Source organism: Micromys minutus, assembly GCF_963924665.1.
Source record: "Micromys minutus genome assembly, chromosome: 10".
Taxonomy (NCBI): Eukaryota; Metazoa; Chordata; class Mammalia; order Rodentia; family Muridae; genus Micromys; species Micromys minutus.
The window spans coordinates 5,071,181-5,133,131 of record NC_137979.1 but is presented as its reverse complement, the minus strand read 5'-3'; the positions used below and the strand labels follow the sequence as shown (position 1 = coordinate 5,133,131).

At 42.9% G+C, this 61,951-nt stretch overlaps 2 protein-coding genes and 1 pseudogene across 3 annotated transcripts; 1 reads left to right on the top strand and 2 right to left on the bottom strand.

Annotated features, from left to right (window-relative positions):
* Positions 1 to 3,802: 3,802 nt before the first annotated feature.
* SKP1 (S-phase kinase associated protein 1) lies at positions 3,803 to 17,378 on the bottom strand. The gene is made up of 6 exons (XM_080923393.1): positions 17,279 to 17,378; positions 12,787 to 12,883; positions 7,811 to 7,884; positions 6,683 to 6,826; positions 5,479 to 5,619; positions 3,803 to 4,506 (listed from the first exon to the last, which is right to left on the bottom strand). The coding sequence occupies exons 2-6, from the start codon at positions 12,881 to 12,883 to the stop codon at positions 4,471 to 4,473; spliced, it is 492 nt and encodes a 163-aa protein (XP_080779519.1). The 5' UTR covers positions 17,279 to 17,378; the 3' UTR covers positions 3,803 to 4,470.
* An 8,663-nt stretch (positions 17,379 to 26,041) lies between these two features.
* LOC308426284 (single-stranded DNA-binding protein, mitochondrial-like) lies at positions 26,042 to 26,881 on the top strand (annotated as a pseudogene). Its single transcript has 2 exons — positions 26,042 to 26,089; positions 26,397 to 26,881. The product of its transcript is annotated as a single-stranded DNA-binding protein, mitochondrial-like (transcript).
* A 10,879-nt stretch (positions 26,882 to 37,760) lies between these two features.
* PPP2CA (protein phosphatase 2 catalytic subunit alpha) lies at positions 37,761 to 58,475 on the bottom strand. The gene is made up of 7 exons (XM_080923142.1): positions 58,121 to 58,475; positions 47,255 to 47,464; positions 43,016 to 43,189; positions 42,425 to 42,514; positions 41,876 to 42,037; positions 40,467 to 40,585; positions 37,761 to 39,248 (listed from the first exon to the last, which is right to left on the bottom strand). Exons 1-7 carry the CDS (start codon positions 58,220 to 58,222, stop codon positions 39,176 to 39,178), a joined length of 930 nt encoding a protein of 309 aa, XP_080779268.1. The 5' UTR covers positions 58,223 to 58,475; the 3' UTR covers positions 37,761 to 39,175.
* Positions 58,476 to 61,951: the final 3,476 nt, after the last annotated feature.

Here is a 61,951-nt window from a genome sequence, read left to right as displayed (position 1 = left end):
CTGAAGTAAGATACTGCTCTATTTCCAAGGTAATTTTCTTCTAGGATACCAGAAGAGCTAAGGAACAGAGCTACACACAAGGCCTTGGGATCAAATTCTTTGTGGGGGAGGGGAGTAAGAACTGTGTGCATAAAGTTAAAGGTGGCAGGCAGGCCAAGCAGTCACAGGAGTTTGAAGCACTGAAAAGCACTGCATTGTAGGTGGCAGCTATGCACTTTTTATGGTACAAATAGAACTTGACATTCTTCAGTTCTAGCTGGCAATCACCAACATGACACAATAAAGTGTATTTCCCTAGTTAAGCCCAATGGTTGCTCAAGAACAAGTTCCCTGTCTTGTGATGCAGCTCCATTAGCTGAGCACTTGCTTGGCACGTACAAAGCCCTGGGTTCAAATACAAGGCTGAATTCCCTCATCTCATTCAGCACCTCACTCATGTACTTCTTGGTTTCTCACTTCTGACCCTTATAGAGGAATGCTGGACCGGGGCTGCTGAGTGACAGCCCTGCCAGCAAGTAGCCTACAAGCTCTGGATCAACTATTCTAGAAACAGACTGAGAGGCTAAAACCACAGCAGATACTGTTTTCAACTTCCTCAGGGCCATGCAGGACTGAAGCAGTCTCAGACAGCCAAGGCTGTCTTCAAACTAATGAAAAAAAGGTGTAAATGCACCCCAAAGAGTAAGGTCTAGTTGCTATGAATAATGGGTGAGAACCTGAAAAACACTTGGGTAGGTAGACCAATTAAAGAAATGAGGGCTGGCAAGATGACTCACCTGGTTAAAGTGCTTGCTGCTAAGCATGCCAACTTGAGTTCAATCCCCAGGTCCCACATGGTAGGAGAGAACCAATTCTTCAAAGTTGTCCTTTGACTTCAACATACACATGAACACACAAAGAAATGAGTACCTGACAGAAAGGAGTAGCGGAGAGGCACAGATAGCACTATCAGCGTGGAAAAGGGCTCACACCAGCCCTAGAACCTATTTGGTGAACAATAGACACAAATTGCCAGTTTTCCTCAGATAACCTATCAGATCTATTAGTCTGAATCCTATGATTATGTTTCATTTGTCTAAAAGTAGGAATCATGTTCAGACTATTAGGCAGAATTTAGCTTCTTGGCAAACAGGAGTTTGTTACAAGCCAATATAGCAGTATATTATATAATGAGAGACCTCTGAGAGCCATCAGGAAAGGACTAGGGGCTGGAGAGATGGCTCAGCAGTTAAGAGCACTGACTATTCTCCCAGAGGTCCCGAGTTCAATTCCCAGCAACCACATGGTGAATCACAACCATCTGTAATGGGATGTAATACCCTCTTCTGGCATGGAGGTGTATACACAGATAAAGCACTCCTATACATTAAAAAAAAGGAGAACACAAACTCAGCATATCCTCTGCCCACTCCATCTTATACAGATAGTGATGTCCCTGCTCCTGGTATTCTCACCAAATTGTGGGCTTACTAAATCTCAAAGCAGCATGAAGCCAATGCTAACAACTCCCCCCCATTCCCAATCCCAACCCTTAGAGATGTTAGGGTAAGACACTTTTATGCCCATGAGCTGAGATCAGCCTAGGCCCTACAGCAAGACATGGCATTTCCCAACCTGGCCTTTAAAAAAAAAAAAAAGGCTTGTAGACAGGCTCTTTGGCTTTTACCTGGAAGTTGACACTTGCTTTATAAACACAGCATGTAACAGTAATCCTAGAGCTTTGACTTGGGTAAATGTGTCATTTGTAGCAGTAACTGGCAAGTGAAACACTCCAGGTAACACTGGACTATTATCTTCCTTCTTTCCTAAACCTACACAATGGGGGAAGGGGCACTTAAATTTCTTCAGAATCACAGGGGACAATGCTCTTTAAAAAAAAGATAATATTTATACTTTTTAAGCCTATTTTATCTTTATATATATCTGGGGGGGTTCTAGACTGGGTTTGTGTAACCTTGCTGTCTGGAACAACTTCTATAGACCAGGTTATCCACAAACTCAAGAGATGCCCACTGTCTCTGCCTCCTGAGTGCTGGAATTAAAGGCTATTTTAAATTTTTTATTAGTATGTGTGTGTGGGTGCATTTGTGTCATGCATGCAAGCAGCAGATCACCCGCAGGAGTAAGTTCTTCCTTCCATTCTGTGGATTCCTGGATCAAACACAGTTCATCAGCCTTGGAACAAGTGCTTTGTCTGCTCAGCCATCTCTCATAGGCCTATTTGCTTCTTCTGCTTTTACACAAGGTTTCTCTATGCAGCTGTGGCTATCCTAAAATTCCTTTATAGACCAGGCTGGCCTCAAACTTGCAAGAGATCTGCATGCCTCTGCCTTCTGAGTGCTGGAATTAAAGGCATGTGCCACCACTACTTAGCTGTATTTTTAATATTTTAATATTTCAAATCCAAGTGTAAAGACCATCTTACACTCAAAGATGGCAGATCCAGACTAAAAGATGACATGTATGATATAGTATTCTATCTGTGTAGAAACAAATGGGAACCAAACATGGTAGTATACATGTAAAATTCCCAGTGTTCTACAGGCTGAAGCAAGAGGACAGACAATGCCAGCTTAAGCATACCTAGCTAAGCCTTGTATCTGAGAATAAAGAAAATAAATGGGAATTAAAAGGCAACATTTAAGACTTTGCTAGGTAAGGGTGTATTTAGGAAAAATGACAAGTGAAGGGAAGAGCCAAGTTGCTGTGTAAAGTGATAATCTAGGCCAGCATATTTCACAGCAACTGTGACAAGAATGCCAAATAATGTGGTTATCTATATTAGCTACCAAAAAATGTGGGGAACCTCAGTAGGAAAAGAAATGTCTAGCAATGCACCTCAGAGGAAAAGAGCACTTAATATGTGCAAAGCCCTAGGTTCAATGTTCAGCATTACAAAATAAATAAAGAAAGAAAAAACTTTCTACCATAAAGGAAGCTAAGACTAGTGGCTGAACAGTTAATATCTTTTTTTTTTAAGATTTATTTATTACATATACAGTATTCCACCTGCATGTATGCCTGCAGGCCAGAAGAAGGCACCAGATCTCATTACAGATGGTTGTGAGCCACCATGTGGTTGCTGGGAATTGAACTCAGGTCCTCTGGAAGAAAAATCAGTGCTCTTAACCTCTGAGCCATCTCTCTAACCCCGAACAGTTACATCTTAAGAACTAAGCACTGTCTTTTTTTTTAAAGGGGGGAGAAGAAGTGAGAGGGAGGTGCAAGCCAACAAAATGTAAAAGTGTCCAACCTGAGCTTGATTCCTGGGACACATAGGTGGCAGGAGACAACGGATAAATTGTCCTGCTCACACACACAAAGTAAAAATTTTAATGTAATGAACACTTCAATATAAAAAGAAAAAAATGGACTCAGTATTGGCTTCACTAGTAGCATAAATGTTAACAGCCTCAAGTAAAAGACAAGCTCTTAAATTTTTTTCTTTTTGCTGTTTGAGACAGGGTTTCTTTCTGTAGCCCAGGCAACCCTAGAACTTCCTTTGTAGAGCAGGCTGACCTCTCAAGTGCTTGGATTAAAGGTGTGGGCACCACCATTCTGCAAGATTCTCTTCAACTAAAAAATAACCAAACTTAATTCATTAAGTGAAGAAACACATTTACATCCACAAAAGCAGCTGTTTACTACCTATTATACTACTTTTTATTGAAAAGCATCTTGCACTTAGGATGGCTGTTTTCTGAGTTTTACCATACACTTTAATGTTAAAAGTTAAATTAATTTTTACATGCAAGTAGTGTTTCCCCACATGGGAACAATGATAAAAAGATGACATACCACATGAAGTAAGTGTCTTTTTTAATTGAAAAGCTAACAAATTGTTGAGTTACCGTCCCCCTTCCCAAACCCAACTGGGTAGTAAACTAAATCTCTAGGCAACATATTAAAAGCTGAAAAGATTAAGAAAAAAAAAAAAAAAAAAGAAAAGAAAAAAAAAAACACAAAACAAGGCCTCAGATTTAATTAAGAGAACCCGGCTGCACACGAGCTTACCAGCAGCATAGAGGTCGGAAGACATCTGAACGATTAACTTCAGGTTGCCTTGTTCCAGTTTCCAATTCGTGAACAAATGTTTTGTTAATTCTATTTCAGCACACTTTTCCTAAGTTGTTTTATTTACAATGCCAACTTTGAAAGGCTCACTGAAGTTAACTGGACAATGAACTAGAGGCAGAAATCACTTTACAGAATTACAGAAAGAGGGAAAGCCCAAAATGCCACTTTCCACAGAGAACCCATAGTTTGCTTTTATTCAGAGTAATGGGGGAAAAAGGAAACTTCTGCTCATAGAAGAAACTCAGTCACAGGTCTGATCTGTACTGAAACTACACATGCAGTGAGGACAAGGCTGTGTTTGTCTACTGATCTCTAATATTAACAATTATAAACAGAGCAGTGCAACTAGCATTTAGAACAACCCTTCTAGTGTTACAGTGACAGGCACAGAGTTCACTTCTCTTCACACCACTGGTTCTCTTTGCGTACCTAGAAGAGACAAAGTAGTACCTTGAGTAATCTTTTCTGAGATGGCAAAGCACTACCCACACTGTACCATTAGCAACCAGTGTCTAAGAAAGGGAAATGGAAAACTGGGAGAACACTAGGCTAGGTAAAAACTGATTTGATCACTAACTTTGTAAAACTGAACAGCAGATCCAACTGAGAGCTCTAGTCCCACTTTCTTTCTCTAATTTTATGTGTATGGGTACACTGTCATTGTCTTCAGACACACCAGAAGAGGGCATCAGATCTCATTACCATGTGGTTGCTAGGAACTGGAATCAGGGCCCCTGGAAGAGCAGCCAGTGCTCTTATTCGCTTAGCCATCATCTCTCCAGACCCTAGTTCTACTTTCTAAGCTGCCAAGCAAACCCAATCATCTATCTACTCTTGTATTATCAGGCTCTGATCTCTAAAGCCAACAGTCTATAGCCTATACAAATGTCACACGTAAAAAATGAGAATCTTATAATGAAGAACCCTTTCAGTTCAAAATTCTTTTTTTTTTAAAATGTTTATAAAGGAACAGTATCAGGCTGGATATAACTCAGGTTAAGGAATCCTGGAGGACTTAATTCCTATACCACCTCCACCTACAGCTCACAGCCACCTGTAACTTTAACTCCAAGGAATCTGATGCCCTCTTCTGGGCACTATGCTCACACTCATAAATTAAAGTCTTCAAGAACTCTCTCACCTAAGGGCTTAGATCCTTTTGTTCTTTTTGTTCTGAGACAGGTTTCTCTTTGTAGCCCTGGATGCCCTCAGCTTCCCAAGAACTGGGATAAAAGACATTTGCCACCATGCCCCACTGGTATCAAGAAATTTCAAAGGCATTCTTGGTAAATGCACTGATAACTGCACCACTAGCCAAGGCTTTATGGAAGGCTCTTTATCTTGTCTTGGTATTTGGTTCCAGTCTCTTTAAAAAGTAATCAAAGATAGTGTGCTACCTACCTGGGCCTCCTCCTCTTCAGTAAAGTCATTTTTGATATTGAAGGTTTTACGAATCTCCTCAGGAGTTTTCCCCTTAATCATATTGGCCACAGTCTTACAGGTGACATCAAGCAAACCTTTAATGTCTAAGTAGTTTGCAGCCTGTAAATGATAGCTGGCTTTTAGTCATATGTACTTAATATCAACAATTTACATCAAATTGAACTTAAAATTTAATGAACTCTCTGAAATTCTATGCCCTTTATACTGATTATTCACTAGCTTTCTTCTTATACACTGCTTTATCTTTAGCCTGAATTTTAAGTTGTTTTATTTAAATTCAATTTAAAATGCTAACTTAAAATTTTCCTTTGGCTCACAAATTATGAAGAAATTACTGAACTTCCAAATATTCACAATTTTTTTCCCAGGTTTTGCTTTATCTTGAGACAAGGCCTCACTACGTAGCCCTGAATATCCTAAAACATGCTATGTAGACCAGTATAGCCTCAAACTCAAGAGCTCTGCCCCCTATATTGTACATTAAAGGTATGCACCACTATACACCCAGCTTCAAACATTTTTCATGCTTCTACCACTGAGATCAGAAAACACACTTTGTATAACTTGACTACTTTTACATCTGGGATTTGTATGGCCCAGAATTTAGTCTATCTTGACAAGAATTTGTATGGACAAAATTAAATATAACATCCTACATATAAATTAAGACAAGCTGTTCCTGACCTGGTTTTCTGTCCACTTGCTATAATTACTGAGAAGCAACATTGGACTTTCTATGCCTCCACAACCATGTATTGATCTTTGTGCTTCACTCCTTTTTTCATTTTCTTAAGTTCTGCTTCTAGGTAGATGTCTATGACTATTACTCTTAATGAATCAATTCCCTTTATCATTATAAAAATAGTCATAACTTCAAAATATTACCACTCCAGCCTTTTCTGATTCGAGTTAGCATACTCTTTTCCATTTTAATTGTGCCTGTAGTAAAGTTTGTTTCACACAGGCAGCAAAAAATAGTTTTATTTTATCTAACCTGATATTTCTCCATCTCAAAAGTTCTTGCACCATTACATTTAATGTAACTACCAATGTGTATTACACTGCATGAGTCCAGAGAATATCCACAGTCAATGTACCTAGCCAATTCAATTCTTTAAAAGGTGAAGGCTCTGCAATAGAACTACTTTATACATTAACATACCAGAATAAGTTCAAAAAGTGTTCCTTGGTCAACTTTCAGGAATTCTTGGTCCCAAACAGGAATATCATCTGTCCGCTTCTCTTTGTTCTCATCATCCTCAGGAGGAGGAGGGTCATCCTTGTGGTGGGTGCACCACTGAATGACCTAGAACAACAGATTCTTCTGGCATTCTATTACAAGACTTTCAGTTCAATGGGGGGGGGGAGGCATCATTACACTGTGATGAGAACTAGCTAAAGGTGGTCTAAAAAAAAGTTGAGTTGATTAAAAAAAAACTTTAATTATCGTGTACGCACGCACGCACCCCACATACTCCAGGGCTGGTTAAGATAGCTCAGTCAGAACACTTGTTGAACAAGCATAAGGACCCCATTTTGAACCCTCAGTATCTACATAAAAATGTTCTGACAGCATGCACTTGCAACTCCTAGTATTGGTGGCATCGGGGAACTTGCTGGGTAACAGTTTAGCTCTAGATTCAGGAAATAGAAAAGGAATGTATAAGGACACCTAATGTCTTCTTCTGTCTTCACTCACAAGGCAGCAGTAGGATTTCTTCCAAGTTCAAAGCCAGCCTGAGCCATCAAACAAGACCCCATCTTAAAACAAATCAAACCAGAAGGTGGTGCCTCACATCTTTAATATCACCACTCAAGAGGCAGAGGCAGAGGCAGATCATTCTCTGATTTCAAGGCCAGCCTGGTCTTCAGAGTGAGTTCCAGGACAGCCAGGGCTACAGAGAAACCCTGTCTCAAAAACAAAAATGATGGCTCAGTGGTTAAGAGCACTGATTGCTCTTCCAGAGGTCCTGAGTTCAATTCCCAGCAACCACATGGTGGCTCACAACTATCTGTAATGAGATCTGATGCCCTCTTCTGGTGTGTCTGAAGACAACTACAGTGTACTTATATATAATAAATAAATCTTTTTTAAAAAATGAATATATAAGCAAATAATAATGATGATGATAATAAACCCAAAGAAATAAAATAAATTCCACCCTCAAAAAAGGATCTTACCTGGGCTGGGGCTTAGTTGAGTAACAGATCATATATTAAGCATATTTGAGACCCTAAATTTAATCCCCAGTACCAAAATAAGAAAGAAAAAAAAAAAAAAATCACTTACCTTTTTTAGAATTGCTGCATTAACATTTGGTAAAGGAACAGGATCATCATCTCCCTCATCATCCATTCCCAAATCTGAGAAAACCAGGAGAGAGAAGCCATTATTTCTCAACTCTAACAACATACTGTCTTAGTTAGGACTTCTATTGCTGTGATAAAACACCAAAAGCAAGCTGGAGAGAAGAATTTCACCTGGTAGCAGCTTGCCAAGACAAGATCTGAATCAAGGCAGGAACTTGAAGACAAGAACTAAAATAGAAGCCACTGCTTACTAACTTGCTCCTCTGCCTGTACCTGCCTACAGATGAAGCCACCCAAAATGTGTAAGCCTTCCCACAATCATTTATCAAGAAAATGTCCACATGCCAATCTAATGGAGACATTTTCTCAATTGAGGTTCTTTTTTTAACAAATGATTCCAATTTGTGTCAAAGTTGACATAAAACTACCTAGTATGGATGGGCATGGGAGCACATTCTTGTTAGTAATTTAATGAAGTATGGGTAACTGAGCAATAATCTGGAAAGGCACCCCCTGCCATGAGCCAAAAATTTTATAGGTTCATTTCTTATATTTGAAGTACTCTTAGGGGATATCCTTGGCCTAAGATTCTTTACCATAGACCTTAGCCACTACACAACCATGATTAATCACTCCATGGGGATTTCCCTCTCCATCCAATTGCAAAGCAGTCTTAACACCAGTTCAAGGAGAATCCAATGTTCTCTCCTCCATAGAGACAGCATACACAGGGTGCACATAAATATATGCAGGTAAAACATACAAAGTAAATATATTCTGAAAGTCAAATGCAAAGTAAAAGGTTAACTCATAGATGAGAACCAAAAAGGACACTGCACTTTAACACAAAGCATTCATTGAGATCCTTTATAAGAAGTTTAGCAGAGTACTAAAGAGATCCTCTCTCCTCATAATTCCAATACTTTTCCTAGACTTCTTCCCAGCTTAGAGTAAACAAATACAAAAGATAAAAAGCAAAGCCCTCAAGTTTCATATATAAAAATCACTCCTCCTCCCAAACAAGTACACAGTTAAGATAATAATCTATACTATAAATTACCTCTTTGAGTGAGATATTGATATTGAAAGACAACATAAAATACTACCTTTGTTTAAATATAAGGCTATTTGGAAGAGGACTTGAGAAATATTAATTTCCTTGTGACTATTAAAAATTGCTTTTCTAGTATTCAGATATGCTGCATTTTTTCTTTAGGACCATATATGAAAGGAAAAACCACACACCTTTAAGCTATTTAGTTTCAGGGTCTGTACCTGATACCACTTCCTGACTTGAACCAATCCACATGCACATTTATCAAGATTTTCAAAAAAAAAAAAAAAAAAAAAAAGACAAAATAACAATGGGGTTGGGGATTTAGCTCAGTGGTAGAGCGCTTGCCTAGCAAGCTCGAGGCCCTGGGTTCGGTCCTCAGCTCTGGGGGGATAAAAAGAGTCAAGATTTTCACTTTTGATTATCCTGAGTTAAAAAAAAGTTCAACTTGGGACTGGAGAGATGACTCAGGGGTTAAGAGCGATAAATGCTCTTCCAGAGGTTGAGTTCAATTCTCAGCAACCACATGGTGGCTCACAACCATCTGATTTCCAAAGCCCTCTTCTGAAGAGAGCTACAATGTACCCATATACATAAATGCTTCAAAAAAAAGTTTAATTTTGTCTTTTAAAGTCACATGGAAACTCTAACCAGGGACACTGCAGATATAAAACAAAGAAAGCATTAAGATGCCAAACTCTAAGAACTCCAGATCTCAATAGGCTAGAATCCTGTAAGCTACAGGTACTTCAGATGAAACCATTCTGCTTTAAGCCCACAAAGAATACAAAGAAAAAGAATCCTTTAACTACTGCTATCTATCAATCTACTTGCTTCTGAGATCAAAGCCAGTCTGCACAAGTTTCTAGGCAACTAATGCTCTTAAAAATGGCAAATGCTTCTTTGAAGCAGCACAGGTCAGATCAGCACATCAAACAACCACTAAGATGAAGTAAATACTTCCACTGCCAAAACAAGTATCGAGGGAGCGAATTTGCTGTTACCTACCTTTACAGAGATACTTGAACCACTTTCTCTTTATTGTGACTATTCCACACTCCTTCATTCAACAGGTATTTGACTACAGACTTAATTGAAGAGATTGACAATGTTCATTCCAGAACACAGGACTTCAAGTGCCATATGACATGTACCAATTACCAAAAAGAACGTGTCCAGCTTTTACTTTAAAAGTAGCATATAAGACCTATCCTGTGCATTACAGGTCCTCTACCTAAGTTGAGGAGCATCTGTCTAATAATGCACAAGTCTTGGGCTCAGTCCCCAACACTCCAAGAGGAAAAAGAGGCCCATATTAGTTATGCAATCCAGCAAGCACTCCATTCACCTATAAGTGTTCCCTCTTCCCCCAGAGGCATCTTCAACACAATTCAAGTTTAGTCTTTTTAATCAATATTCCTCTCAAATTCATTAACATCTTTACCAATTACAGTATTACAATCCTATCCCATCTAAGACAAATGGCTTCTAAAAATATCAACTTCTCCTTAAAAAAAAAACAAAAAACAAAAAACAAAAACTTTGTATTTATTTAATGTAGATGATTATTTGTCTGCATGTGTCCATGTACCACCTGCATACCTGGTACCTGTGGAGGCCAGAAGAGGTGTGGAGGGCCTGGGATAATACTGTTACAGAGGGCAGTGAGCTGCTGAGAATCAAACATGGGTCCTCTGGAGGGGCAGCCAGTACTCATAACCACTGAAGCATCTTTCTAGCCCCCTCAATTCTCCTTTTTTGAGAGACAGTTCAGGATGGCCATAAACTTTCTATGTAGGAGAAGCTGGCTTTGATCTTCCTGTGTGCTGTAATTACTGGCATGGACCACTATAACTAGCTTAATTTTCCTTAATAGCCCTTAATGATTTCTCAAAATTATAGAACTTAAAATCTGTCTCACTAGTAGCACACACTGTAGTCTTTCTAAAACACCACTCAAGATGCTACTACAGCATCATTTGGCAAAACACTGACAGTTTTTTGTTTAGTTTCCTAGTTTATAAATTCTTTAAACTCTCAAACCTGTTCCAAGGTCCTGTCTCAACCTCCCAAGTGCTAAAATACAGGCCACTAGACCTGTATTACTCTTTGCTTCAAGAATTTATAAGCTTCAGACCTTTCCTATGTAAAACTCTGTAATTAACAGAGAATATTCTAAGTTATTTCTCCCATCAACTTTAAACACTGGTATGTAGATTTTCTTTATATACTATTAATATTAATTAATAAGCTTTCAAAGGTTCAGGACCCTCTCCTTTTTTTAAGATTTAATGTATACACTGAAGCTGTCTTTAGACATACCAGAAGAGGGCATCAGATCTCATTACAGATGGTTATGAGCCACCATTTGGTTACTGGGAATTGAACTCAGGACCTCTGAAAGAGAAGCCAGTGCTCTTAGCCACTGAGCCATCTCCCCAGCCCTCAGGACCCATTCTTATCCTACCTTTATTCAATCACACAAATGTGCTGTAGAGTTTCATCATGTTATCAAGTAGACAACAATAAAAGCTTGCTTAAAAAATACATTTTGGATAAGAAGTGCTTACAATGAAAACCTGACTAATCAATGATCTTCAGAACTCACAGCAAAAGGAAAGAACCAACTCCCAAAAGTTGTCCTCAGGTATGCACATATACACACCAACAGAGAGACACATAATAAAAGCTAAATGCAGAGACAGTTCCATAGTTATGGGCACTTGCAGAGGACATGGGTTTGATTCCCAGCCCCCACATCCGGCAGCTCTAGTTCCAAGGAATTCCATACCCTTTTCTTACCTCTGCATGAACATGGTACACAATACACATGCAAGCAAAACAGCCATACACAGAAAAATAATTTTTAAAACATCAAATGCAGGGCTGAAGAGATGGCTCAGTGGTTAAGAGCACCAACCGCTCTTCCTGAGGTCCTGAGTTCAAATCCCAGCAACCACATGGTGGCTCACAACCATCTGTAATGAGATCTGATGCCCTCTTCTGGTGTGTGTCTGAAGACAGCAGCAATATATATACTTATATAAATAAAAATATAAATCTTTAAAAAAGAGAGAGACCCTGACTCAAAACAGAGTGGGAGGGGTAAGGGACAGGAACTGGAGAGATGGTTTAGTGGTCAAAGAGTGCACTGCTCTTGCAGCAGACCCAGTTCAGTTTCTGGCATCTGTATCGGGCAGTCTACAACCACCTGTTTAACTCCAAACCAGCTAAACCCAATGTCTCTGGTCTTCACAGGCAATTGAAAGCATGTGCATATGCCTATTACCTAAACACACACATAATTTTAACAACAATTAAAAAAACAACAACAACAACAACAACAAAGTAGCCAGGTGTAGTGAGCACACCTTTAATTCTACCACTTGGAAGGGAAAGACAGGTGAGTTTCCTTGAATCCAATGCCAACCTGGTCTACATGGAGTTCTAGGACACCATGGGCTACAAAGAGAGACTTGTCTCAAAACAAAAAGCTAAAACACAACAAATGCCAATAAGGTAAAATAGGAGAGGCAAAAGTAGAAAACTGACTCCTGAAATATACTATCTGGGATGACATGGCATACCAGTACACACAATAATTTTTTGTGGTTGGCTGTGAGACAGTGTCTCAACTACGTAGTCTTGGCTGGCCTGAAACTCAAAGATTCCCCAGTTTCTGCTCTAAGTGCTGGAATTAAAGGTGTAATCCACCTTGCCTAGTAAATCTTAAAAAACAACAACAAACACTTTAATAGTTTATGGTTTTATTCACACAAAGCAGAAAAGAAAATTATTTTCTCAAGCTTATAATAGACTAGCTCAAGTAAATACTTAAAAGTTGCTTGCCCTCATCCTAAGTTATATACCGCCTTTCTTCACACCAAGGTGAAGAAACTTACCTTCCAGCATGGTCTTGATGGTCACAGATTGTTTGGCAATTTCTACATCAACTTCAAATATCTCTCCATCAGAACTCTGCAGCTTTATCGTAGGCATCTAAAAAAGATACATTGAATAGAAATTTAAGTGCTATTAATTTCATTCCACAAGACATTTATTTCATCAACTAGTCAGAAAGCAAGCCGTAACTCACAATTATTGATTGTACAGTTCTAAATTCTTCACAAACAAGCCTGTAATTGAAGTGTGTGTATGTGTGTGTGGTCTTTTTGAGATGGGGTTTCCTGGAACTCTGTAGACCAGGCTAGCCTTGAACTCAAGAGATCTGTCTGCATCTGCCTCACAAGTGCTAGGATTAGAGGTGTGTATCACTATTACCTGGCTCTGCTTCTATTTGAAGAGAAAGAGAGAGGTTTGGGGAGGGAAAGGCTGAGAGGGGTAGAGAGAAGAAGAGGGAGGAAGGGAGGAGGAATATTTCCCAGCCTTTAAGGTCCATTTAAAGACAGTACTGAAATTTACAAGTGGTTTTAAGAGCTGTATTTTTGACATTTACTTTTAGAATGTGTGTGGGTGTGCATACCTCAGCACATATGTGGAGGTCAGAAAACAAGTTGCAGGAGGGTGGATCTCTCTTTCCATTGTGTGGGTTCCAGGGATCAAACTTGGGTCATTAGGTTTGGTAGGCAACCATTTGATAGCCCTTCAAAAATTTTAAGATATATTGTTGGGGTGACTTTTGTACAATGTATGAAGGTTGTCTTTTGTGCTATTCAGCTCTTAATTTTGTACTACCAGAGAGCTGAGTATGGCTGGGATTTTGGTATTGTTATTCTTATGGTTCCTCACCTTCCTTGCTGGCAAAAAGGAAAGGTGGGACCTCTGGGCTCAGAGGTCTCTTGGGAGAAAAAATTAGCTAGGGACAGGGAGGAAGTTGGAGTGAAAGAGAGGTAATGGGGGTTACTGAAGTTAGATGAGCTAGCTTGGAGGTACCTAAACTATAATAAAGTGAATAAGTCTCTGTGTCATTGCTCATCTTCTGGCTGGTCCAAGAAATCGATATAATACATGCTTTCCATATTCCTTTATGATCTCATGGAGTAGTAACTACTCAATCTGAAAAACTAACATAGCCACAATAAATTATTAACAAACCCGAGCAAAGTTAGTCTAAAATAAACTAAGCTGTCAAATTTCCTACAATGAAATCTACCAGTAAAAAACAAGTAAAGTACTCTAAAGAGTAAACTAGAATATGCTCACTTCTAAACAAATGCAAGACCACATACAAGGAAATAAAAGCAGCTGTCAATACAATCCCTAAAATCCATAAGGAGCTTAAATTTAGAAGAGCCCTTTGTTTGTTTCTCAAGGTAGGGTTTCCTTGTGAAGCTCTAACTGTCCTAAAACTCACTCTGTAGACCAGGCTGCTAGCCTCAACTCACAGAGATCTACTTGCCTCTGCCTCCCAGTGCTGGGGTTAGGGTAAAGGCATGAATGACCACTTTTCATTACCTATTATTGTCCCTACCAAAAAAAAAAAAAAAGACCTGCTTCAGCCAGAAAGTGGTGGAGTACAGCTTTTAATCTGGGCACTTGGGAGAGGGAGGCAGAGATCGATCTCTAGAGTCTTGTCTACAGAGAAAGTTCCAGGACAGCCAGGGCTACACAGAGAAACTCAAAACAAACAACAAAATCACTTTAAAATGCATTTAAAGTCAGGAGTGGTGGCACAAGCCTTTAATCCCAACACTTGGAAGACAGAGGCAGACAGATGAGAGTTGGAGGCCAGTATGGTCTAAGTAGCTAGGTATTGGACAGTCAGGGCTACAGAGAAAAAAAAACCTTTTCTCAAAAAAAGTAAACAAAACAACAAAATGCATTTAAGTCATAATGGCAGGTGTTTATAAACCCAGTATTTGAGATGCAGGAATTCAGACACTGGGCACATAGCCAAGTCAAGTCCAGCCTGTGTTACATAAGAATCTGTCTCAAAAAAACAAACATACATAAACTTTAAATGGCATGGTAGTAAGCGTATGCCTTTAATTCCAGCACTTGGGAGTCAAGACACAGGTGCATCTCTGTGAGTTCAAGGCAAGTCTACAAAGTGAGTTCCAGGACAGCCAGGGATATACAGAGAAACCAGCCTTGTAATGCCCAGTTTTTGGAAGACTAAGGATAATTTCAAGACTGACTAGGTTATATGACCTCAGAGGCTGGAGATATAGCTCCCGAGTATAATGCCTAACATGTATAAAGCTCTAGTTCAATCTGCAACAGTGCCCTCTTCCTCTACCCAAAAGGTGAGCCAGGGGATAAGTACATCTCATAATTGACAGAAGAACTAGGAGCTCATGGCCATCTTAACACATAGGAAATAAATTTAAGGCTAGCCTAGTTTTGACCCTGTCTCAAAAACTGACCTCAACCCCCCAAAAGCCAAAAAAAAAACCACATCAGCTGAGATAAAATGAGTCATCAGGAAAAATATAATTTCATATATTAAAAAAATTAAGCAACTAGCTCCTAACATGACTTGAGTTTTAGAAAAAACCAAAACCAAACAAAAACAGTGTTAATACTAAAAGCTCCAAGCCAGCACTTTATCATCTTCAGATTTCCCCCTCATTCCTCCAAAATAGGATTAATTCAAGACCTCTTTAAATTTCACAAGCAACTTTTTTTTTTTTTTTGTAGTTTGAGACAGGGTTCCTTTGGGTTGCCCTGGCTGTTCTGGAACTTGCTCTGAAGCAAGGACTAGTCTTGAACCTGCCTCTGCCAAATCCCTAACTCACAACTCTGAAGATCTGTGCTTTGGAGGAAGATCTTAAATGTTCAGGTACTTCTTAAGCATTTCTGGATCTGGATTGTATTACTAACATGAATTTTCACAAAAGTATAGGGTTTAGCATTTAAAATAACTATTGCACCTATTTTAGGGTCAAACACTTAAGACTCAGCACATCTCCTAAAATATTCATTCAGCTTTCTGAGACACTTGTCCCCATTCCTCAAGTAAACAAGCTTCAAGAAAGGGTGTGGGGGAGGTAAAGTTTGTTTTACAATCGTCCATTAAAATACCCAGCTCCCACTCATCCGTGGTTGAAGAGATGCAGAATTCACTTTTCACCTCACAAACATGTCTGCAGAACAGAGAAGCCCAAAGCAGAAGACCCTCCCTGTGTAAGGCAACAATAAAAGTTAAAAATAAAGAGGCCAGTTTTTAATAGCAAAACACGATGTTCTCTTTATGGTCCCTAGTACTGTAATGAGCACTCCAGAATAAGTCTATGTGGCTGATATAACTACTTTAAAAGACCATTCCATATTTCCTTGAAATAATTCACAATAAAGATGTGCTCAGTCATAGTCAAATTTAGGTATTAGGTTACTTGCAAGGGAGCCAGGATCTTATTAAATGACAGGGAGGCAATCGGTTAATCTGTAATTCAATGCACTCTGTAATCCTAGACTTCACTTTTGTTGTTGTGTTGGAATTAAGTGCAAAATTTTTAAGTAATAATGTATGAGATTTCGATTTGATATGCTTTCAAAAAACCCTTCTTCAGTTCTCTAAGCTCCTGGACTTGGAAATTAAACCACCATCCAAGTGTAACATGAGAATTCTAATACACTTAAAACAGACTTTAAAAACAAACCTGTTTTAAGTGACTCGAAATTCTGACACTTGTTACTAGACTGCAGGACTGAAGAGACTGCATTGTTCTATGCCACAACACAGTCTACAGTAACATTCTAATGAAAAACTGAGTCTCCCAACCTGAGGACTGCATGAAAAAGTGAACCAAAAGGCAGGTTTTAACACTATTCCTTAAAAAAAAGGGAAGAAAAAAAAAAAAAAAAAACAAAAAAACAAAACCCAAACACTTCAGATTTTAGTGGCAAGGACTCCTAAAAGTCACACACCTCAATATAAGTCTAAGTATACAGTGCCTATCACAGTAGTAAGTTCAGAGACGCGACAAAACAACGCAAATATGGGGAGTCTGTTACCTGCATAATCAATGGTTAAATAGGTAAACCAATACGGAGCTAAAGATACAGGAGAAAGGGAGGGAGCCCAGAACCGAGTGGCAACGACCGCCACCACCTGGACGGCCCGGGACCCCTACTCGAAGCCTCGTCGCCCACCCGCCCTGGAGCGCGGAGCAGCAAGCCTGTCGCTAAGGCAGGCCCGGGACGAAGCCTGGGCCTTGCAGCCGCGTTCGGGACCGATTGACGTCGCCCTCAAAGGGGCAGGCCCGCCACAGGGCTCGACTCTCCCCGAGCAAGCGCCGAAAGGATGGGCGGCCCTGGGAGGCCTGACTCGGCCGACTCGCGCCTCCCGCGGTCCGGGGTCGGCAACGGGCCGCACGGCGCCTCAGGACACACCAGGCCGACTCGCCGCCTCGTGCAGGCCACAGCTAACGCGGGACTCCCACCCAGCCCCTCCCTCGAGGAGCTGGTCCGGCTCGCGGGGCGGCTACTCACGGTGCTCGGTCTCAAGACCGCAGGCCCGAGGCTGACGAGCAGAGCTCACAAGCGAGCAGAAGTATCGAGAACAAGGCCACTACAGCAGCGCCGCGCGGCGTCGGCTTTTATAGGAGCGGGAAGCGGGCGCCGAGGACCCCGAGCTCGTGACGTCACACAGCCGGCCGGGCTGTCCGTTGAGATCGCCTGACGGCAGGCGGAAGGCGGGTGGCAGGCCCTGAGTGCCGCTGAGGTCTCCTGGAGAGGTGCTGAGCGGCGGCGGATGGAGGGGTGGCTTAGGCAGGAAAGGGGCTTCCGCCTTACTCCGTTGTCCTAAACAGCGCCGTGCTCTCCTTCAATGCGGACGCTGGCACCGGCTAGGGAACCATCGCGACCCGAAGGGTCTTTCAGGCAGGGGCTGCCTTAAACTGCTTGAAAGACCCCCAGTCCTGAAAAGCCTAGAAACAACAAACCGCTAAACCGGTTGTGGGTGTGGGTGTTTTATTTAAAGGAGTCACCTCAGCCTGACCACCGTTACTCTCCCAATAACCTAAGGAAATAAGGTTGTGTTTGCCGACCAGGGATTCAGGACTTGAACCTTACTCCATTGATACTGAATTAGAAATAAAATTTTTAAAAATTACGGCAAGTCGAGACAAGGTATCTCTTGCCTAGGCAGCTTAGAACTCTAAATACCCCTGACTTGGTACGCCTGCTTATTTTATTTTAAAAGTCTTATTTTCTTTGCATTTTGAGACGGGGTCTCGTTTGACACAGAGTGAGTGCAAATTCAGTATGTAGACCAGGTTGGACTAAAACTCAAGATCTCCTTCCACCTCCAGCAGTGGAATTACAGGCATTTTTCACCACACAGACTGTTTTGTTTGCTTTTGAGACAGGGTCTTATGTAAACCAGGTTTGGAACTCGCGGTGTAGACCAAGCTGGCTTTAAACTCCAATCTGCTTCCCAAACAGCCCTGCACTGGGATTAGAGGCAAGCACTACCTTGTTGGATAATCTTAGCCTTTATTTCCTACTTTTGAACTTTGAAGAGGCTTCCAGACCACAAATAGCCATTGTTGGAGTGAAGCGCCAAGCTTGGAGAGAGGAAACATGGATGTGGAATGGAGACCACATTCTTTAGGTAACTACGCTCTCCGCCTATGCGTGAGGCCAGTTCTGGGGATGCATCCAGTAGCGAACCTGGGCAGTCAGCTCAACCTGAACAGACTATGCCGTATGGGCAGCACACTGAAGGCTGTGATAAGGTCTCTAGAATGAGACAGCCTTGAAGTAAAGGGAGAGGCCTAAAAGGACCCATCAGGAACTGGGCAATTGCCTGCCCTGCCCTGCAGTGTCTAGGGAGCATCACTATCCCCACCAAGGCGCCAGGCTTACCTAGCCAGTAAGCACATGATGGTATCCCTGGCACCACAAAGACAAAAGACATTTCCACACAGGGCCTTCTAAAGAAACCAGAGACTACAGTTTCTCTAGGACAAGACTGGGCAGAGAGGCCAAGCAATGGCTTGAATTACCAGGTCTTTGTCTGCTGGCTGTGGTATCCAATGTCTGCCAGGTGCCACAGCTGATGACAGAAGATGAAAGGCCCACAGTTCTCAGGCGTTTTATCTTCAGCACTGCCTGTCCTCCACAGCTCCCTGCCTTGGGCCTCCTAGAAAAGGCCCACTGGAGTGCCTTTTCCCCCACATGGCATAAATTTGGTGGGCTCCTTAAAGAGTCCTGGGTCACACAGCTAGGCTAAGGAGCCAGCACACTGCTTGGCACAAGATAGGTGTATGTTTTTCCAGAGATATGAAAGCCTCCGCCACAGGAATTAACAAATGCTTGGAGGAGGAAATGGAGATTTTGGTGCTGGGGCAAAGCTAGATCCCCCAGGTCCCTGGGGTCCATCTTTGCCATGCCCAGACTAAAGTACAAATCAGTTCACAAAAGCTGCATAAGAAATTGCCTAAAAGAAATGGAACTAGTTTCAATTTAAAAGAAAGAAAGAAAGGAAAAGAAAAAAGAAATGGAACTAGCAGCTGGGGCAAAAGTTGGATGATTTACATTTTTCTGTCATTTGGATGTGGATTCATAGGCATGTGTCACATATTAATTTTTCCCTGCAATGAAGCACTACAGTTCATTTGCAAGTCTGTTCTCTGGGTTTGGGGATGTGGTTCAATCGGTGGCGTGCCTACCTAGCATGTGTGAGGCCGTAGGTTTGGTTCCCAGCACCCCCATAAACTGTACAAGGTGGCACAGGTCTGTAACCCCAGCACTCGGGAGACAAAAACCAAGAGAATCAGAAGTTCCAGGTCTGGGATTGTGGGAAAAAGATAACATCTGAAATGTAAATGCAAAAAAAAATCCCAAGGGAAAAGAAAGTTCAAGGTCATCCTCTACACTTCAAGTGAGTCTACATAATTTTGGGTCAGCCAAGGCTATAGAGTAAGAACCTAAAGAAGAATTTTTAAGTGAATAAATAATACAGTAATTAATTGGCCCCACTTAAGCAAAGGCAGCTGAGCCCATTCTCAGTAATTAAAACCCCGGAGCAGGTTTTTCATTTAAGCCACCCAAAGTGACTTAAGCTTAGGGTAAGCGGAGGAACTTCTGCATAGGGCCTCAGTGAGAACAAGCTGCCAGGAAGGAGCCAGCAGTATTTATCAGGAAAGACTGGAGCAGTGCCACACTCTCTGTCCCTGGAGACCTAAGAACCAGGATGGCTGCAGGATTGCAGATATAAGCTGGGAGCAGTGTATCTCTATCCAGTTTACTAATAATTGCCAGTCTAGACCTGAAAGTCCCCTTGAGTGTGTGTGTCTGTGTGTGAAAACTGTGTTATCCTTCATTGTCTCTGCATACATGAAATCAAAGCCTTGTTAGGCCAGGCCTGATAACACATGGAACTCAGGAAGAGAGGCAAGAAAGAGAAGCACAAATTTGGGGCCAAGTCTGGATTACATAATGAGCAACCTGAGGAGTCTCAGATACTCTGCCATGAAAATAACAAACTGGGGCTAAAGAGATGGTTCAGAGGTTAAGAGCACTGGGTGCTCTTCCTAGAGGACTCAGATTCAGTGCCCAGCGCCCACATGGGAGCTCACAACTGTGACTCCAGTTCCTGGTGATCTGACACCCTCACACCAACCCACATAAAACAAAAATAAGTTATTTTTAAAAAAAAATTAGCAAGGGCTGGAGACATGGCTCAGTGGTTAAGAGCGCTGACTGTTCTTCCAGAGGTCCTGAGTTCAATTCCCAGCAACCACATGGTGGCTCACAACCATCTGTAATGGGATCTGGTGCCCTCTCTGGTGTGTCTGAAGACAGCCACAGTGTACTCACACACATTAAATAAATTATTGAAGAAGAAGAAAAAAATACAAATGAAATTCAAAAACAACAAAATCCCAGCAAACTGAAAAGCAGAGCTGTGGCTCCAACATACACACCATGACCTGGAACTCAGTCCTGCCCTCCCCCAACTCCTCCAGTGCTCCAGAGAACTTCTGCTATGCACCTGTTTCCCGGGATACAGCCTCTAGGCAAAGTGAAAGCCTGAGAATCAGGCAGGGCCCTTGGGGAAAGGCAGGTGTTTTGATAAGTTATTTTTGGAGATGATTGGCCTTAGTGAGTGAGTTTCCACCACTGTCACGTGTCTACAGAAAGATTCCAGTAAGGACAAGCCTCAGTGGGTTTAAAACGGGGCTTGGAGGCTCTGGAGATGTCAGAGATGTCGGCATTTAAGAACACTTGCTGCTCTTGCAATGGACCAGAGTCCGGTTCTCAGCACCCATGTTAGGTATCTCCCAACTGCCTGTAACTCCAGCTTCAGGAGATCTAGTGAGCTCTTCTGGCTTCTGCATGTAATACTGTGGTTACATGGTGTACTTATATGTAGGCAAACACTCTGTAGTGGCTAGTTTTATGTCAACCTGACATGAGCTAGAGTCATCAGAGAAGGGAGAACCTCGAGTGAGAAAATGCCTCCATAAGATCCAACTGTAAGGCATTTTCTTAATTAGTGATTGATAGGCAAGGGCCCTACCCACTGTGGGCAATGCCACTCCCAGACTAGTGGTCCTGGGTCTATATGAGAGCAAGCCAGTAAGCAGAGCCCCTCCATGGCCTCTTCATAAGCTTCTCTCTCTAGGTTCCTGCTGTGTCACCAAAAGCCCACCCCAGCATGGGTGACTGCCTATGAAAGCCAGAAACCAGGAGCATCCCTGCTTTTGATGATGACCTGTTCTTTGGAACCTCGAGTGAAATAAACCCTTTCCTCCTCAAGTTGCTTTTGGTGACCCTAAGACACAATAGTCTTAGTCACCAAAGACACACTGTGCACAATAGTCACCCTAAGACACACTCATGCACAAAAATAAACATTTAAAACAAGAACAAGAAGCACACCAGAACTTTGGGGTTAGGGATGCAGCTCAATAGAATGCTTGCCAGAAGCACAAAGCCTCCATCCCTGAGAGTATACAGACAAGACACTAGATACGGTGTGCACATTTCTGATCTCAGCACTTGAGAAGTAAAGACAGAACAGAAGTTCAAGGCCACCCTCAGCCATATAGCAAATTGGAGGCCACCCTGAGATTCATGATGAGACCCTGTCTCAGCCAACCAATAAATCAACCAAATGATTCATGTTTCTTTCTCAGGCATCCACCCACAGGGAAGACTCTTGGTGTACACTGTAGGCCAGAGGATAGCACCTACTTAGATGAGAGCTTTCCTGAGAGATAAAGCATTCCTTCTCGAAGGGAAGCTCCTGATAACCCCGAAAAGGAAGGTGAAGAATCCTGCTCTGAAAAAGTACCTCAACACTCAGGAAGCAAACAACTCGATCGCTTCAGAAAGTACGTGAGACTGGCCAGCTCACTGGGCTCTGCCCTTCTACGAGCATCGAGGAACGCAGAAAGTCTATCAGAGAAGTGTCAGCTGCCTGAAGAAGCAAAGACGGGGAAATGACTCAAACCTGTTGAGCTAGCTGCCTGCAGAGTGTGGAGTTGTGTTCCTGGTTTCTGGCTTTCATAAGCAGTCACCCATGCTGGGATGGGCTTTTGGTGTGACACAGCTGCCTTTGAGACATTTCTGCTCTTGTCAGTAATCCCTCAACTAAACCCTAGTAAAACTCACTGGCCCACTAGGTTGAGCTTGCTTCCATTGGTCTTCTGTTCCCTCTCTGGGGTGATTAGACAGTGTTCGCATCTCTCCAGGAACACAGTCATACATCAGCAGTAACTCAGCATGCTTGTTCTGAGATCTCCTGACTGCTGACTGCTACTGTGTTGCCCCTCTACAGCTCACCGCCTGCCTCTGTGATATAATCCTGAGTGAACTACTTTTCCTCTGAGCCCTCCTCTCCTGTGTTGGAAGAATTCAGGAATTGAAAAGGTGGAGGCCTGACAGTGGCCCTTTGCCAAAAGCCTGGGATTGGAGGAATTGAGCCCCAAAAGAGAGCAGTTACTGCCAGTGTGAGTCTGAGAGGGAGTCCCCTACTCCCTTCCACCCAACAACAGGGGCAGATCAAAATCTCCAGATTAGTTTGGGGAGTCTGCTCTGGGTCCTGCCACCAAGTTTTTATTTCTTTTCTTTCTTTTTTTAAAGAATTATTTATTTTATGTAAGTACACCAGTACACCATAGCTGTCTTCAGACACCAGAAGAGGGCATCAGATCCCATTACAGATGGTTGTGAGCCACCATGTAGCTGCTTGGAATTGAACTCAGGACCTCTGGAAGAGTAGTTGGTGCTCTTAACCACTGAGCCATCTGTCCAGCCCAAGTTGTTGTTGTTTTTTTTTTTTTCTTTCTCTCCTTTTTAAGTTTTTCTTGCTAAGAATGGTAACACATCTACAATCCCAGGATTTATAAGGCTGAGGCAGAAAGATTGCAAGTTTGAGGCCAGCCTGACTATATAGGGAAAGCATATCTCAGAAAGCTCACTGGTAGAATATTTTCCTGGTGTATTAGTGACTGCTCCTGTTGCTATGCTAAAATACCCTGTGCTGTGGTCTGACCCTGCCCCCAGTATAGCTTTAGCTATTTTGTTCATGCCCGCCAGCTATTTCATATTGTTGGTGTAACATGACTGCCAGTCACTGACACAGAAAAATAACTGGACTCAGAGCAGGGTCCTGCTGACCACATTTCCTGATATGTTCTGTATGAGGTTTGTTCATTTAAAACAATTTCACAAAGCTTTATACATAGGACCTATCAAGTTAAAAGTCAGTATGAACCTTTAAAATATCCTGAGTCAGAGTTGACCACCATGCAACACTTCCTGAACCTGTGAATGAGCTCATTGTGTTTTTTTCTTTTCTTAAAAATTAATCATTCCATTCATTTACATCTCAAATGATATCCCACTTCCTGGTTACCTGCCCACCAGCCCCTCATCCCAATCCGCCCTCCCTTTTTTCTTTTTAAAGATTTATTTATTTATTTTATATGAGTACACTGTAGCTATTTTCAGACACACCAGAAGAGGGCATCAGATCCCATTACAGATGGTTGTAAGCCACCATGTGGTTGCTGGGATTTGAACTCAGGACCTCTGGAAGAGCAGTCAGCACTCTCAACCTCTGAGCCATCTCTTCAATCCAGTTTTTTCATTTATAAGCCTGTCTGAGAGATGTTTGTAGTCGTAAGCTCAGATCAGTAGTAGGGTGTGTGTTCAATAAACCATCCCTGTCTGACTGAGATAGGCGTCTGTATAATAGTGGAGTGACTTTCAGACCCCAACACACTGAAAAAAAAAAAAAAGCAACTTAAGAAAAAAAGGATTTGTCTTGGCTCACAGTAGGTCTGGTGGTAAGAGACTGAGGCAGCTGGTCACACTGCATTTCCAGTCATGAGGAATAGAGAACAATGAACACTTTCCTTGTTAGCTTTCTACATTTTTCTCTTAAAAAATAAAATTATGAGCCATGCCATGGTAGTGCATGCTTTAATACCAGCAATCAGGAGGTAGAGACAGATGCCAACCTAGTCTACAGAATGAGTTCCAAGACAGTCTAGGACAGCCTGGGCCACACAGAGAACCTGTCTAGAAAAAAAAAAAAAAAAAACAAACTTTTTTTTAAAAAGTGGGGGGTCGGGGATGCTGGAGAGATGGCTCAGCGGTTAACAGCACTGACTGCTCCTCCAGAGGTCCTGAGTTCAATTCCCAGAAGTTGCATTTTAGCTCTGGTGTGTCTGAAGACAGCTACAGTGTACTCATATACATAAATAAATAAATCTTTTTTTAAAAAAGTGTATGTGTGTGTGAGAGCATACCCTCAAAAGCCAGAAGAGGTGTCAGATCCCTTCAAACTGGAGTTACAGGCAGTTGTAAGCTACTGGATATAGGTCCTGGGATCCAAATTTAAGTCATTTGCAAGAGCAGTAAGTACCCTTCTTAACCACCGAGCCACCTCTCCATCCCCAGCTTTCTCCTCTTTATGTAGTCCTAGCCTCAAGCCCAGAATAACTGGTGAGGCCCCCATTAGAGTGGTCTTCTCATCTTCGTTAACCTAATCTGAATAATCCCTCACAGGTATCTAGAGCAGTGGTACCCAACCTTCCTAAAGCTGTGACCTTTAATACGGTCCCTCACATTGGGTTGATCCCCAGCCATAAAATTACTTTTGTTTCTACTTCATAACTGTAATTTTGCTACTGTTATGAATCGTAAAGTAAATATCTCTGTTTCCCCATGGTCTTAGGTAACCTCTATGAAAGGGTTGATCCAAACTCTCAAGGGGTTGCAACCCACAGGGTGAGAACCACTGGTCTAGTTGTTTGCCCCTGGGTGATTCTAGATCTTGTCAAGTTGGCCTTAACCATCATGCTCTGGTTTCAACTGTTGGGGGAGCAGTAGTAAAATAAGAGAGCTGCCATTTTGATATATACAGTGTGAGCAGTTTAAAGTTCACATAGCTACAGGTGTGTTGTCTGCTGGCTGTGTGGATGGGGAAAGGGAGCCGGGACTTTCACTCTGATACAGCCGGGATTGCGGAAGTGCTACAGCTCTTAGAAAAGACAAGCGAGGAGGTTTGGACAGCCTGTGCCAGGCAGGTAGCCAAAGTCCCAGGTCTGTCATCAGCCACCAAAGCAGCTACAGCAATAGCAGCAGACATGGCAGCATGCCCAGCCCGGTGGGTCCAAGGTCCAGCAATGAATGCTTCAGAAGAGAGAACAAATGCTTCCCCAAGTGTGGTAAAGACAGCACTCTCAGATGACCCTCCATCCTCGGTGAAATAATTTGAATTTTATTCCTGTGGACAGGGACTGTAAGAACCTTAAGTAGAGGGGTGGGACTTAAGGGGTAGATGTTTCCTATTGGCTGAGTTTGAGATGGCTTGTGATTCTCTATTTGCATGAGGAAGCACTCCAGGTGCTACATTATGTGACTGGCCGCCCAAGGTCTTCTCAGTGGGGTGTTGTGGTTACACTTAGTCCAGGTAAGAAGACCATCGACTCCTACGGCTCTCAGATCTCAGATTCCTGAGTCTGAGCTCACTCAGCCTCAGCAGTCCTTATGCCTTTCTGGCCCACTTACCTTACACAGATGCCAAAAATCTTGCAGACCTGCCTCCACCCCCCTGCTTTAAGTGTCTCATGTGATACGGGAAAGGTGACTTCCCAGGTTGTCACTCTCCTCATCTATAAGTCAGACCTTGATGACAGTAATGAGATATGTCATCCGTTTTTTGGCAAATTTATTTATGTCACTGGAGTGGCTAAACTTAAAAGACTGACAGTATCAAGTGTTGACGAGGACATGGGACAACTGACACTCTCCAACACTGTTGGTGGGAAGCACACGCTGGTGAACTCCACTAATTAGAAATGCCTACTAAAGACAAACATCCAGGAGCTCAGAGGCTCAGCAGCTCCAGGACTGAATTTCTTATGCCTTCCACAGGTTATATGTCAATATTCATAACAACTGTATTAGAGGCCAAAATAGGATGGTGACACTTTTGAACAAATACTTTCTGTCATGGACTAATTCATTCCACAAGCACAGTGTTAACCCTGAGTACCTCTGAGTAGGTACTTTAAGAGATAAGAATCAGCCGGAAGTGAGCCACTGGCTGTCTGGTCTTGTGTGGCAAGAAAAGCCTAAAGATTAGGTTGTAAGAAAAACCGAAGCCGTGTTTCGAAGACCTGTGCTACAGATATTTCATCAGTTTGTGAGACACGAGTCTGAAGTAGCCAGCAGTTTGGTTCTTGAACGATCTCCGAATAGTGTTCAGTTACTCGGACAAGTAGGTCAGGACTCTGTCAGGAGACAGGTGGAAGGAAAAAAAAAACCCAGTCACCATATTTTCTCTAGTAACAAATGAGATGTGGTGACCAGGGGACACTGAAGTATACCAAGTGGGTGATGTCAGTCAAAAGACGACTTGGCACAGAATTTCAGCGTTTTGACCAGGCCTCAGAGATGTGGCATATCAGTATGTGAAAAAGAGGGCTCGTATATTTGTGGAAGGCAAAGTGGACTATGGCAAACACATGGATAATACCACGTGATAAAAACAATGTAAGACGGCAAGCAACAGCAATCATAGCTGATAACGTTATATTTCTGAGTGACCAGACAGGAGAAAAGGCATAGAACGGATGATTCATCTCTGATCATTGCTTGGTACAGTCCTTTGCAAATCATATTTTATATAAAAAAAGAGATAAGAATCCCACTGAGACTGAGCTTCTAGGATGGGAACCCTCAGACCATGCCCAAGCCATGACAGCAGCTTTATTCATGAATCAAAAGTTAGAAATAGGGCTGGAGACATGGCTCAGAAGTTAAGAGCGCCAACTGCTCTTCCAGGGATCCTGAGTTCAATTTCCCAAGCAACCACATGGTGGCTCACAACCATCTGTAATGGGATCTAGCGCCCTCTCCTGTCGTGCAAGCAGATGTGCAGGCAGAACACAGTATACATAATAAATAATTTTTTTTTTTTAAAGTTAGAAATAACAACACCATCTGTTGTACAAATAACCTGCAGGATACTCATGCCATAAACTTTTAAACTGAAAGAGAAAACCGGCAGAACACAGAAGTGCCTCAATGTTGAATAAAAGCCACTAGGTACAAAATGACTGTGAATCCATTTCAACAAGGACCACAAAGGAGGGTGAAGAGAACCAACAATGGCTGCTGAGCAGCTGACAGGGGTTGAAGGAGTCTCTGGGGCTTCAGGTTGCTTCTATTGTGAACCAGGTGGTGGTTTCATGTATAAATACAGAAAGAAAAAGTTATGTATGTAGCCAGGCATGGTGGCACACACCTCTAATCCCAGAACTCAGGAGGCAGAAGCAGAGGGATCTCTGTGAGGTTGAAGCCAGCCTCGTCTACAAAGTGAGTTTCAGTACAGCCAGAGCTGTTACACAGAGAAACAGCTTGAACAGCAAAGCAATATAAAATAGGACAAAAAAAAAAACAAAAAAAAACAATAAAACAAACAAAACAAAAGACGGGAGCTTGTGGGCTGGAGAGATGGCTCAGTGCCACAAAACCTGCCAACCCGAATTCAAATCCAGGTATCCATACAGTGCAAGAAGAGCGCTGACTCTCAGATGTCTTTTGGACTCCAAAAACATGCATGCCACACACACACACACACACACACACACACACACACACACACACACACCATACACACAAAACAAATTTTAAATAGGGCCAGCAGGATGACTCGGCCGCCTCCTGACATCCACATGCACACACATGCATGAGCGCATGCCCATGCACACAGATCTTTTTTTAAAGACAAGGTTTCTCTGTGTGTAGCTCTGTATAACCTGGAACTCACTCTGTAGACCAGGCTGGCCTCAACTTACAGAGATCCAGTAAGTGCTGGGATCAAAAGTGTACGCCACCACTGCCTGGCAGAGAAAGGAAAAAGTTATAGATATTTAAAATGTTAATGTACATTTGTTTATATTTATGCATATGTATCTAAATGCCCTGCAAGGCCAGTGCTGGGTCCCTGGGAACCAGAGCCATGGGCGTCTGTGGTCATGGTTGTGAAGTAGATCTTCCAGGAGTACTCTGAACAGAACCATTCCTCCAGACGCTAAAAGACTTTTTTTAAGGACATGGCCATGTGATAATTCATGCTGTGGGCTTTACATCGTATCAGTGTGTGCCACCTTGGAGCCTCTGTGGCAGCTCACTCACAGGGCTGCCCAATCACCCCTGCCAAAGCTGGAGTGTGGGGCTGTGAAAGGCACCCTGGTTCCCAGTTGAGCCCGGGCTTGAAACCCCAGTGACCCCGAAGGGACGGTAGGCGTTTCGCCTGACTTCCTGGCACTAGGCCCCTGTCACTAGCCCTTCAGAGATTTGTTGCCATCAGTGTTGTTAAAAGATGACGTCCGGGTTTTGGCACCAATGTTAGGAAAAGGATGAAGAGAGTGGGGGAATATGGCCCATGGAGGTGTGGTGAGGCATGGGGGCAAGGAGGATGCCTCTGAGGGGCCTATGTTGGGAATCCCTTTCCCCTGAGGGACCAGCTATACGATGGTATAGTACAGAATAGAGTTTATTCGGGTCATGGGGAGTTAAGAGGGTAGTAGAGGCAGAGAGGGAGAGAGAGAGAGAGAGAGAGAGAGAGAGAGAGAGAGAGAGAGAGAGAGAGAGAGAGAGAGAGAGAAGTAGAAGCTGGCCATGAGCACGTGGTGGGGGGGAAGAGAAGGGATGAGGGGGGAGAAAAGGGAGCAAGAGAGCAAGAGAGAGAGGAGGGGGCAAGCAGCCCCTTTTATAGTGTCAGGTCACTGGGGTGAAGCACACCTGTCTATTGCCAGGTAACTGAGGGGTGGGGTTTACAGAATCCCAACAATCCAACAATCAGTCCTTCCACAGGTAGAGGATGTGACCACAGGCCATGTAGGTTCAAGACATTTTAATGAGGTACCTAAAAGCCTGGAGCCTTAGCCATAGAACTTTCCTTCCCAAACACTCCTCCCTGCAAAAGGGATTTAACCTCAGGCACACTTTCCGCCATGACAATAACTGCCTTAAAACCACGGACTGCCTCTTTTCATCGGGATCCACTTCTCTGCGCTCCCAGCTATGGCCGACAACAGAACCAGTCAGAGTCCCTTCCCCCTTTCCCCTTAGGCCCCAGGCTAGATCCAGTCCTTGGGCCTCCACTGTTCTCTTCCAAGGCATCTAGCAGCGACTGGGTGTCTGAGAGCCTGACGGTCTCGACCTCCTTGTACGCCCGGGGACCCCCGAGCCATCCTCCGACATCCCCAGGACCTGACTGTGCTTCTCCACCCCTGGAACGGTGTCCTACGGCTTCCCTACAGCCCAACACCCACCCCGGGAGAGCGTGGGGTGAGCACAGTCAAACTCCCCATGTCCTGCCTCCCCAAGCCTTCGAGGATTGGCAGAGCAGATGCGGCACCCACAACCCTACACTGGAGGAGCTACCAGAGGTTTTTTGGAGCAGCGCAGTGGGAAGTTTCTGGAAGGTCCCTATATCTAAGAGGGCTTAGTGCCCAGAAGCTAGCCATGGCATTTGACCTTGACAGAGATCCAGAAAGGTCTTGCCTTTCCTTGGGCCATCCTATGCAGAGCCTTCTGATGGGTGACACTCCTCACTCACGATGCTTCACCAGAAGCTCCAGGCAAGAGTGGTGTCCACATCTAAGTGACACACATTGACATCCCATGCCACCTGGGCCTCCCTACAAGGCAGGAGCTGAGAAATGGCACTGTGTAAACTCGTGTCCCAGTCAGGAACTCAACTCTGCAGCACTGAGAAAGGTGGCAAAACTGCACCTAGCTACATGGACCACGCCCTATTACTCAGCAGACGGTTGAGACAGGCTTTGAACCTGGCTGTGGCTAACTTACCACAGGAGGCCAAAGCTTAGCAGAAGAGAACGCTTTGCTTCGCTTCACTTCACTCCAGAATGGAGAACCTACTGGAGCAGATGGGTAACCCCAAGGGCTCACAAGGAACCGGAGCTGTAAAGCTTTATCCTAGCGAATGCCCCCAAACCATCATTGCGCTATAGATGCTGTCAGAGGGCCACTAGTCTGTCGAAGAACAAACCAGAACAAGCCGCCCCCTCCCCACCCACCTCCACCTTCCCATCTCCTTTGCTTCTCTTCTCCTATCTAGGATTCAGCGGGGTCCTGTCCAGGATCCTGGTGTCTGACCCAGTCTGACCAGCAGAAGCCTCAAACCAGTGCAGCTCTGTCTAGTCACCAGGACTGGGCCAGTACCCCTCTGTGAAATGGGTTCACATTAGGTTGGGCAGCAGGGCAGGAGGTGTGTGTGTGGGCAGGGGGTGGCTGAAGGAAGAGGGTCCTGGCTGTTATTCCAGAGGACCCAACATCGTCATGGTGACTCACAATACAACTCCAGTTCCAGGGAATCTGATGCCCTCTTCTGGCCTTCGTGGGCAATTTGCGTGTATGTACACACGCCCACACATACAAATCTATATCACAGATAAACATAAATTTAAAAGTAAAAATAAATCTGAAAGAACAAGCAGAAGACAACAAGGTGGTCTGAGATTTGCTTTCCACAGAACTGGGGATGAAACCAAGGCCTTGCACACACTGGGCAGGCACTCCGACATCCAGCCCCAGCTCCGGCCCCCAAGATGGTCAGATAGTCCAGTGCAGGCCAAGGTTAGAGGCGCCACTGCTGCAGACTAAAGCTCTGACGGCAGGATACAGAGAGGCGTTTTGTCTGTTGTCTGATTGTGTTTTTGTAATATTAACTGATGACCACCCCAAAGTCAAGAGTACATACTGCTCTTGTAGAGGACCCAAGGTCAGTTCCCAGCATTCATATGGGGCAACTCCCAATTAGTAGCTCTAGTTCCAGGGACCTGACACCCTCCTGTGGACTCCTCAGACACCTGCACATATGCATGTGCGCATAAGCACACTCAAACTGAGACAGGGGCTGGTGAGATGGTTCGATGGTTAAGAACGCAGTTTCCAGAACTTATACCAAGTGCCTCTGGGGAATTCAATATTGTCTTCTGGCCTTTCTGGGCACTGCAAGCACATGGTACACACAATGACAAGCAAGCAGAAACGCACTTATACATAAGATAAAAATGAATTTAAAACTGTTTCATGGGCTGGAGAGATGCTCTTCCAATGGTCCTGAGTTCAATTCCCAGCACCCACACAGTAGCTCACAACCATCTGTAATGGGATCAGATGCGCTCTTCTGGTGTGTCTGAAGACAGCTACAGTGTACTTTATAAAATAAATGTTTCAAAGGCCAGTGAGACTGCTCCTGATGACCTGAACTCCTCCCCTCAAACTCATGTGGTGGAAGGGGCTACTACAGGTTGTCTGACTGTGGTGCATGTGCACCACAAGTATAAATAAAACCTGGTTCCAATAAATGCCATGGAAGGAGGGAATTCAGGGCATGACCTCTGAGGACATGATCTGTGACTTGTGTCAATAGTCAACAGAGCCAGCCTGCAAGCTTCCTTCATGTCTCCCCAAGGTCTCATTACATAGTTGCCTTGCAAAACCACCAGTCACAAAACACAGGTTACTTTCTCTGAACTCCAAAGCTTTGCACTTGTCCTTTAAAGCCCACTGAATGATTCCAGCAAAGGCAGGGGCTTTTGAAAGCCAGGATCCCCCAGAATGCCCTAGTAGCAGGTCCTTCACTGCTCTAAACTGAGCTGCTTCAGAATTGAAGTGTGCCACACAAAATGTCTGGCACAGAGAAAGCTGAGGGTTACACAGTCTTCTCTCTCAGCTGCAATGTCACTCTTGCCGACTCCTCTGTATTCACTTCATGTCTTCAGGGATCGTTCCTTCTGCATGGAGTACTGCCGTGAGCTGGTCCATTATGCCAGCCGTGCCTGGGATTTTGCTAAACTGAGGAATTGGTAGAAACGGCAAATCACTTATGCTGCACTTCTGACACACAAAATGATGCAGGGCCATCTGCCACTCGGGCTGAAGACAGAAATGTTCTAGTGTTTCTAGGTGGCTAAAGCAAATAATCTCATTTCAAAAAACTCACATACCCCCAGCCCTATTTTTAGAAGTGCTGGCTTCTGATTTCTAGTGCTCCGCACAGCTCTTATCCTTAGGATTTGGTTTTAAGGAAACCTCTGGTTTTAAGGACAGGCTGGAAGGATGATGGCTCAGTGGTTAAGAGTGCTGACTGACTGTTCTTACAGGGTCCTTCCCTGGTTCATTTCCCAGAACCCATGTCTGGAAGCTCACAACTACCTGTAACCCTAGCTCCAAGGGGATCCAATACCCTCTACAGGCCAAAAGATACTGGCTTTCAGGAATGCATTGTACACCCCACCCCCAACCTCCCTCAAAAGGAAAAAGAGGCCAGGTGTGGAGGTGTATGCCTTTAATTGGAAGGCACAGATCTCTACTTTCAAGCCCACTCTGTACTACACACCAATTTCCAGGGCTACAGAGTGAATCTGACTCACTCTTCCATACACACCCCTATACACCTATCTATACATCAACATACAGAAGAGAGGCCAGTTGCAGTGGTGTGTGCCATAGTGCCAGCTGGTTGGAGGTGGAGGCAGGCTTGGGAATTCAAAGCATACATCTGCCACACAGTGAGTCTCAGCACAGCTGGTACAACCATCCAAAAAGAACAGATGGGGATCCAAAGCAACCTTCCAACTTCTAGCAGCTCAGACTCAGACTGAGAACAACTACTTAGTGAGGCTGGTGATGGGGAGACACATTCATGACGGTGCCTGAGGAGAGACACCCAGAGACTGGCTGTCTTACGAAGGGTGAGAAAAGTACATTAGCAATGGCCTCACAGAGCCTAGTCAGGGAAAGATACACAATGAGGAAATGAACAGAGATGCAGCCAACAGCAGCAGCCTTCCAGCAGGTTACACTGGGAGCTGTGGACACAGCTGTTTCTTAGTATAAAAGCATAATGCAGTGATGAGAATCCATTCACACTTGCTGCAAAGGGATAGTACAGAGATCCTGAGCTCTGTGCGAAATCACACAAGTCCAGTGGTAGGGGATGCAGAGATGGCGGAGTAGTTAAGACTAACTGCTGCTCTTGTAGAGGAGCTGAATTTGGCTCTCATCAATTACATGGTAGCTCAACCCATTAAAAAAATATTTATTTAATGTGTGTGAGTACACTGTAGCCATCTTCAGAAACACCAGAAGAGGGCATCAGATCCTATTACAGATGGCTGTGAGTCACCATGTGGTTGCTGGGAATTGAACTCCGGACCTCTGGAAGAGTAGACAGTGCTCTAAACACTGAGCCATCTCTCCAGCCTGGCTCCACAAGACACACCACCTATTCTGGACCACTGTGGTCAACACACTCCTGTGCACAAACACACCCACTGAAAACATACAGGTAATGTATGGAACCTTGGTCCTTTATCCCCCTTCTCAGTTCTATGAGGAACAGGGACACAGACCTGGTTCTGCCACTTGCACCGATCAAATGGTGGAACAGCAGGGTGAACATTACCTAGTTTTTACTCTTGGCAGCAGCCCAGAAGGATCACCAAGACAAGTCACTCTTCTTTGACCACTACAGCAGGGACTGCGACATATCAGGTGGTGACGTGTACATACTTGAATTTCATACATGAGCACAATGCACTGGAATCAATCACATCCCTCTTTATTTTCTTAAATTTATTTCTCCTTTCACTTTGAATACTCTATTTACTTCTGCTTTCCATCTCTCATCTTCATGTGTAGCCATCTTCCTTCTGCTCCCACCATTCCTGTTGTGTTTCGTGGTCTTATGGTGGATGCTTTTCACTTCCTCTGCTTGCTTTTGAGGTTACCTACCATCTTGGTGCTTTTCCCCCTCCTCCTGCAACACACTTTTTTGGTATGCTAGGAGCAACTTTGCCATCTGGCCACGTTTCCAGTTCTCACCTTGTTTTACATAGCACCACCCAATAGACATTATCCCCAAGTTTGCGGCTCAATATGTGGACCTACTTACTGGTGGTGTTTTGAGAAGTTGAGGCATGGCTGGCAGAGGTCAATCACAGGGGCAGACCTTTGATGCTACTACCTTCTCTGCTTCCTGTCCCTCTCTCCGCTCCTCCTCCCAGGCCACAACTTGGTAACTTCCCCCTCACTGCCACAGAAAGGGAAAGCAGCCCTCACCTCTGTTCTGTCCTCTCCATGGCAGACTGTAACCCTGAAACTGGGCCAAAATATACCTCTGCTCTCCTAAGAAGCTCCCATCAACCATCTGTTGACAGTTACATAAGACATACACACTACTCCACTACAACGTCAAGTATTTTTAAAGACTGCAAGACCTAAGACCCACTGCTAGACATCCATCCTACAGCAAGAGCAGAGACATCGGTCAGACTGGATAGCACCTCTCTGCAGAACTTCAGGACAGGTTGCTTCCACAACGCTTCACACAGTACTTGTTCACACAATCAGCAGTAATTTCACAGACAGAACTGTCTAAACCTAGCTGCCTGATCTACCAAAGCTCCAATTTGGGAAACCTACAGAGAAAGACCAATATAGTATACAATGTATCAAGGCACTCATCACTGAAGCAGCAAAGAGGAATCTAGGTACAAGAACCCTCAACATTTAATGCACACTATCAAACCTTTAAAAAAAAACAAAAACAAAAACACAAAACCCTTAACATACTCAACACTTCATGACAACTTGAGGTATATCCTAAAAAGGTTGCACCTTGAACACTCTCTAACATGTGACTGACCTATATACCCCAAAGGTGTGTAAAGCTCAATCAGAAGACAAAAATATAAAAATGAATCCTTTAAAAGTTCTACTCCAGACATTTTGTTGAGTGAAATTCAGGAATTCCAAGGAGAGGTCTGCCAAAAAGACTGCCATAGCTTTCTTTTTTTTTATGGAAAAAAACAAACAAAAACAAAAAACCATAGGTGGTGGCCTACACCTTTAATCCCCACACTTTGGGAGATAGAGGCAGGTAGATCTATGTTGAGTTCAAGGCTAGGGCCAGCCTGGTTTACAGAGTTCTAAGGTATCCTGAGATATAGAGAACCCCCCACCCCTTTTTAAAGTCACAAAAGGCCACTTGTGGTGACCCATGTCTTTAATTCCCATACTGAAGAGGCAGAAACAGGTGAATCAATTCTCATTCTCCCTCTCACTCTCTCCATCCTCCCAGCCCCCAGAGTTCCAAATCAGCCAAGGCTACATAAGACCTGTCTCCAAACAAAAATCAGTCATAATCCTGAAAGCAATCCATATAACCAATGTATAGAATGGAAGAGAAAAATGGAGATGCATTGAAGTATACACACACATGTATGAAAATGTCACAATGAAACAATGTCTTTACAGTTCTATCAAAGAGACTACAAGAGGCACAGTCATCACTAGTCAAGTCCAAAAACATAACCTCACAAAGGTTATTTTTAACATAGGCACAATTGTGAAAACAAAAACAAAAACATTTAAATTTATAAAAGGCAAAAATAGTCAAAAGAATTGTGAGATTAAGGACTGATAAAAACAGGTTTAGGTCAGAATAAAATCTACCTCAAAACTAAGTCTATAAACTATTGGCTGTTTCTAGGAACACAGTAAAAGCCAGTTACCCCTAAGACACCACAGCACCATAAACTCCAGCTGTAATTCCACCCACCTGCCTCTGCCTCCCCAGTGCACACAGATGAGAGCCACCATGCCCTGCCAAGCAATGGTTCTCAACCCTAGACATACAATGCCCAGGATTTCCTCCAAATAATTAAAATAAAATGAGGACATCTAGATCAAATACCACAGAAATCACTGCTGCCCTTCCAGAGGATTTAGAGGCTTTTGTGGGAACCACACACATAAGTAATAAACCTTCTGCATTTGTAATGAAGGAAGGCAAACCCAGCAGTTTCCCAATGGTCACTGAAGGTTTCAAGAGGCTCTGATGTGCCATCACACAGGTAGGTAGCAACAAACCCCCATACCGTACATTTCATTTTAAATAGCTAGAAGGACCATAATGATAAATTTTTGAGGCATACATAGCCTGATGTTAAACATTACCCAACTTACAAATCTCAAGACATTCCCTGGTACCCTTTAAATATGACATTGTTTTTGTTTTACTAAAAACATTATGCATATTTTCAAGTACTCAAACCCAACAATAAGCTTTATAAATTGTTTCAAAGCAAATTAAAAAATTTTTATGTGTACAGATACATATATTTATGTGCACAGGAATGCTGATGTCCTGAGGCACCAAATCCCCTGGAGCTGAAGTCACAGGGAACTGTGAGGCTTCAGAGGTGGGTGTGGATCCTCTTCAAGAGCAGTGTGTGCTATAATTTAGTTCCACTCTCCAACCCCCAAATTATTTTTTGAAACACCTGTGTATGGGGGTATATACATCACTATTTGTATATGGAGATCAGAGGACAACTTGCAGGCAGGAGTTGGTTCTCTCCTTTCACCACGCAGATCCCATGGACTGAGCTTCAGTCTTCAGGTTTGGTGTTAAGTGTCTGTCTTTACCAGATCCAAAGTAAAGTTCTGTGAAGTGCTCATTCTTAGGATAGAGATCCACTATCTGCCTCCAAAATGCTGAGTCATATCTGTGCCATATTATACAACTTTTAGAGATGGAACACAGGGCACAGTATATGAGTGCTCTACCAATGAACTACATTTGTAGTCATTAACACTTCTTTAAAAAAACACTCATTTTTATTTTACATAAGTGGTTTGCCTGCAGGTATGTATACCATGTGTGTGCCTGATGTTGGAGGCCAGAAGAGGGTGCTACAGGCTCTGGGGCTTAAGTTTTAGGTGGCTGGGAGCTAAAAAATTAACTCTTAAGCACCTGTGCAGACTCCTCTGCAACACCCACCCATTCTTGGTAATTTTCTGCTCTTAAGTGGCTTAAAAAATTATGGCAATCTCACTGTAGTATCTAAATTTTCAAATATAGATAGGAAGCCTAGTAATTGCCTCTGAATAATTTTAAAACCAAGCAATCTTTGCTACAAGACCCATTCAGAGAATCTATATGTATATGACACGTGTCAATTGCAGACTCGATTAAAACCCTTTGCTATCCATCTCCCTTGACTGTTGGATCAGAAGTGCCGTACATTATTAATTCAGGCACGGTGGCATGTGCAGGCAAGATCACCCATGGGTTCCAGGACAGCTTGGCCGATATAACAAGTTCCAAGACACTCAGGGCCATACAGCAAGACCCTGTCTCCTGCCCTTCCCACAATCTACCCTAATTAAAAAAGAAAAAAAAAAGGTGCTGAACATAGATGTTACTTGTTTGGCCAGGAAAAAGACAAAGTAGCAAAAATAACAGGCTGGAGAATATGCTTCTTCTAACTTGGCAAAGAATAAAAGGGAGACACCTAGAAAAACTAAGTAGTGTCTTTTGATTTGGAAACTTAATTCATAAACTGTCTTCTTTATACAGGGCAATGTTGTAACATCACTGTTGGTTCCAAATTCAACACAGTACAAAGCAAGGAAACATTTATTTACTACACTCACACAGTAATGATCCAGCATTCTGATGTTTGCCCAGGTAGCTTAATATAGCAAATATTCAGTCCCCACAGAAGAACTGTGTCCGGTTTTACGCCGAGTCAAAGAACAGAAAGGAAAACCCATCACTGCTGAGCACTGGCACTCAGGCACCATTCTGGGGCTGGGACAAAACACAATCCCAAGTCAGCTTCGTTTCCACTCAGCTGCACTGATTTACTAGTTAAGGAACACAAGCTAAGGTTCTAACAGCTTATCTGAGACAAGTTTAACTAACTCTAAGATCACATGACTTGACAGGAAATATACAAATGTTAAAGAACTTACCGTTCTGTCAATCATTTCAGAGTCCATGAAATATACATAGCAATATATTTGTAACCAGAAACTACACTAATGAGACACATCATTTAGTTAAAGTTCTACCTGAAAACATGCCATTTTAAGTGAAATCCTAGAAACGTAACTCTCAAGTCCTACGGTTTAACAGTCAATTCCTACTGAAGCGGCACAGATTTCCTTTCACAAGCGCAGGCCAGCAGCAAGACAAACTGCAGTATGTCAGACAAACAAGTCCCCAAGTTCTTCTGAAGAACACCAAGGAGTTGCCAGAGAGGTTACACAGTGGCCTTGATCTTTATTTTTCTTTACCTGGAATTCTACAAATTCTGAAATTGATCAATAGATTTATGTTGTTTAATAAACAGCACCAGTCGTGCCCACGGATACAGTTCAAACCTGACTTTCTCGGTTCTCAAGTTTATTATGAAAACACTGCAGTGACTTGTGCAGTGACATCATCTCACAGGAGGGAAACAGTTCTGTTCAAAACAACTCACCAGGTTTTCTGACAGTAACAAAGAACAACGCGGGGCTGAGATTTGAGAAGGGGAGAAACTGAGTGCAGACAAATCATACAATTAAATTAATGGTATCCCTGAAAGAAACACAACAAGAGGGGAGGCCTTGGTACTTATTTAAAAATGTTCATTAAGCTCCAATGATTGTTTGCTATCCTCATCTACAGTCATGCTGAGTAAGCTACAGCTAAGTGGAAGTCAACTGGACTCACAGGTGTTAATGTTTATATCCTACATCTGCAGTCTCTCAAGAAAGCAAAAGTAACTACAAATAGCGCTATGCCAGAAACTGGATTCTTGACCAACAATGTCGCGTCAGCATGCAATGAACTGGTTCATTCTAAAGTGGTCACGGCTGTTGATGACAAGAGGCTTTGTATTTTTATATGGCACATCTTTTGGTCCGTGTGAAAACAAGTTTTTTGAATGTTAACTATTTTCTGACACTTTGGAGTTACTGTTGCTCTTCCCATTTCCATTAGGTCAATATACGGTTCATGGCAATACTGTACAAGTTTACATTCCATTACAGGAAGTAGTCCGGGGTACGACGAGTGACATGTGGCTCGCCTCTGCGAGGTGCTGGATCAAACTGCAAGCTGAAAAACAAAGTAAGACTCACTGTTTCTATTCTAAGACACCCACGTATTTATCAAAATTAAGATCTTAAAAAAAAAATTAAGATCTTCAATTTTTCAAATTGTACGGTCTATTCCCTATCCAGTCTCAGTATATTTTAAAAGACTAGAACCCAATTCTAATAGAACTACATATACTGGGGCACAGCTCTAACATTAGCACTTGGGAAATGGAGGCAAGAGGATTACAGTTCTAGACCCACTTGGGCCACAAATACAAAATAATTCAGCACTTGACAGGCAGAGGCCAGTGGACTGATGAGTTCTGGCTGATTAAAGCCACAAGAACCCATTTCAAGTTGCTGTTCACACATGGTTAGTTTTAACTGTTAAGCTGACACAAGAGAATAATCACCTAAGAACAGTTTCAACAGAGGACTAGACTTATGTAAACCAGGTTGACCTGTGAGCATGTCTGTGGAAGACTGTCTTAACTGGTATAATACCAAGCCCAATGTGGCTGTCAGCATTCCCTAGGGAGGGAGCCCTGATGTGTTTAAGAATGAAGAAAACTAACAACATAAGCAGCAAGCAAGGGCCCACACACACCACCTCTGCTTTTTTGTTTTGAGTCATGGTTTCCTAATATAGCCCACAGAACTCTCTATACAAACTCAGAGATCCTCCTGCCTCTGGTGGAATGTAAAATTACATCTAGACCATGGATGTTAGTTGAGGAGTCATTATTAGCTCCTGCCTCAACTTCCCCTCAAGGGTGGGCCATAAACTATGACTATAGGGTGAACTGCTCCCCTATTTCGGACACTGAATTTTATCACAGTAAAAGAAAAAGTAGTCAAGGATGTCCTTAACTTTGCAGCTCTCTCACCCTTGCCTCATCCCAAATGCTAAGATTACAGCTTTGAACCTGGGTTAAAACTGCACTTCATGATTGATGAGCACGGCAGCACAGGTTCTAGCAACTGGGAGAACGAGGATGGACCCCTGAGTTCAAGGCCAGTCTGGTCTACACAGTGAATTCCAGGACAATCAGAGCTATATAGTAAGACCCTGTTACAAACAAACTGAAGACCTAGTAATTTATACCAGGCTCCAAACAAGAGAAGCTAGTTTCTGTTAAGTGTAGATCCATTCCAACAAAAATGTAGTCAAAAGTCAACCTGTGCTCTGGCTTAAGCAGAGCTGGACAACACAAAGCAGCTCAGAGTAGATACTTACAAAGAATACTTAAGAGTGTCGTCAAGTTCCATGATTGCAGCTTGGTTACCACAACGATAGCAATAGTTTGGAGCACTGAAAATTGTTACTACATTCCGGTCATGGCACCAGTTATATCCCTGTAAGAAAAGAGAAAAAAAATGTTTTATGTAAGTACATTGTTGCTCTCTTCAAACACACCAGAAGAGGGCATCAGATCCCATTACAGGTGGCTGTGAGTCACCATGTGGTTTCTGGGAATTGAACTCAGGACCTCTGGTAGACCAGTCAGTGCTCTTAATTGCTGAGCCATCTTTCCAAACCACTCCCCTCCCCTTGTTTTAAGCATTTAAAAACAAGCCAGGCATGGTGGCACACACCTTTAATCCCAGGAGGCAGAAGGAGGTGAATCTCTGAGTTTGAGGCCAGCCAAATCTACATGGAGACCATAACCAACCAAGCAACTAAACAAGTATTACCTATCACCAAATACATCTATAAATGTGTCTTTTACTGACATGCTCTTTTGATGTTTTGTATATGCTAGGCCCAGGGAGTGGCACTATTAGTAGATGTGGCCCTGTAGGAGTGGGTATGTCACTGTGGCTTTAAGACCCCCATCCTAGCTGCCTGGAAGACAGAATTCTGCTAGCAGCCTTCAGATGAAGATGTAGAACTCTCAGCTCCTCCTGCACCATGTCTGCCTTGATAATGGACTGAACCTCTGAACCTGGGAACCAGCCACAATTAAATGTTGTGGTTGCCTTGGTCATGGTGTCTGTTCATAGCAGTAAAACCCTAAATTGATTTTAAAATAAAAAACAATTTTTTTTTGAGATAGGGTCTCACTATACAGTCTAAGCTAGTCTGGATTACAAGGCAGTTCGGCTGCAGCCTCTCAAACCAACCACCAATTAACCAACCAGCCAGCCAACCAGCAAACTAGCTAACTAATGAACCAACAAGGAACGTACCACTATGCTTGGCTGACCATCAGTACCGACAACGAACTCTTGTAGAAGAGCCATAGACTGAATGTTCCATGTCTCCTTTCTCAAAGTACGGTAGTCAATGTTAAGGTAAGAACCCCACAGAGGAAAGGCTCCTTTTAAATCACCTACAAGCCAGTTACCCAAAGGACATCGACATTTTGATGTTTCTTTTCCTACACAGACATACTAGATAAATGTGAAATAAACCACTACCACATTATACCCTTCTTCATTGCTCTACATTTTCACCCTTTCATCATCCAATCCCAAGCCCCCCAGTCATTAACAATCTGAGCCACCAATCACAGACCTGACTTTCTTTTGACTGTCCATCTACTGAAGAGGAACAAAGAACATCTCCCTGATGGCATCAGTGTCAAACTCCATTCCTTCGGTTACTACAAAGTTAGTCTGACAGGTTTCAAGAAAAGAACATACCTCCATCACCAGCTGGTGAGCTCTGGACACCAATGTGAGGCCATTGGCATGATTAAATGTTTCAGAAATATCTTGGCCAAAGGTATAACCAGCTCCCCGAGGAGATATCCCCCAGCCACCACGGTCATCTGGATCTGACCACAGCAAGTCACACATTGGACCCTAAAAAGCAGGTACAAGTTATAAAACCGACTTCCACATGTAGAATTCAATTGAGAATTCACCAGAATCAACACCACTCTATAAAATCACATTCTGAGTATGTCTGCTGCACACAGCCTGGATTTTGCAGCTGGGGTACCTCTGAAATGGGAAGCAGTTCCCACAAGACACAGTGTGCTCAGTAGCTTGTCCCATCTGCCCGTGTATCCAAGACAGATGGGCTAGTGGTGATGACAAGGAAGGCTTCTAAACTTTTAATGAGCAATGGTAAGGGCCTCATGTCATTTCATTTTGAAAACCTGAGTGAACATAGATAAATTAGGCTACAGCTAAACAACTTTTATTCTTCCTAAATAAAGAGTTTCTGAGAATTTTTCAAAGCCATACCTCATGAGGAACTTCTTGTAGGCGATCAAGTGCTCTGATGTGATCCAGTGTGTCTATGGATGGTGAGAGACCACCATGTAGACAGAAGATCTAAAAAGATTGATTACAAATGGTAACTACACCTAAGAGAAACTAAAACCTCTGGATTACACTTCAGCAGGAACCTCCACCTTTTAGCTACATCAGTTCTAAGCTGTTCCAACGAGGACGGACCCAGAAGAACTGGCTATTGTTCTGCCCTAATCACAACTGATTGTCTGTTCTTGCTCTTGACCAACTATCATCACTGAGATTCCTTCAAGAAAGTGTTTCTCTAGCTTAACTCATAGTTCCTCCAGAGACTGGTAGCCATCCTCATACTCAGGACCGGCAAACAATCCCTTACACCTCCCAGACCCCTCTACAAACAGCCCCCAAGGCCGAATGGGTTACATTTTCCTCGCCCAAGACTCTAACCCGACAGTTCAGCACACAGAAAAATAACCTATCAGTATCCCCAAAGGGACAGAAGCTATAAATCAGTACCCTGTTAACACCAAGAAAGCAGATTATTGGAAAGGAAACCAGCACTGAGTTCTATGGTATACACACCTGCCCATCCACCAAGGCAGTGAGAGGAAGATAGTCAAAAAGGTCTGTGAAGTATTTCCAGACGTTTGCATTTCCGTATTTCCTTAAACACTCATCGTAGAAACCATAAACTTGTGTGATCTGTCTGCTCTCGTGGTTCCCTCGGAGTATGGTGATGCGCTCTCGGTAACGAACCTAAAGAAAGTGAACAACAGATGCTAGCTCTTTCCAAAAGAAAAGACAATAGACATTTTATAAAACTTTCTGGGGCTGGAGAGATGGCTCAGAGGTTAAGAGCACTGACTGTTCTTCCAGAGGTCCTGAGTTCATTTCCCAGCAACCACATGGTGGCTCACAACCATCCTTAATAAGCTCTACTGCCCTCTTCTGGTGTGTCTGAAGACAGCAACAGTGTACTCATATAAATAAAATAAATAATTCTTAAAAAAAAAAAAAAAAAAACTTTCTGTAGGAGAATCCAGAGTTCCAAACTGAGAGGAGGGATTAAGAGGTGTACATCTCTAAATTTCAGTGAAATAATGAAATGAACTTAAGATTATTAACTTAAAAAAAATTTTGTTGGGACTAGAGAGATGGCACATTTGTTAAGAGCACTGACTGCTCTTCCAGAGGTCCTGAGTTCAAATCCCAGCAACCACATGGTGGCTCATAACCATCTGTAATGGGATCTGACGCCCTCTTCTGGTGTGTGTCTGAAGACAGTTTCAGTGTACTTATATATAATAGATAAATAAATCTTTAAAAAAAATTGTTGTTTTTCAAGAGTGGGTTTCTGTGTAGCTCTGGCTGTCCTTGAACTCAAGAAGATCCACCTGCTTCTGCCTCTTGAGCTCTGAGATTAAAGGCATATGCTACCATGGCCTGATGATTATAAACATTTTAAAGGTTTATAAAATGCTTACCAATTACCATTCACAGCTGCACACTAGCATTCAGGGAGGCCACATCCCATGCCTCATGTGTTGTCAGTTACTGAGCACATCTGCCCCAGTGCTTTCATTTCCTGAGCATATTCCTTGAGTGTAGTGTAGCTATTGGGCTACATGACCGATTAAGATGCAACTTTATCAAGTCTTTAAAGTGGCTAGGTCATCTCACATTGTTGTCAGGAATGGATGAGAAGCACATTCATCTACACTTGGTATTGACTGTAGCCGCTGTCTTAGAAAAAGGCATGAAGTACTTGGCCTTATGACTTTAATGTAAGATTTTCCTAATGACTAATGATGTTAACTAACCACGTTCTTATCTTCTAGTGTGAAGTAGCCCTTAAGTACTTTGCCCATTTAAAATTAGATTACATAAGGTTAGGCATAGTGGTCCATGTCTATAATCCTAGGATGTGGGAAAGGCAGAAGGATCAGTGTTTGAAGCTTCTTACAGCCTGACCCTGTCTTAAGAAATCTGTCTTCACATGCTTGTAATCCCAACACTAAAAGACTGCAACCAACTTGAGGACTTGGGAGTAGCCCCAGGAAGATATTCTGTATAATTAGAATACTCCTCAGATCCACACCACAATAAAAATAGTAAGACCTATCTTATGAGATGACCGACAGCAAAGGGGCCTGTCACCAAGCTTGATTTTAAAATTACATTTCATTTATTGTGAGTGCAATGTGTCCTTTCATTTCACCCATGTGTATTCCAGTGTTCAAATTCAGGTCATCAGGTTTAGTGGTATCTGTCTTTTACCCACTGTGTCACCTCATTGCCTCAAGATAGCCCAAGTGGACACAATACGGCTATATTTTATTCAGTTAGCTGCCAGTTTGATCTCTAAAACCCATATGGTGGAAGGAGAGAACTGACTACCACACATACTTAGTGGCATGTATGTGCCCGAGTCACACAAAATTAAAAAGCAAGCACAGAAATGTTTAAATTTCAAGTTAAGGCTGAATCTGTGCTAGCATGCAAGAGGCTGAGTTCAATATGAAGCACCAAAAAAGCAATTTAAACAAGTGCTTTTATAAACTTTGCTGCACCTTTTTAAGAATAAAAGAAAAATCTCAATTTTAATAAATTAAATTTTCTTGCCCCTTTTTTTAAAAAAAAAATAAAAATTTGAGGCAGGGTTTTACATATCCAATGATAGTCTGGAACTGCTCCTCCTGCCTCCATCTTCTGAGTGTTAGAATTATAAGCATACTTATACAGTGTTGGAGGTCAAATCTAGGGCTTCTTGTGTGCTAACCAAATACTATAGATACCAGGCTGCATCTCCAGGCCCTGGATCATTGTTCTGTGAACACAAAGCTTGAGCCTAACTAAGAGCAAAAGATATTCTTTTCTCCTAGATTTAAAAACCTTGCTATTAACTGAGGCCAAGGATTTGTTGATACATCTATTCAGACACCACTTGAGAACGGACAACCTTTCCCAGGGTTCATTTGCTAAGGCTGCCATTAGTCTCAGAGTGAGCCCATACACTGCAGGGATGCTTGTCCTCCACGGGGTCAGCAGAGCTGGGGGTCTTCTTCATTTACAGACTGATGTTCTCTCCATGTGGTCTCCCATCTTCTTCCCTATGTTCATTTACACCTGGAGCTAGAGGACAAACTTTGGTATCATCCTCAGAAATGGCCACCTACCTCCTTAGATAGTGTCTCACTGTCCTGGAGCTCACTAGGCTAAGCTAGCTGAGCAGTGAGTGTCAGGAATTCTTGTCTCTGCCTCCTTGGGGTTGGAATTATGTACAGTCACACTCTGGGGTACATGGAACTAGGATCTGGGCTTCTGACATTTAGGAAGACAACAGTGCAACCTTAGTCCTTGGTACATAAATTCTGTTGTTGGTGTTTGTTTTTTGAGACAGGGTCTCACTATGGAGTCTTGGCTGGTGAGTGCTTTCTGCGGTGGTTGGATCATGCTACCATTCAACTAGCTAGCCTCTGCCCTTGAAGTGCCCAGTAGTAGTATGACCTCTTAAAGGCAGCCCACTCCTTCCACTCCAGTGGGTGATGTCAGTGTCAGAGTTTCTGGAGTCACTGCACAAACTGCCCACCATGTACTCAGAACTCTGCACTTGATAATTCTATGTAATACAGACACTAATCAAAGTCAGTTCTAGCTCAAACTGCTTCTCTAAGATTAGAAAATCATCGACAGCAAGTTTCTTGTTCGTACTATTCTGTGATAAAAATGAGAATGCTGCCTAGAAAAGGAAGTAAAGCTTTACCCTCCTGAGGCAAAGCCAAGCAACACTTTAAGGCAGATGCCTTAAAATCAATGCCACATGTGTCAGTGCGGGGTCTTCATCTTTTTAGATTTGTTTATTTTATGTATGTGACTACACTGTTGCCATCTTCAGACACACCAGAAGAGGGCATCAGATCTCACCAGGTGGTCACTGAGAATTGAATTGAATTCAGGCCTTGTGGAAGAGCAGTCAGTGCTCTTAACCACTGAGCCATCTCTCCAGACTCCAGTGCTCTTAACCTCAACACTTCAGGGCCACAAACGACACCATGGTTTCCAAAATTCGATTCATTTCATTAAAAAAAAAAAAAAAAAAAAAAAAAAAAGTTTTTTATTGCATAAGCCAGGCTGGCCTCAACTCTCAAGCCTTTTATCTGGGCTTTACCAGTATTGGGATTGCACACTTCAGCTCTCATTCTAATCGTTACTAGGTGTGTGCGATGCCTGCACACACCTCCCTGAGAACAAACTGCTTGTATTTGCTCACTCTTGAACATGTGGATCAAATTCCTTTTCTAATATTAAAGACAACATATCTTCTTCACAGAAATCGGATTCTTTCCTCTCAGTTCTTTATGTCAAGGCAGCTGTATTACTTCGATAGCCAATGCACTAAACTAAAAGTTCTACTTGACCGGTTTGCTAACACTAAAAAAACCCAGCTGGACATAGTGACGCACACCTTCAATCACAGCACTTGTAAGACAGAGGCAGCTGTGAACTGAGTTTGAGACTAGCTTGGTTAACACAGTGAGTTTCAAGACAGCCATAGCTATGCATTGAGACTGTCTTAAAAAACAACACAACCAAACCAAACAACTTAAAACCTGAGGTATCCCATCGCACTGTGTTCTGAACCACTCCCTAGCTCCGAAAGCAGACGTGATGATTAAGCTGACAATTACATTATTTTGCATTCCTAAATGTGATATTCTAAAATTTAAGACTGAGATGAATGTAACAAATAGTGGTAGGAAAAGAACATTTCAGACAGCTCTTACCTAGTTCAAAAGGCTCAAACAAAATAAGTAAAATTACCTTAAGAGCTACAAGCAGTGTAACTGTTTCAACAGAGTAATATCCTCTGTCCACATAGTCTCCCATAAACAAGTAATTTGTATCTGGTGATTTACCACCAATTCTAAAGAGTTCCATGAGGTCATGAAATTGCCCATGAACATCTCCACACACAGTGACTGGACATCGAACCTCTTGCACGTTGGATTCTTTTGTCAGGATTTCTTTAGCCTACAGATAAAGAAAAAAATAAAGCAATACATTCAGCATTAAACAGCACTAACAAAGATCTTTTAAGAAATAGAACCTGTAAAACATGAAACCATAGGCATTTGCAACACAAGACTGATATATTTTTTAATTTAATTATATATTTTAAAAGGTTTACTTATTTTATCTATGAGTACACTGTTGCTGTCCTCAGGCACACCAGAAGTCGGTACTGGATCTCATTACAGATGGTTGTGAGCCACCATGTGGTTGCTGGGAATTGAACTCAGGACCTCTGGAAGGTCAAATTCCTATCTCACTAGAATACTGAAGACACCAGTAGCATCCACACAAGATTGATGAAAATGAACAAGATCTGGGCTGTAGAAATGACTCTGTGGTTAAGAGCATTGGCTGATCTTCCAAAGTCAATTCTCAACACTCAGATGGTGGCTCACACCTGTTTGTAGTTCTAGGTGACCCAATACTTAACCTGGCCTCTGAGGGCACTGCACAGAAGTGGTACAGAGAAATACAAAAAGGTAAATAAATTTAAAAGAGGGGAGAAAAAAAGAGCGCCTAATGCTAGCCCCTCAGGCTTTGAGGTTTTTTGATCTTGATTTAAGACATTTAACTCCCCCACCCCATTTCATTCTATTTCTCTATAAAGAAATATAAAGTTCTTATCTTAGAATATCCAGTGTAGCATACAGGCATTCTAGGCTGCGTTTAGGAATGATCATTCAATCAATAGACAACTGTGTATGCTAAAAATGAATACTAGAAGACAACTTTTTTTATACCATCTGAGCGACTCCACCCTGTGCTAGACACTGGTGTGTGAAACAGGTCATTCCCACGGCAAAGAAGAGAAAGGCTGTAATTAAGTAAGGAGAAAAAGAACAGACTTAATGAACAAGAAGACTAAGTATGAGGAAGGAAAGGCAGACCATTTTAATTAGATACACAACCAACTGCTCATACTAAAATTCAACTAGCCTGTAATCACAGAATTCAGGGCCAGACGGGACAATTACACATGGAGATCCTCTTTCAAAAGAAACCCCCGCCCCACATCGAGAACAAAGATGCCTACTGGAAACAACATTACCACAATTTAAGATGAAGGAAACCTGAGTTACACATTTGAAACACCAGTCTCTATGCTTTGAAAATGGAGCCTATCAGTAACACTGAAGTTCCCCCTCACATCTACCCATGCTGCCCTAAGTACAAAGACGCTGAAGAATCACTATTTTTTTTCTCTCCAAAGACTTTGGGGAGCCTACTTCTAGACACAATGCCTCTCCGTTCTTAATGCAGACTCAACGCTCAATTTTTGGTGAATATAGAGACCCCCTAACTACAGTCAAACTAGGATTTGCTCCTCTGCACCCATGTAGAGCTCTATTCCTGGGAGCAGATAGATACGACACGTGAACTTACGCATGTTGTCCAGTAAATTGCACATTTAACATCAGCACTATCACAGTGAAAATGAAAAAGATGAACATTAAGTGAAAAATGTTAACTTCCAAATCTGGGGAAGTTAAGGCCAGCAAGATGGCTCAAAGGATAAAAGTGCCCACCACTAACTCCAATGACCTGAATGTGATCAAATGCAGCAAAAATTAAAATTTGAACAGTAAGTAGATTTGAGAAAAGCCAGTCAGGTCTTTCTCTTCCTGCCCTGACCAAATTTCAGAAAAATTTGGAAAAAGGAAACATAGGAAAAAAGCAGTGGTATATATCAGATGGAATCAAGCCACCTATTAAAAATGTTTTAACGGGTTGGAGAGCTGGCTCAGCAGTAAAGGCACTTTGCTACCAAACCTGATGACCTGAGTTTCATATATGGCCCCCATATTGTGAAAGAAGAGAATCTTGACCTCTCTGATCAGTGTGGAACATACACTCTCACATGCTTCAATAGTAAGGCTTAAAAAAATGTTTTTTAATTGGGGGCTAGAGAGATGGCTCAGTAATGGTTAAAGGGTTGCTCTTCTAGGACCAGGGTTCAATTCCCAGAACCCACATGGCAGCTTACAACTGTTTCTAACAACTATTTCTAACTCCAGTTCCAAGTGACCTGACACCCTCACACACATGAAGGCAAAATGTCAATGCACAAAAAAACAAATGGGCTGAAGAGATGACTCAGTGGTTAAGAACACTGACTGCTCTTCCAGAGGTCCTGAGTTCTAATCCCAGCAACCACATGGTGGCTCACAACCATCTGTAATGGGATCTGATGCCCTCTTCTGTGTGTCTGAAGATAGTTACAATGTACTCACATATATTAAATAAATCATTAAAAATAATCTTTATGGGTATTTTATGTTTGTATGCTACATATGTACAAGTATCCACAGAAGCCAAAAGAGGGCATCAAATCTGCTGGAATTAAAGTCACAGGTGGTTGTGAGCCAGACATAGAATTGGTTTTATATGTGATTTTTATGATTTTTGTCTCAATTTATCAACACTAAGATAATTACTACACCAAAATACACTACTTTAAACGCCAAGACAATAAAGGCTGTAAATGCAGATTATTGTGCAACTAGGAAAACTAAGAGACATATGTCAGAGAGCTGGCCTTAAGAACCTTCATGACCTTCCAAATCTTTACCTTATTTATCTACTCATTCATTTACTTATTTTTATTGTTTTAGACAGGGTTTTTCTGTGCAGCTCTTGCTGTCCTGAAACTTCCTCTGTAGAATAACCAAGCCTGCCTTAAACTAAGAGATCTGCCTGCCTCTCTGCATCCTGAGTGGTGAGATTAAAGGGGAGCTCCGCCACCCAGCAGTTTTGTTTTGTTTTTAAAGTCAAGATCTCTCCATGTATACCAGGCTGGCCTCCAACTCAGCCTTTGCCCAGTATTGACATTAAGAATTAAGCACTACCTCATCCAGCCTCTGCAGCCCTTTAATGGAACCAAGACTGTAGGCCTTCATCAGTCTGCTTTCAAAGCTGGATATACTACAACTCTTCAATGTGGTAGAGCTTTTCAAAATTATTTGATTAGTGTTAGAACACTGGAGTGTTTAAAATGGTCTATTCTCATACTGACATTTTACTCTTGTACCCAAAGCAAAAGAAAACATTTTTTTTTAATCATCACATTTCTGTAGTGGAAGCAGAGGGAGAAACATGCCTGTGAACCATGGTATGCGTGCATTCATCACTCAATTTATGGAAGTCTCTTTTCCCACCATGTGGGGCCTGGGAATCAAACTCAGGCAGCCAGGCTTGGTAGAAACCTTAACAACTGAGTCACCTCACTGACACCCCCCCCCCCCCGTCCCCTTTCAGCTTCCTCCAAAACGTTTTGTCCAGGCTGGGTTTATGATGATGCAGACCTTGGGGAGGCAGATGGATCTCTGTGATTGTGGTCTATAAAAGTGTTCAAGAAAGTCAGAGCTACATAGTAGAGACCCTGTCTGGAAAAAGAAAAACTCAAGCCTTCAAATTTCTCTGCTAATGCAACACTTAACAAAACAGACAAAGAACAAAACAAAAGAACCCTTTAACCCTAACATTTGGAAGGCAGAGGCAGACAAATTTCTGAGTTTGAGAACAGCTGGGGCTACATAGAGAAACCTTATCTTAAAACAAACCCATAAAGTTTTAAAAATAATGTAATTTAATACCATAATAATTGAGTCACCAGAACCCTTCTGAAATTCAGTCAAATAACACAGATTGGGAAAAGATCTAATAGAAACTCCCTAAAATAAGGTTAAAACTAGAAACAGGCTATTATATTAAATAAGGTCTTATCGTGAACCTGCCCTGTTACCTACAGACTATAGACTGGACATTCTTAAATATGGGCCATTCCAATCATCAAATAAGATGACAGAAAAGCAGGCTTGCTTGTGTGAAGTAGACCTTGTAACTCATCTAGGGTAGGACTGTTTAAAGAAGACAACAATTTAAGAAAAACCCGACCACTTACTCATCATTTCCTTGATGGGCACATAGTTTTTTCATTTCTAGTTAACTTATACTATAGAAAAAGTCATCCTCTTTGCTGGAAAGATGGCTCAGACTGCTTTTCCAGGTCTTGAGTTCAATCCCCAACAACCACTTGGTAGCTCACAACCATCTGTAATGGGATTTAATGCCCTCTTCTGGTGTGTCTATAATGTACTCACATACATAAATCTTTAAAATACTTAAACTGAGCAGTGGACAGTTCCTCATGTTGTAGTGACCCCAACCATAAAACTACTTGTTGTTATTTTGTAACTGTAATTTTGCTACTGTTATGAATGGTAATGTAAAGTCCAATAAGGGACCCACCACCAAAGTTAAGACCGGCTGACTTAGAAGCACATGACTCCAACTCCAGCTATTCATCAAAACGACACCGAAAGCACAGAAGTTGTTCCTGCCATCCCAAAAACCAAACCCAGGGCTTTGAAAACTGAAAGACAGTGCTGAGATATCCACAACCATGCCTGTTTCTCACCTTCCCCCACCTTCCACCAATCTAAGATATAGTTTCTTCTATAGGTAGTCAAAGATCCTAAGAATGGCCCTGCAGAAGCAAGCATGCACACGGAAGCCCACCATCATCAAGCTCTCCTTAACCACGGATCAACCAGTAAGAGAGGACAACACACCTGTACTCCTTGTGGATGTCAAGGCCCAACTAAGCAGCAGATCCCAAGCCAGGAGCCAAAACCAGGTCAAGCCCCCACCAAGGGAAGGCTGTGTTCAGTTGCTTCCTAACCAAGATATGCTCTTGTAAATTCAATGCAGCTCATTGGATGATCCATAATTGAATAATATGGTTTACTATAGATGTTCTGTATTTCACAAATTTTGCCCTTGGGTAGTCTATGGAAGAAGACATTAACCCTCAGATATCTTATGGAAAAAAAGCTAACGTCAGTTTTAAAGTTTCTTTTGTCAGGGCAAGATGGCTCAGCAGGTAAGAGCTTTTTGCTGCCAAGCCCAACAAACTGAATTCAATCTCTGGGCCCCACTTGGCAGAGGTAGAGAACCAACTTCCACGTTCTTGGTTCCAAGTGCTTTGTTGGGATTAAAGGAAAGCATCACTACATGGCTGAAACCTTATTACTATTTAGAGTGAAAAATTACACTAGTAAGACTATGTAGAGAGATATGTCATGAAGACAAAATTCAGCAGTGAAAGCCTAAGGGGCTGACCAATTGAACACAAAACAGAAGCACAACCAGCTCTGCAAAGCCCTTGTGAACTCAACTTCCCAAGTGCCCTTATCCAGGTAAACTACCGGGGCAGTCTAGAGCAAAAGCCTCTTGTTCTGTCCCAACACAGGGGTAAGAATTACCATCTGCAAGATAATCATTAACCAGAAAACATAAAAATATGGACTTAAAAACACCATTTATACTAGAATTGACTGAAACAAAAAGGAAAGGGGATAGAGGAGCAACTAGCCAGCTGGTCATCCAGTTTAAATACCCAGGACTCAGAAACATACTCTCCCCACGGTGCTCACCCTTCCAATCCACAACCCTACTTTATAAATAGCTAAAACCTGGTTGGAGAGATGGCTCAGCAGTTAAGACTGCTCTTCCACAGGTCCAGAGTTCAATTCCCAGCAACCACATGGCGGCTCACAACCATCTGAAATGGGGCCTTAATGCCCTCTTCTAGTGTGTCTGAAGGTAACTGCACTGTACTTATATACAAAATACATAAAAATAAGTAAAACCACTCTACTGTGAAGATATGAAGCAGTTATCCCAGATTGTTCAACAGTCACCTCTCACCCCCATAACTGGCTGCTAGCGAACTCTCCCTTCTTCAGCCTACCCTATTTCTATAAAGAAAGCTATTTAAAACAATGACACCACCAACAAAGCATTTCCCCTCCTAAACCCAGTCCAGCTTAGAGTAAAGAGGATGAAATAAGAGAAAGTCATAGTACCAACAAAGTGCTGGTCCCCTTACAGGATTCAACTCCCAATTCAGTGCTTATTTCTACACACTCAAAGGATACTTCACTGTTAACTCTGACATGACAAATGTTGATTTACCAGACTGAATATAGAAATGAATGTTGTCCCACTCATTCCTACAGGATGGGTCATTCCCTCTTTCTGTGGCTGGGCTTTGTGCAAGCCAGGCAGGTGTTATATTGTATGGCTCAACTATAAATCCCTAGCTTTCGTTTTACTTATTTTGAGACGGATTTCAGGCTGGTTTTGAACATGCAATCCTTCTGCCTCAACCTCTGAATAGCTGGGACTCTATACACTACCAGGTCTGGTTTCCAGGGCCCATCATTCTTGCTACTACTCAAGATCTACCTTTAAGGTCAGCATTTAGACAGAAAATTACAAACCCAGAGAACTGGAAGGACCTAGGAATCAACACATGAACATACTTTTCATCCAGTTAATCCAAGATGCAATACCACTCTATGCCAGGAGCCATGGAACATACTACAGGTGTGTGGAGGCTTTGGAGATTAAAATAATAGCATTTTATAAATTATGGCAAAAAAATCACCTATCTTTATTACAATGTTTTATAATTTATACCATATGACAAAATGGCCTATGATTTTCATCACACCAATCTTATTTGAGGGACAAATGAAGTCAGCCACAAGAAAATGAAAGAACCCGTTTCCAAGAGCGGTAGGACAACACTATCTGACATGAACGGAGCCTGGCAGCTGTAGGAACACAATGCTTCATTTACAGAATCTGAGTGCACAATTCATGCTTGACCACTATACATGCACTTTTCATTACCACCTCAACAGAGCTCTGAAAGCAAGACAGGGACAGTGGGATTAGAAGTCATTACCCCAAGGAACCTAACTCCAGCCACTTAACCTTTCCAAGCCCTTGCTTTGTATCTACATCAACTACAGTAACTATGCCAAACAAAGTATAATGAAAACATTCTAATATGCTGCTCCTGCTTGTTCTTAATATTTATACTGCTATGGAAACAGCCAAACAGCCTTTTAAATTAATAACTATATTACTTTATATAAGAACTTAGTCTTGGGGGTGGGAGAGATGGCTCAGCAGTTTAGAGCACTCGTTCTTGTTTTTATTTCAAGTACCTACTCGGTGGTTTACAACCATCCATAATTCCACTCAACCTCCAAGAGGACCAGGCAGGTACATGGTGCACACATACACACAGGTGAACACCCATACACATAAAAGAAATCACAAAGGGAAAAAGAGAATGTAATCTTGGTCAAAAAGTTTAGCTTAACAATAGGTGGTGATAACACAAATCCTTAATCCCAGCACCTGGGAAGCAGAGGCAGGTAAATCTGAGTTCAAGGCTAGCCTGGTTAATAGAGTGAGTTCCAGGACAGCCAGGGCTACACAGAAAAACTTGGTCTCAAAACAAACAAATCAGCTAATCAAATTAATAATAAGCAATTTCCTTTTCCATTCTTAAGTAACAAATGTTTAAACTAAATAACATCATAATGTCTATATTTATTTAAGACAGGACCTCTCTAATGTAACCCTGGCTGTCCTCAGAGATCTGCCTGTTTCCCAAGTCCTGGCTGACCTAGAACTCACTATATAGAACAGACAGGCCTTGAATTCACAGAAGTCCATCTGCCTCTGACTCTTGGCCATCCTCCTGCATCAGCTTCCAGAGTGATGGGATTAAAAACAAGTATGACCACACTCACCAAGTTGATAGTATTTGTTTTTCAATCTGTCAATGGAACTTTGCCTAAGATAGAACTGCATAGGCTCAGCCAAAACACCAAGCTCCCTAAACAGCAAGGTACATACTTGTACACACAGTAGCTTAGCTTGGGCAGAAACTTGAAGCCCATCTTTATTTTTAATGAGTCAGCAACATAAAAACCATGCTCACCACTGTTATGACGCACATTTAGATCCTTTATGCTTGGAAGCAACACTGCTATTGTTGACATACATACATTAAAATCCTAACATCTATACATATTGAGAAAAAGAGATCTAAGCTGACTAGCCTCACATCCGAGTTTCAGGAAGATGTGAAAAATACTGAATATTTTAAGCTTCAGCCCTCACCCCATCTGAGTGTGTCTTTAACAGTCTTCCCAAAGCAAACCTACCTGATGGTCCATGTCCTACTCCTTTCCATACTTTAGTTTCCTGTTGATAATAAAGACCTCAACAAAAATAACTTTGGGGAGCTAGTTTTGTTTTCCCATCCTGAGAAAGGGTTCTTCTCTATGTAGGCAGCCCTTGCTATCCTTGAACTTCATCTGTAGATCAGAGATTCTCCTGAACGCTGGAATTAAGGGGGCACATCACTATGCTGGGCTTCAAGACGTGTTCATTTTAGTTCACAGTCCTAGTTCATCACAGCAGGAAAGTCACAGCTGCAGAAATTGGAGAGGTGCTCAAACCACCTCATCAGAAACACAGCAATGAATGCATGCTCACTGTTACATTCACTGTGTGTATGCCTCAGAGGAAAACTTCAAGTACATTCTTTCCACCATGCTATAAGGAAGGGGACAAACTCAGTCTATTGGGACCTTTACCACAGAGGGCGTCCTCCACTCTTACACAATTGAGTACCTCTCCCTCCCAATCTAGGGAATGGTGCCATCTACTGTGGACATGTCTTCCCATCTCAGCATAAAAAAAGATGCTCCTAAAACATGCTCATAGGCCAACCTGATCTGGATAGACTGATTCCTGAGACTTCCTATCCAGGTGACTCTAGAGCAGTAGTGCTCTTTGGGGGTCCAAATGACCCTTTCACAGGGATCACATATCAGCTATCCTACAAACTAGATATTTACAATTCAAAACACCATCAAAATTACACTTATGAGGTAGCAACAAAATAGTTTTATGGCTTGGGATCACCAGAACATGAAGAATTTTATTAAAGGATCACAGCATTGGGAAGGCTGAAAACCATTGCTCTAGAGGTCAAGTTGACAATGCTATCCTAGTCTTTCCAACTAGATTAAAAGTTCCTTGAGAACATGTATAAGGTATTCTTTATTATCTTCTGGTTGCCTTCTTAAGAGCATGCAATCTTGGAGCATGTGTTTTAACTATTTTTAAGTACAGAAACAAAGACCAGGTAAACTGTTTACCTGAAAAACAAGTTACAATCACTCAGTTAGGAAACGAAAATGGTGATCAGGTCTAACAGTCCAATGAGTGGTCACATGAATGACTAGTCATCCAATGTTCACATGAAGCCCCTACACTCAGAGTCAGCAATTAGAGACTAAGACCTGGCAATATTTATTAAGTAATTTTTAAGACTCATTTCTAAACATTAAAAATACCAATCTTGTTTGATGTGAGAGAAACAAAAATCAAAACACTAGAGATTCAAGTAGGGTGTGGCATGGCACACACATGTAATCCCAGCACAAGGAACGTCACAAGTTCAAAGCTACCCTGGCTACATAACCATGGCACCCAGGGATACTTGGGAAGGAAGGGGAAAAAACCTACATTTGACTTAAACCTCAATCACTCTCAGCATTTTCTGGAAAATTGTGTCATCAGAAAATATTCAAACTCAAGAATCTCCTTTTTATACCAAACTACAAAGGAATGAGTATCTTTTGTATTCCAAAAATTCTTCCTGTTAATACAAATTACTAATATAATCCATAATTCTGCACTAAAATTACATGTTAAATTAACTCTGAAGAGAAGCTAAAATGGAGACGAACATTTTTCTAGTAGAAAATTGCATTAATTAAGACTTCAAAAATAAAACATGATTGACAGCTGAAAAACTTGCTTCCCCTGTTCTTGGGGAAAACCAATGGAATGAGATAACCTGAGATACCAAGTCATCACTTTGAGGAGTGGAAATAGAAAAATCGGTCAATACGGGGATTTTTACTACTGCTTGTAGCCACAAAAAATACAATTCAAAAAACTTTTGCAACGAGAAAGGATAAAAAATTTGACCGACTCTCTTCCCATTTGTGTTGCTCTCTAAAAATAAGTGGCTCCATGCCAAGTACGTTACACACAGAAGGGTTTCGCACTACCCAATTTGAGTCAGCATATACATCATAAATTAAAGTGACACTGGATTTCCAATCCCAAAGCTCTTCGTGTAGTATGACTCACCAAATTCTCCATTTGTCCAACTATGAAAACTTTATATTCCTCTCTTCAAACTACCACTAAGACCTTCGTAGAAATTGGGTTTAGCGACTACCTTCCTAATCGTTAAACACACACTTTAAACAGGGCTCCGAAGAAGCCGATGTGTGAAGAACGACAGGAAAGCGATGTGACCTTCCACAGGCGCTGGGGTCCGGCCTTGTGGGCAGCGCCCGCTCCACGAAGCAAGCCCGAGGGCAAGAGCAATGCCTTTACTCCAGGAGTCCCGAACTCGTTCCTGGGCGCAAAGTACTACCAGTCTACAAAGGGTCCCGGCCGCCCCGCTTCGCACTGCCGGGCCGGGCCGGGAGGCTCCGAAGCCCGGCGCGCGGCGCCATTTTAGGCCGCGGTGGCGGCGCCATCCAATCAGCGCGCGGGAGGCGGGGGGCGCCGGGTCCCTCGCGAGTCGCCGCAGGCAGCGCGGGGCGCCGGTCTGCTAGGTTCGAGGGGTCTGGCCTCCGTGCCGCCATGTTGCACCGTTCCCGCGGCCTCCTGATAGGAGGACCCGGGCAGAGGCCGCACCTGGGGCCTAAAGCAGCTCACCTTCTCACAGAGGCTCTTGACCTGGGACTCGGAGAGCTGCTTGCACTCGTTCAGCTGCTCGATCCACTGGTCCAGCTCCTTGGTGAACAACTTCTCGTCCATGGTGCCGCCCGCCCGAACCGGCTGCCGCTCCGCGCTGCTCCCGCGCCGCCGCCCGCACCCGGGCCACACGCACACGCCGCCGCCGCTCCCCGGGGTGCTTCCTGCGGCCCCAGGAGGCTGCTGGGCGCTGGCGCCGGCCCGCTGGCTCGCTCCGCAGTGCTCGGCCGCCGGCCGCTGTGCCTCCTCCTCCGCTCGCCCTAGCTCGGGACTCGGCTTTCTGTAATGGCGGCCGCCCGGCGTGGTGACGTCACGCCGGCGTCAGGGAGCCGCGGGGAGGGCGACGGAGTGGGGCCTGGACCCAGAGCTGCGCACCGTGGAGCCCAGGCGCAGGCGCAGCGGAGATGGCTGCCAAAGGAAGTGGCTTCGATTTTGGGGCGTGGTCCTCCCGCGAGGAGGGTGGCGGGGGAAGGGAAGAAGAGAGTCAGAGCAAGCGCAGTGCTGGAAGCGGCGTGCGGGGTAAACCTGGAGCCCCAAGGCTCCGCAGGGCGCCTGCGCGAACTCGGTGCATGCGCAGTCCGTGTAGGCGAGGTCTGGCTCCCTGTGACCTGGTGTTTCTGGAAGACTGCTGGATAATAAACACTTTTCAGATGGGGTCTGGCAGCCTGATGACTAAAAGCAACCCTAAAGTCCTTTGTCCGGCGGCCCTGGGAACTACAAGAGAGTCCCACATCTTTGGAGACAAGAACTGACTCCAGGCAGGCTGCCTGGAGTGACCTTCCCCACCTCAGGCCCTTGTAGGCTCCTTTAATTAGGTCATTCGTAGGCGAAGGAAGGTGTACCTGCTGGGATGTGTCGCCCGCGCACCTGACACCCCCAGCACACACCTGCTTCTGCAAGATGGCGGGGCTGAAGTAGGCCTTCGATCCTGGCCTTGTCCAAGCCTAGCTTCCTCTCCTATGGCCTTCTGCATCCCGGTGTTCACTTTTCTCTGAGTTCTGTGCCCACTGGAAATAATCTTGTCCTACTTATTAGAGGACCAAGCCAAGACTGTGTTCTAGTGTTGGTAGAAGCAGCTACCGTGTTGTCTGTAAAGGAAGCTGATATTCTTAAGGATCGGCCTTTGACCTGGTTATAAATCTCTTCATGGTCTTACGAAACATGTTCACTCTGCACTGTCTGCATTACTTGGCTCCACGGAGCATCAACTATTTACCAGGTCCCATGCTTAGAGGATAGAGGGGTCATGAAGACAAAAAGGGGCTGCTGCCCTGATAGAGCTTGAATTTTCCTGGCTGGAAATGGATGGAATAGATTGAAGTTATACACTTCTTCCCTCCAGAGTTTGAGAGGTATAGAAGCCAAAGGATGGTTATTCATGAAGATCAAGGCAAAAGCTGATCTAGCTCTACTATGGGGAAGAGTCAAGCCTGTCACACACCGGAGAAGACACAGCTTAGAGGGTCAGAAAGCACCCTGACCCACAAGCTGAAATAGGGCCTCAGTGGTTCCATCCACAAATGGCACCTGCTTGGCCAGGTGAACTGGCTTGACCAATTCCGCTTTCCCTAGTGGGTACCTCCCTCTAATGTTTCAGAAGAAAGTACCTGAGAGCTACTCTTCTAGAAGGCTTCTTATACACTTGTTCAGCCAGTCCTTTCAGCTCAGATTCGAACTCTGGCTTGCAGTGAACAACCCCAAATAACAAATAGGAGTAAGAATTAAGACTGTGTGAGATGAATAAGAAATGACTGTTTGGTGCTCAGGTTCACTGCGCTGCCTTGTCTTCTCCATCGCCCCGCACTCAACAAGAACCGGTCCTGTCTTGAAGGGCAGGAAGAAGGCAGGCACACACAAAAGGGGAGGGGCTCCTTTAAGATAATGGTCAGGACTGAGAACTTCATGCTTTCAAGGTCTCCGCCAGAGTCATACAGCTACTAAAATACAGAAGATCAATCAATATTCATCCCTTTGCCTGCAGTTTTTCACCTACAAAGACAGGGGTGATGCTAGTTTGGCAGATTGAAAAGTACTAAACGCCCACGATATATGCTAAGGTTATATAATGAAGGTTCTTCTAAAGTACTGGGTCTAGGTAGGCACCTTTGCTGGTAGTGTTAATGTGCTATTTATTTTCTCTTGATGCAGGTTACTTGGCTCACCACCCTCACAAAATGGAGGGAAGATATAATTATATGAACTTAAACATCCTGCCAAATAATTAGATGCTGCAACTTAACTTCTTAAGGAATGACTTCTAGGAAGTTCTCATTAGCATTCAGGCAGTGGAGTAAGGCATACCTGATCATAAACAATACAGAACTATGCTAATCAGGGTGTCTTTTCCCTTACCAGAAACCAAGAATGCTTTCATACCCTGTAGAACTTCAACATAATAAAAAGATCTGAAAGTTAGGTCTTAACTAATTTGACCCAACTGACTCAATTTGAGAGCTGATGAATACTTTGACCAAAAGTTTTAAAACGTCAGGGAGTGAAAGCCCATGTCTGTAACATCAGCAGGAAGGAAGATGAGGCAAGAGGATTGCTTCCATCTCAAGAGCAGCCTGAGCCACACAACCCCCTGCCTTGAAAGCCGAAAGATAAAAAGAAAAAGAATCATCCTTTTAACTTCTAGACAAAACCAAACGAATCCTTAAGATAGCATTGAGGACCATTGCTTAGAGGACAGATCTGAGTACAGTGAGTCTGGGGTGGGGTAGGAGGATAACCTGAAGCAAATAGCTTTATAATGGGCACGCTTAGCCAAGATATTAAATTGGCATTAAGTAGGGAGAAGGAATAAGCTGTACTTCACCAGCATTCTAACTAAAATTAGTTTTGTTGTTGATCCTTCTAGTTCTCTGACTTAAGCCGACGATCACAGAAAGGAGAGGAATATGAGAAACAGCTTTGGGGTCAGTGAGCCTGGGTTTGAATCCCTGTTTTGCCTTGCCAAGCCAGAGAGGGTATCTTCCCCACCCCCCATTCTCTCTTTTCCTTCCTCCATTCCTTTCTCTTTTTCTTTCAACAGGATCTCACTGTGTAGACTAACCTGGCCCAGAATTCACAGAGCTGTGCCTGCTTCTGCTTCTGAGGGCTGGGATTAGAGGCATAGCCACTGCACCCAGAGTCATATATATAAGTAAATATGTCATATGTAAATATATAAAATATATTATACATGTAATAACATATAAAACAGATTAGAATATATAATTAAACATTAAATAGATAGTATATAAAAACAATATATTATTAAAATGTGTTGTTAATAAATATATGATTATGTGTATTTTGGTTTTTCAAGACAGGGTTTCTCTGTGTAGCACTGACGGGTCCAGAATTAGCTCTGCCCGTTGCCCATTAAAATTCCTCAGGTATATGAAAAACATTATGTATAATCAAATCATAGAAGGAAATGAAGATGGAAGGGGAAATCAAGTAAGGAGAGAGGTAGAAATAGAACAAAAGAGACTCCCTTTCTTCCCTCGTCATTGGGAGACCTGTTGTACAGAGACAGTTACTTAGGAATAAATCTAAGAATTAATATATTTTGTCAGGCTCATGTTCCTGTTAGCTCCGAATCTTGTATCTAAAAAGAGCAGCACACCTAAAAAGGATAATATGTTCTTTGCACCTACGTCTCCTATGCCTCAGAAACTCCAGCCAACATCCTAGCTGGGCCTGCTCAGGAGAAAAGGCCTGCAGTGCTCTGGCCAGCTGGGCCTGCCTACCAGCTTTTTACATTCCATGTATCCAAGGCTACCAGTGATGTCTAGCCCTTCCTTT

Coding starts and splice junctions, on each gene's coding strand:
- SKP1 (XM_080923393.1), bottom strand. CDS start 12,883: ATGCCTACGATAAAGCTGCAGAGTTCTGATGGAGAGATATTTGAAGTT. Junction 7,885..12,786: donor CATCAAGACCATGCTGGAAG/GTAAGTTTCTTC, acceptor TGGTTTTCTCAG/ATTTGGGAATGGATGATGAG. Junction 6,827..7,810: donor ATGCAGCAATTCTAAAAAAG/GTAAGTGATTTT, acceptor CTGTTGTTCTAG/GTCATTCAGTGGTGCACCCA.
- PPP2CA (XM_080923142.1), bottom strand. CDS start 58,222: ATGGACGAGAAGTTGTTCACCAAGGAGCTGGACCAGTGGATCGAGCAG. Junction 47,465..58,120: donor TCAAGAGCCTCTGTGAGAAG/GTGAGCTGCTTT, acceptor CTTTATCTGTAG/GCTAAAGAAATCCTGACAAA. Junction 42,515..43,015: donor CTGCCTTGGTGGATGGGCAG/GTGTGTATACCA, acceptor CAATCTTTTTAG/ATCTTCTGTCTACATGGTGG.